This window comes from Coturnix japonica, chromosome 3, assembly GCF_054131305.1.
Source record: "Coturnix japonica strain WE chromosome 3, WE-NBRP24, whole genome shotgun sequence".
Classification (NCBI taxonomy): domain Eukaryota; kingdom Metazoa; phylum Chordata; class Aves; order Galliformes; family Phasianidae; genus Coturnix; species Coturnix japonica.
Window position 1 is genome coordinate 40064570 of NC_140665.1, and position 72089 is coordinate 40136658.

At 37.6% G+C, this 72089-nt stretch overlaps 1 protein-coding gene and 1 long non-coding RNA gene across 3 annotated transcripts; both read left to right on the top strand.

The window, feature by feature from the left end:
• The first annotated feature begins 12636 nt into the window (after positions 1–12636).
• Positions 12637–18749, top strand: LOC107311457 (uncharacterized). The gene is made up of 2 exons (XR_001554076.2): positions 12637–12845; positions 15039–18749. It is a non-coding gene; the product is annotated as an uncharacterized LOC107311457 (long non-coding RNA).
• Positions 18750–25444: 6695 nt separating this feature from the next.
• THBS2 (thrombospondin 2) lies at positions 25445–56045 on the top strand. Of its 2 annotated transcripts, none has more exons than XM_085541363.1 (22): positions 25445–25574; positions 26835–26909; positions 27742–28298; positions 29799–29883; positions 33892–34088; positions 34860–35000; positions 35243–35339; positions 36383–36553; positions 37009–37185; positions 38074–38247; positions 38748–38875; positions 38982–39134; positions 40133–40351; positions 42344–42451; positions 43624–43783; positions 45083–45201; positions 46126–46360; positions 49522–49749; positions 50186–50457; positions 51443–51540; positions 53084–53223; positions 53712–56045. In XM_085541363.1, the coding sequence occupies exons 2-22, from the start codon at positions 26840–26842 to the stop codon at positions 53717–53719; spliced, it is 3537 nt and encodes a 1178-aa protein (XP_085397489.1). In that variant the 5' UTR covers positions 25445–25574; positions 26835–26839; the 3' UTR covers positions 53720–56045. The 2 variants fall into 2 exon arrangements, with proteins under 2 accessions (XP_085397489.1, XP_015713502.2); XM_015858016.3 differs by having other exon boundaries at positions 25573–25834.
• The last annotated feature ends 16044 nt before the right edge of the window (positions 56046–72089 follow it).

Below are 72089 nucleotides of genomic sequence, written 5' to 3' on the forward strand. Positions count from 1 at the left end.
TTTCCTGTGTCATAATTTTCCTTCCCTCATACTAGATATATCACATAATTGCTTTAAATATATATATTTAACAGCATCCTTTCAAAGTGCATGTACATTCTCAGCAATGAGTTTGCACTGAACGTGGTAGAAATAAAATTTCTGAAGAAGGGAGTGCTGTGGAATTTTCCTTTGAAGTTGTGATATTGCCTTCTAGATGTTCCTAACTCAGGACTTTTGTTGGAATTTCTTTCATCTGATTCTTTTCTTTTTGGAAATTTTTGAGACCAAGCTCCTCTAGAAACCAGTGTGGGTAAACAGAGGGCAGTTCAGCACATAATGAGAGACCTCTTGACTACATGGAATAAGTCACATCATGAGGTGCTCTTCTTTTTCTTGACTAGATGGTATGCTTGAAAACTGCTTTTCATAAGTCACCACATTTTTTTGATAAACAGGCAGTGTTTCCATCCAGCAGATTAGGACTGCTCAGGATCACATCCAACATGGCCTTGAATGCCTCCAGGGATGGGGCATCCACAGCTTCTCTGGATAACCTGTTCCAGCTCCTCCTCACTATCCTCTGAGTAAACAAATTCCTCCTAATATCTAATCTAAGTTTCCTCTCTTTGTGGCCCTTCTCTGAACCCTCTTCAAAAGGCTGACATATGTCCTATACTGGGGGCCCCAGACCTGGATACAGTACTGCAGATAGGGCCTAAGGAGGACAGAGACAGGACAATCACCTTTCTCAGCCTGATGCCACCCCTCTTCTGGTGCAGCCTCTTCTTCTGTCAAGCTCTTCTACTGCTATGTTATCTTAAATATCAATGGTAAAGATTTTGGCTTAGGATCTATCTTCTTTTTCTGACCTTGCTTAACTGGCCACGATTGAGATTCCTAATAATTTCAAAATTATATATATTATAGGCAGAAACAAGCAAGGAATTATAAAGCAAAAGGAATTAAATAATGAAACATACGTTCTTTTTTCCATGAGGAATCTATCAGTAATTTCCTAAGAAGTTTGGTTTTGAACAGATCCTGAGAAAATTGCATGCTGAGAACTTACAAAACAGTTTTGAAGATTTGAAATAGAAGTTTTGTACTGCTATGATTTATCTGATTCACACATGCAAATGCAATTCTAGACAGATCTCACAGAATGGAAGCAGGAGAAAGACAAAAAACTAACAATCAAAGAGAATAATAGTAATACAGATAAGAGTAAGGTCTCATTTAAATCACAGAATTCTCTTTTCCCATATTTTTTATCAAGAAAGGAGCTACTTATGTTACAATTAATTTTATTTGCTCCTAGCACTTTAGTCATGGCTAATAACCATCACCCAAAGAGTAGCTGCATTGATAGGAAGATCAAATATAAGCCAATGCATCTGACTTCTGTAACATTTAACTTCATAAGAATAATATGGTTCACATTCCATTATTATGTGATTGATGGCATCATTAGAGAGCCAAATAAAACAGATGATACATCAGCTGATACCATTAGGCCAAAATATATTCAGGAAAATCTTCAAGGCCAGATTTGTAATTCATTCATTATTTGTAAAATGTCAACCAAGTATTTGTTTTGCGTCACTGCACACGTTAAAAGTAGAACCTCATTCTGTCAGCTTATTTCCAGTTTTAACTGGCAATCTTGTTTTATTACCTAGATAGTATTAATTTTACTTGTATTCGTTTTTCCTCCTTGAAAAGGTTGTCTGGATTAAGCACACTGAGAAAAATATCTTAGAGATATTTTCATTACAGCAATCAAGCAAAGGTAAAATTTTGTCTGAGCTCACTTATCTTCCTTCCAAAACTTATCAATGCATATTTCCATTGTGATTTCCCCTGGCCATGCTAGACTTAGAATAGTCTAGCACTACTGTCTATTTTCCTAGTCTAATAGCCTAGACACTTTTGTCTACTTTCCTCGCAATTCATTCTCAGAGCTTTCAGTAGCAATTCTGGGGAGCATTCCTCCAAATATCAAAACGACTGTGAGCTCAGCTGGTCACAGCAGTCTTCTTCAAAACAGGTGTTATATGAATATGAATCCCTGGTGGGTGAACTGAAGATGGGTCTCTCCATATGTGGGGGCAATCTTAGATAATGGAATACTTATTGTCTCCTCTTCCAACCATTTTTTGCATTCAAATTGTCCGTGGCTACCCTGCTATCTCACATGTAGTCCTCTGGATTTGCCTCTCATTGTGCACTGATGAGATAGCTCTGGGGAAGTAGGTGTTAGGCCACTTGGCTGCTTTGTTTAGCTCCTAAAGTAAGAGAGCTGGCACAGTGCTCTACTCAAGCCAAAAAAGGAATCTCTTCTGCACAGGGAAAGATGCACAACTTGAGATGTTCAAGGTAGCTTTATGAGAAATATGTAGGTATCCATGGCCCTTAGTCACCTCAGGAAACTAGAAAGGGATTTTGGTCCTTATCTTGAACTCAGGAATTTCAGTGATAATTTCTGTGCTTACAGGATCTTTTTTTGGATCTTATCCTTGAACACATTTGTAATGCCTGAGAATCATATAGTCTTTTGTTTGTTTGTTTGTTTCGTTTCATAATATTTCCAAGCAATTTTTTGTTCCTCTGCTCCATGAATCCCTTCCCAAAAATATTTAATTTGGCTGACAGTGAAATTAAGCAGAGTAGCTGACATCTGTCAGGGATTAGTAGACAGAAAATTACAAGAAACAAATCTGGTTATCTGTGAGTAGTACCATCTGAAATGCCTTTTCACTTCCCTTGTGATGCTAGCCACCTTGTACAACTGGCTTTCCATGTATGTATCTACTACCAAAATCCGTCATATTTCTCTGTTGTTTACTGAAGTAATAATCACAAGTCACATATGCAAATCAAATCTATTAGCTAGTTACTGCAGAGGGAAAATTATTCCCTTCTAATTGAAAAATGCTGGTGAATGATCATCCACTTATCAGATGGCAATCCTTGAAAAGATCACAGCATCTTGTATCAGGCGTTAGTAAAAATACAGAATGAAAGCATGTACTCTACAGTGTTTTCTAGTTGTGATTTAACCCGGCAGTCAGCTGAACAAATCTCACTCTTCCCACAGTGGAATGGGGAAAGACTTAGGAAAAAGAAAGAAAAAACACATGGGTTAAAATAAAAACAATTTAATAGGAAGGAAAAGAAGGGGGGGATGGGGGAGGAGGGGTGGAAACAGAAGTGAAGAGTGCTGAACAAGTGCTGAACAAATGCAAATGCTTACTACCAGCTAAATAACGCTCAGTCAGTGCTTAAGCATGGAAGCTCCTATGGCCAAATCCCCAGTTTTGTTGTTCAGCATAATTCCATACAGTATGGGACATCCCTTTGTCCAATTTGGGTCAGATGTTCTGGCTCTATGTCCTCCCAGATAGTCCCAGCTGTACCTGCAGCTCCTTGCTGGTGGGGCATCATGTAATGGTGAAGTATCCTTGACTTAGTATAAGCACAGGAATAATGTTGATGAGCCCTTGGTCGCTCCTTTTCTGTCCCTTTGCTGGTCCTGAGAGAAAAACTGCATTTGAAATTGGTATTGTACGGCCTTCTTTTTCCCAATTTCTCTTCAATTCTGCTTCCCAGTTTCTGAGGAAAAAAAACCCAAAACTTAAAAGAACGTCCTTTCATACCATCATTTATAGTAATTCCATTGGTTTTTCCTGGAAAATTGGTTCATTATTCTTATAGACCTATAAAACCTTTAAGTAATCTTTCCCTCAGTGATAAAACATGTATTGGTCAGAAAATTAAGAAAATATAATCTGGAGCACATGTAAGGGTCAGGACTGTTGAGTAAGAAAATACTGCACTGGATTTAATTACAATTAAAGATCCTTGAAGAAGGGAAAAACAGAAGATGGGGGACAATATTCAACTATAATTCAAGAGCAGGGCAGAAAAGATGATGGAGAGTATAGAACACGTACAGATACATTGCAGAAATGACTGTACTCAGAGAGATTAACAATAGAATATCTTGGAACATTGTATGGATGGCAGTTTTTACCTACACACCAATACAAACTGAACCTGGTGTCCCATATAATTGACAGATATTCAGTTGGGATTACTTTACCATTTAAAACATCAAATATCTGGCCCCAACTAATTGTCTTCCAGGATCCCCATACTGGTAGTACAACAGACAAATATCTTGAGATTATTCAACCTATCCTAATATAAGTGAAAACAGTTGTCCTTTGCAAGTGCCACTGTTTCTTTCATGCATATAGTCAGTCTAGGCTTTCACTTTAAGACAGTTAAGTTAGGAGATAAGTCCCACTCCCTTGGCCTACATGAACAGATCTTACAACACTCGCCTTTTCTTAAGAGAAATACTTGTATGGTGTTTCTGTTAAAGATTTGGTGCAATCGCAGAGAAAATAAAAATGCTTTAAATTTTTCTTTTGTGGATAGTTTAGTAGCAACAATAAAAAAGTAATATTGGGAAACTTATCATCAAACCACAAACTTCGTTAGAAAGAGCTTGCATAATAACATCGAATTAGTTGAACAAGAAGACTAAGAATTCAGTTTACCAAGTTTTTATTCACATATGTTTCCTGCAAAAGTCTTGCTCATTACCTTTTTTCTTGGTAAACTCCAGAACATGACTATCTGTTAGGTGTGACATAATGCATTATACCGCTCACATTGCCATGCTCTGTGAGAAAGGGGTCCCTTGCTTGTTTCTCTTTTCTTTCTCTTTTCCTTCCTTCCTGCCTGTCTTCCTTCCTTTCTTCCTTCCTTCCTCCCTCCATCCCTCCCTCCTTCGTTTCCTTCCTTTCCTTTCTCTCTTTCCCTCTCTCTTTTTTTTCTTTCCCGCTTACTTACTTGCTCTTTCTTTTGTTTTCCTTTTCTCCTTTAGTTTTTTCTTTTTTAATTTTTTTTCCCCAACTCTAAAAGAACAGCGCCACAACATTTCTTATAAATTTGAACATTTAAACAGTGGTAAGAGCATCAACGTCAGACTTACTGTTCCATTTATCACTTGGTAATGACTCTGCTGGTTGTTCACTATGTGTAACTTTCTTAGTTTGAGCAATGAAAATAGTTTAATTAATCTCACTTCTGTTTCTCGTAGATCTGTCATCATTTCATTACTCAATAGTATCCTAAGGATACATTAGTGTTCTTCTCAGCCTGTTTATCTAATTTTCTACTGTGCCAACACCACTGTTGAGATTCTGGACATTTGTTGCATATACTTACGGAACTTTTGGTACTCCTTTACCTGTAACACTGAGACAGAACATTAACTGACCTTAAGGATGGACATTCATTCAAAAGTGACAAAATGTAAGAATTTCTTCCCACAGTGGAATCAGAAGTTTGGTTTTTTTTTTGCATGGGAAATCAGGTACTGAATGAAAGTGATGGGAGCTTGTACTGGGGGGCCCAGAACTGGACACAGTACTCCAGATGCATTCTCAGCAATACTCAGTAGAGTTGAAGGAACACCTCTCTTGACCTGCTGGCAATACTTTGCCTAATACAGTCAAGAATACTACTAGACTTGTTAGTGGCAAGGGCACATTGCTTGGTGTCTGGCAGGCATCCTAGGTCCTTACTGCAAAGCTGTTTTCCAGCTGAATGTCTCCCAGCATGTTCTGTGCTGATGCGTGGTGTTGCTTCTCCTCAGATGCCAAGCTCTTTACCTCTTGCTGAAATTCACCATTATTTTTTTGTCAGCACACATCTCCAGATTGGCAAGGTCTCGTCTCTCTGGATGGCTGCACACCCTGCTGACATGTCAGCCACTCCCCTCAGATTTGCATTTTCCACAGACTTACTGAGGGTGCTCCCTACTCCATCATACATGCTGTTAATAAAGATCTTAAACAAGATCAAACCCAGTATTTACCCCATGGTACTCCCTTCGTTATTGGTTTCCAGCTAGACTTTACACCACTGAACTATAATGTTTTGGATCTAGCCGTTCAGACAATTTACAGTCCATCTCATAGTCTGTTCATCCAGCCCATACTTCAACGGCTTCTTGTGGGTGAGAGTGTCAAAAGCCTTACTGATGTCTAGGAAGATGATATCCAGTGCTCCCCATTCATCTATTAGTCTGGGTATTTCATTATATATATCAGGTTGGTTAGGCATGACTTTCCTTTGGCAGATCACCTTCTACTCTGATTATTTTCTTGTCTTTCATGTGCCTGGAAATGATTTCCAGCATTAACATTTGGATTTCATGGTTCCTTATATCATTTTACTGCTTATCACTCAATCATCTTGCAAGCACACAGGATATCTTGCCTGAATACTCATCCTATGTTACTTCTTTCTTCCCTTTCTTCCAGTTAATTCTTTATCTATCTACCACACACCTCCTTGCAGCCCAGCCCTGATTCTGCATTCAGATGCTGTGGCCTTTCACATGCCCTGGTAACACTTCCCTCTCTGTGAATGCTAAGTCTGCACAGAAGTGGTAGGAAACTTCCACACATTTTGAATTGCCCAGAGATCTTTTCTTGGCTTCTGGGTAACTGATACTGGGAGGGCTGTTTGTGAGGCCTTCTCTCATGACAGTCAGGTACTGCAAAACAAGGAGGGAACCAGTTTCTCTGGAGCAATGTTTAAAGCTATCGAGGGGCAACAGGAGATTGTTGTACATCTGAACTGGGAAGAGCCATTCCAATTAATCTATAAACTTTTGTTCCTTCTTCCCTACCTTTAGAGGATTTCAAGACTGTTGGTCTGAATCTGAAGCTCCTTTTTTATCTAACAATAAATTATAAACACAAGTATTGTCTGGAATGCATTGGAATAATCATGCAAGGACCACAAGTTGCTCGAAAGTCTACAATTCAAGTAATCTGAGGATGCGGAAAAAAAGTTTCCAGAGATGTGTGGTTAATATTCATCATTATGTGCATTTTTTCCAACATGACTAAAGAGCTTTTAGGCCAGTCTTGCATTCCTGCTCACCTAATAATCCAAATGATGACACTGTGCAATCAGTCACAGTGAACGAAGTGTGCTTTGTAAGCAGTCAACACACCCCATTTTCTGAAACTACTCCTGCTCCACTCGTCACTTTTCTCCTGAGAAACACAGTATTCCCCTCCTTGCTTTCTGCTGGTTGTCTCTACTTTGTAAGTCACAATTTGAAAGTACTCTCTAGTAAGTACAGAATCATCTCTGTCACTGCCAAGTATTGTGCTTGTGGTAAGTTTTGGCTTCGTGTTTCTTTACTTAAAGATAACTCTATATGAAAATGAATGAATGATTTTGTTTCCTTTGGGAGAATGGGGTAAGTATGTGTTATTTAACACTGCTTGGCAGAATTATAACAGATACCAAGTGAAAAATGGTCTGAAGTTGCCAATAAGGGACTCCGCAACAGCCAGAGTCAAAGCAGAAACACAACTGAGTGAGAAAGGATTGTCAGGGCCCTGATGGCACCAGGGATCCCTGTGGGCTCTGGATAGGCTCACCCATGGCAGAGCCTGGAAAGCAGCCCCATTCCACTGCCTCACTGGCAGCAAGCAGCTAGGGGCATGGGAACAGTCCCAGTTCCAGGCCTCAGGCACCTCCCTCGGGACAGGATCAGGCTGAGGTCAAATCAGGACATGGACCCATGGGTGGGGGCTAGAATAAGCAGCAAATAGCAACATTCTCATCAACAGAAACATATATCATACTACTGCTTTTATGATGCCATAGATATGTGAGGCATTTTGTAGGCGAAGAGTGAAATAAATTTAAGTATAATGTGCAGCGTAGGCTATTTCATATAGCTGAGCACTGTGGACTGGACTACTCTGTGGCCAAGCTCCACCAGCATCACAACCCACTGGCTGCCAAATGAGTACGGAAAGGAGAAAGCCACTGGCTGCTTAAGGTCAGCGCTTGGTAAGTTCCTGTGCTATTGCCTCATCTGAATCTTATAGTGACTTACTGACTCTGTCTTCCTTCTTAATATGATATCTTTAGAGTAGGTGGGCAAGCAGAGAAACCTGTGAGCATCGCATTCAGACAGACAGAGGAGGATGGATGTAACCACATACATGCCTTTCAGTTTTCAGCCTGAGTCTTGCCCAGAGCTCTGGTCTAACTGTACTGAAGGACCTCACTACTTCTTGGGCCTTAACTTCCTATTTCAGCCATTACATCAAGATCTCTGAATTCAGGATTTGTTGTTCAGAAACCCTGCCATGGAAGAATGGTGATGTTGATCTGATGACTAGTGCTATTTTATTTCTGAGGGAAGCTGAGGTATCTATACAGGAAGCAGTGCTTGCAAAGGTAGATAGAAATAATTATAAGTAGTAACAAAGATAAGTCTGTAGTACAGAGCACAGTATGATCTATCATTTCTCAAAAGAACTACATTTCAGCGCACTTCTCATGCAATCTGTTGTGTTGGTCACTCTGAATGTGATGCCTCCTATCTATTCCCATGAAAAAAAAACAGCTACAAAGAGTACAATAACACTATTTAATAGAGATAAGTCTCAGCTACAGAATATTAGTTTTTCAACAGTCACCACCACTAGCTGTATATTTTCAGCAGTGAATCAAGTGAACAAGACCGTGCATGACATTGTAAGCCAACATAATAGAACAGAAGGCATTACTTTTTGAGCAGCCTTCAAACAAATCTGTATGAGCACTGTTGTCGATGCCTATAGATTGGTGGCTTGCAACCCTGGATAAAAAGAACAACCAGATGGCTTGAAGAGATACACTGGAGAAATGATTTAGCTGTGCAGAAAAGCTCAAATTGTTTTTAATCACACAAAGAAAGGAACTGTTAACGGGAACAAATATATGATTAATAGCTATAAACTAAGTGTCCCTGGGACCAGATGCTCTCTGCAAATACGTAATGTTCACATTGTTAAATGGATGTTGGAAAACTGGACACATTAACACAGTGCACTGCCCAAGTGATTCAAAGATTAGAGAAAAAGTCTAGAGGAAGTTTAAGAATTATTTCATGGTACTTGTGCAGGAAAAAAAAAATACGGTGCTCCATGGGATTCTCACAAAAACAATAGCAAAAACAAACAAACAAACAAAAACCCCAAAAACAAACAAAAAAACACAGGCAAATTTGGATCATAAAGTGAGCATTTATTTATTTATTTTTTTCAACAGTGAAGATGAATGATGGAAATAAATGGACCAAAAAGAAACATTAGAAGATTCTCTGTCCATGAAGCCTGTATATCTCTTGGGAAACTATGACTAAAACAGAATCATGTTACTGGGATCAAAGCAGGAATCTTTTAACAGACTTTAATAGGCCATGATATATGGAAAATCATGTCAGAGGATCTGATGATATGTGTCAAGGAAACTGTCTCTCAGTCCCTAAGTTGATCTTTTTTGGGATTATCAGAGTAATATATGTTTTTGAATGACATGGTATTTTTGTCATCATATCCATAATCAGCAAAGAGTATTTGATGGTTCTTTCCAAGTTTTTAAATTTTCTGAGTGAAAACAAACCTTCTCTCCCTTCCACAAATCAACAAAAAACACTTATGGGAAACAAAGGGTACGTAAACAATTTCAGCATTCTTGAATTAATTTCATATTCTTAAATTAATTATAGGAGATTAACTGTATGTTTGTAGATTTAATATTGTGGTACATATGGAATTATTTACTTCATAAAACAAGCTAAAGTAATTAATGCTTTTTAGTCATAGGAAATTCTGTGTTTTAGTAACTGAACACATATTTATAAAAATAAATGTCTTCTTAGAGACTATTTTGGAGCTCTGATTTGGGAAGTATACTGCATCTTTTTGAGAAGTGGCTTCTGTCATAGCGTCCCTTTCCCTTTCTTCCCATTTTCCTTTATATTTAAGATATTTACTTATTACCACATAGTTTATTAACTTGTTTCATAAGTTCTGCTGAACTTAACCCAAAGTATTTGAGAAACTAAGTCAACTGTTTCCCTAGAATAAACATACATATCTATAAATAACAAAAGTTTCAAAAACAAAACAAAAAGATAACTTTCTAGTCTGTAATTATCAGCCTCTCCAGTTTTAATTACAAATGCTGAGGTCTTAGGATGCAAATTAATAACCTGGTGTGATATTATTTCTCTGATTCAGATAGATTCAAAACTTTCACTCCGTTAACTTTGTCTAAGTTCAATATTGGTTCAAACATTACCGGTCCAAATCACTCATGTTTTCTGCCAAAGCAAATATCATTGGTCTCTGACAGCTGGCATGCTGGCATACTGTTGGCTCAAAAGTACAAAGCTGACACATAGTCTGTAGATCCATATCCTGTGTCCTGAATAGATGGGCTGAAATACAATTGATTGTGTGCCCAGGTCTGAATTTTTTCACTTAATTCTGTCTTGATGATCCGGCAATAGACAGATTTGATATGACTGACTTGAAAGTTAAATACTTTACAGATACTTCCAATCTCTCTTTTTTCTTTCTTTTTTTCTTTTTTTTCCTATTTTTAGGAAAACCATTACTTCTGCTCCAAAAAAAAAAAAAAAAAAAAAAAAAGATAAGCTGCAACTTAATTTATGAAGTTGGATGAACTATATAGGAAACTTCACATTGACTTCACGGGTTCACTTTCTCCTACACAAACAAACCTGGTGATTAGTGATAGCACTGTGATTCTGCCTGAACTCTTAGAAACATCTGGTCTTTTATAGTTTCCTGATAGAAGTCAGGCATTTTTGCTTTGGTATGTGGTAACATAATGTGTTATTGTAATGACTTAATTACCCACAAAGCAAGGTGATGGTTTTACACAATGGCCATAAAACATTTGGAGTCTGGGTAGAAAAAAAATATTATGCCTGCGGAAACGATCAAACAAGGACTTGTTTTCCCTTTCTTTCTCTTCTTGAAAATGGTTATGGTAAATAATACTCAGAAAATCTTACCATACAAGAAATCTTAATCTGCAATTTCAGTTAAGATGCTAAGCTTATGAAGGGGATACAGGATGACATGGAATTGCCACCAAAGAAAACAGTGGGATATAGCACTATTATTTTTATATATATATATAGTGATTTGTACAAAAAATCACAAGGGGAATGTGTAATGACAACATTACTGTTGGCTTGCATAGTATGAGAACCAAAGTTCAGGTAACATAAGTGTATCACACTACAACATAAAAGAATGCACTTGACTTTGAGGCTTGATAAAGTATAGGCATTAATGAAAGTAAGGTAAAAAAAAGTAAAGTCAAAAAAGATGCCTTTAACTTTCATTTTAGTTACTCACAATTTTTAAGACTATTGGTTAAAGACAGCAAAAGAATCCATGATGCATCTTCTGCCTTTTAAATTCTAACAATAGAATTGCTCTGTCATGTTTGGATATGATCTTCCTTTCATAGTAATATAAACATTGCTTGCATTCTTAGCTGTACTGAAATCTATGACAGTTATTTTATTAACTTTATCTGGGCCAGTTTTTATCTTTTCTATTTATTTTATATATATATAAGGAAATGTAAATACCAACACACTGACTGCCACTATACTTTTTAGGTGCCTTTACCAGTCCACATCTTTTTGTCTTTCTTTTCTCACAATATCAGCTTGCATTGTGATGCTGCACCTATCTCAGCATGTGCACATCTGATGGAATGTATATGGACACTGTGAAGGAGTAGCATAGGCAAAGGGTGATGTATATTAAGTTGCTGCCTATTTTGTAAAGCAGTAATTTGGGAGGTTGGAGGTAAGGAAATACCTTTGTAAAAGAATTTCCTCTAGTCGAGCTTATTTCTTTGCTGGTGATCAGAGACTGAAATGTATTCAGAAATTGCACAGATATTTGTCCCTTGCCCCAGATAATGCTAGTCCTTGAGTGAAAGAACCAGTTTTAAGTGAAGTACAGGGCTTTGCTGGTAGTAATGATCTTGTAGTTTAAGTTGCTATAGTTAAGTGCTTCTGTGTCTATTTCAGGCATATGCAGTCCCATTGAAAACAATGAACAAAGTCATGTTGCCACTTATTGGCATAAGTGCTTTTCAGAAGTAGAATGGATATTGGGAAAAACAAACAAAACTAATCTGCTATGTTTATACTTAGCCAACCTTTCTATGACAAATTCTTCCTGATATCCAATCAAAAACTCTGCTAGTGCTACTTGAGGCCATTTCCTCACTTCCTTTCATTTGTCATCTGTGAAAAGAGACCAGCCTTTTTCTTCATTATGACCTCATTTCAAGCAGTTATCAGCCTCCTCCAGACAAAACAGCCACTTCAGCAGCTTCTCATTTACTTCTTTTCGAGTCCCTTCCCCAGCTTTGTTGATCTCCCCTGTACATACTCAAGCAACACAATATCCTTGTAGTTAGGTGTTCCGAACAGTACACAGCCTCACCAGGGCTGAGTACAGGGGGATGATTACATCCCTGATTCTGCTGACTACACTACTTCTGATATAGCCAGGTCATACTGACCTTCTTGGCCATCTGGGCACTAGGCTGGATCATGTTTAGCCAGCTGCCAACCAGCAGAGTGCCCAGTTTTTTATCTGCTGCACAACATTTCAGTCACTCTTTCCCAAGCATACATATACATCTGCACACTCCTATTTTAGAGTTTATTTAAAGCAGTGCTGGGAGAGGACTGCTCAGGTTGCTTCTGAAATTTCACTTTGAGAATGTTTTCAGTTGTTGCTGTGAGGTGCCTCTCTGTTTCAAACCTTTATTTTCTTGATTTTCACTGTGTTTGGCTAGGATAAGAAGAAAAGCAGCTATGCAGCGGCATGAATTGTTATCACAGCAAAGCTTACTCTATTGGCTTTTTCATTTCCATTTGTTCCATTTCCAGTGGCTCATCCCTTCTGCAAACTCACAGTGAGTAGGTGAGGAGCTTATTTAATTCAACTTAGAGAAAGTCAAAAACAAGTTAACAAACAAGATGCTGACTTCAGGGCAGTCTGCAGAGAAGACACATTCCTTCTCTAGGAAAACTCGGTAGCTTTAAAATGCAGCCAGAGCTGGACAAAGCAAAAGCAGGTGCTCTGCACTGGAGGAATGGGGTGGGGGGAGACAGTGATTTATGTTTAGAAACTTTAAATGTTTCTTTCCAGACATAGGAATGTGGGGATTTTTTTCTTTTTTTTCTTTCTTTTTTTTTTTTTTTTTTTTTTTTTTTAAATATATACGTATTTAGTAAAAGGTTTCAGACAGGAAAATAAAAATCCTGTGGTTTCAAGAGGATTTTTTCCCCAACACATATTACAGTTGTGCAAGAGATCTTTATTTATCTCTTCAAAGTTTAGTTCTCATACTGACAATACTGTCTTCTTATTTCTTCATACTGTCTGCTCACTTTATAGCATCCTTCATGTTCTCCCATTTTCTTTGTAGACACGTGAGGGAAGAACAGGCATCTTATTGCTGGCTCAACAAGTCTAGCAATGTGTAGTTGCTGTGATCTACAAGTATTTGATCTGTGTGGATATTACTGTGAAAAGCTGCATCAAATTAGTGAGTGCTTTTTTTCCCCCTCAAGCATAAGGATGTTATTATTACTATATATATATATATATTTAAATAACACATTCCACAAGTAGGCCTCAATTCATTTGTATATATTTTACCTTTTATTATGTATACATACACATGGACAGACAGACAAAAAACTTCTCTTCCTCCCCCTCTGTCTCATTTTCATGCTAGGCCGATATTTTAAAGAAAGTTTTGTGAAAGATTAACCCCTTTATGAAGATCTGCACTTAACTGCTGTAGAACTGCTATGGAGTATAACCTGCTGTGGCTTTGGGGGAAGAGTCTTGCATCTCTTTTTCAATGTTTCTTTATTCTGTTGAGTTGGTTCATTTATTGATTCATACAAAACATGGAGATGTTCTCAGAAACAGCTACTGCCTCCCCTGCTTTCCACTGTTGTGGATGCTTATTTTCCATTCCCTCATAAAGAGAAAGAGTGGGAGAAGTAGAAATTAGAGTCTCTTTTCTCTTCCCCAAACCCTCAGGAATTGGCTGTCTTAACATCAAAGAGATGAGAGTTGCATACAACTGTAGGGCAAGATAAGATGGTATACGATTAATGTTTCAAGATGGGATATAATTAACATTTCTTCTGCTTGAAGAACTCTCTTGCTCCTATAAACTTTTCCTACTATGACCACTAAGGCTGTCTTAACACTAGAACTTGAGGATGTCTGTAAGTCACTTTCTTTATTTAAGTGGAAAGCTGGATCCACATTGTCCTCTGCCCTCCCCACTAAAATTTATAGAAGTGCTGCTACCTACTCCTGTGTAATTATTAAATGCCATTCACCTGGCAGAAAGTATAGTCTGTAGCATAGTAATGTTGCATAGCACAATGCTAAGAAAGAGTTTTTGTTTTTGCTGATAATTCCCCAGATAGGACATTATTACGTAGTTCTCTGATTTCCATTGAATCCTCTTTTTTTTTTTTGTGGCTTATTTTATATGTTCATTCAGTAAGACAAAGGGGCCATGAGAGCATGGCTTTCTGTTGAGTGAAGTCTATAAAATAGCATGATTTCACCTGAATACCTATCTGAGCCAGTAAGGGACAGGGTGCCTTATTCCATTCAACAAATATCTTGGTGGAAAAAATGGTTTTTATGATTTTCGTTCCAAGTCTACACAAATGAAGTCTTCACTTCCTCATATGGTGTTTCTCAAGCTATGAGGTTATAGAACATACCAAGTTTAGTCAGGTAGAACATGACAGCCATCCAAAAATGACTTTACTTTTCCAGTAGGCTATATTCTATTAATGTGTCGTTTAACCACTTCCATTGACTTATTTTTATCTCCTCTACATTTGTCTTTCTCCATCTCCTCATAATATCATTTTCTCCCCATGTTTTTGAATTTCTTATCTAGATCAATACCTTAGGGAAAGTTTTCATGGTTTTCCAGCTGAATTCAATCTGCACAGAGCCATTTGTGGCTTTTTTTGTTTTGTTTTGTTTTGGTTTGGTTTAGTTTTTTTGGTGCTGTAAATCTTACAGTTAGTCATATAAAGAGAAGTTTCTGTAATTCACCTTCTCTTTCAGTCATCATCATCACTGCTGAGGATCCCGATTCCAGCTGTTCCCGGTGTCTAGGCAAGAAACTCCCAGGTAACAACCAGATGAATCTCAAAACTGCAGCAAACAGAAAAAGTTTTGTCAGGAAACCAGGAGGGAAATGTTTCTTGGGAGTAGAGAATTGTTTCTTCCTGAATGTGTCTTCTTGGGGTTTTTTGTTGTTGTTGGTTTTTTTGGTCAGCTTCTTCAAAATATGTACATATTTTTAAGAGGGTAACCAGGGTTTAGATATAACCAGTCACTACTGAATTGTTCTCAAACGTTGTATCTCAACCTAAAATGAATTGAATGACTGTACTTTATTTCACCTATTACAAATTTCTTTGTAGTCCCATATTATGTTATCCTAACGGCTATTAGATACAGTACCACTGTGATAGTGCCCTCCTGATATAGCAGTGTACAGTGAAGTCAAACCTACTGTGTGGGTCATAATAAAAAAGATCTGTTTTTCTTTGGAGACAGTGACATCTGGAAACCTTGCCTCTCGTGTTACTGTAAGAAGGATCTCATCAGGGGAGAGCTGAAAAGCTGTTAGTGCATACCAGCTTTTTCCCAGCAGGAGAGTCCTCTCAAAGACAAACAATTTACATGTTTAATTAGAAGTGGAACAAATGCTACATCGCAGATGTGCACATCTAAAAAACATGATTTTATTCCATGGCAGACACACTCCTCTCATTCCACACACTTAATTTTTTATTTTTTATTTTTTTTTAACAATTAACATTTAATTTTAATAAGATCTACCACCATGATATAGAGAACTGAGAGGAAACGGAATCGGGAGCAATAGTATAAATATAACTGCTAAGGAAAGAGGGCAAAGAAATAACACACAACCTGTCAGAACTTTGTGTTCTGCCTGTAAACCTCTGAAGCAATCTCAGACTATTTCCTTTGCTAGATTTGAGTGGTAGAAGAAAAGATTTTTTTTGACAAATCAGGTGCAAAGCAATTTGGCATCTGCAAGTAGCAATTCAAAGAGTGAACGTAAGAACAAAGACAGAGAATGTCATTACATTCATCACTCATGCAGAGAGTGAGGAAAAAGTGAAGGGAATTTTATTGCCATCATGTACAGTATCATTAACCACATGTCAGCTAAGACTGTTCTTTAAGCCAAATCCAAAAAGCTAGTCAGTGAAAAAAATGTGCTTGCACTGTGTGCTTTCTACTTCATCAGCCAAAGATGGCTGCACCTCCGGTAGTAGAACTCCTGTATGTTACCAAGAATGCTTCACATCTTTAATTCCTCCATCAGTCTATGTTTTCATATATGGATTTCTTTTTTTCCTGCAAAGTTGTCAAGATTGTCCAAGATATCTCACACAAGCCAACCAGCATTTGACTAGCTAAGCCTACTTCCCATTCAATATATTCTCCACCACTTTCTTGGACTAAGGAAATATTTCTAATGGAATATATAAAAAAGCAGTTTCATATTTCTCATCTAAAATATTCCAGAAGGCTTTTTACAAACCATGACAGAGAAAGGAAATAGCTGATGGAGATATTTTTCTCAGTTGGCTAACCACAATATGTAAACACAGGGTTATGATAAATATCAATATCATTTTAGTTTTCTTTGTACCCAGTTAGAATATGCATGACATAACACCCTATGAACTGCCATATTCTCACTATTTACAGCTTTTTAACTTTCTATTTTTTGTCAACTTTTAAAATCAGATGGACTTGAAAGAAACAGAGTAGTTAGAATGTGAATTTTCTTCAGTGACTGTGTGACTGGCTAAAACTCAGAAAGAGGCAATATACTTTTGTGAAATATCTTTCAAATATCCTTCAACAGGCTATCTGGAATACAAGGAGCAGATATGGTCTTACATTTCCATGCAAATCCTCAGAACATACAGAGCCTAGGAGAACATCAAAACTTACACTTTATGTCATACATACTTCATTTTCTCAAAACAAGGAAATGCAAATAAGCTACCCACACTCTTTTGCCTCTGCAGCACCCTCTTGTGCTGTATGTCTTCTCCTGTCCTTGCTCCTATTCCCAGTCCTTTACTCTGACCCACAAAATCTTCTGAGAAGCAATTTAGGGTGTTATGAAGAGAATTATCCTAAATGTCTAGGCTCATTCCTGGAAAGGCTGAGCCAAGCCAAGCCTATGCAGTCCATGTCAACCTTATGCAAAATGAAGGGTCATGAAAGTCTGCATGAGGCTTCACAGATATAGAAATGGGGGCACTTTGGAACTGTCTGCTTACATGATCTTGAAGCTGCAGTAATAACACTGCATTGCAGACTCAAGAGGCTGACAATTTTCTGAACAAAGTTAATGTGAATTTTGGAGTATTTGGATTAGTCATCTTTTAAACAGTAAACAATGTCAGTCCCAGTGGTAATTCAGACTTTATGCTGGCAGTATTCCCATTGCATTTAGTGACATTTTCATTGAGTATGGACATGAGGACTTGCTCCATATTCTATAATGTTGAGACAATGCATGCTGACTTGTCACCCCCAGAAATGCATGTTTTTCTGGTGAGACTTCCCAGTCTGATGTATAGTTTTAGTGACCTCTTCGCACGCCCTTCCAAACACAGCTGAATTGAGGAGTTACTTATGGCAGTCACTTCAGGCTGAGCAGTTCTTTTCATGTCTGTCTCTCGGATACAACCTTACAGTTCTCATTAAGAGATTTCTTAAGTTTCATGGGCGAGAGAACTAACAAAAAATTCTTTATCTTTGTGATGTAAGAAGCATCAGACATTTTCCCAGTAAATTTTACTCTTAGAAAAACATTATTACATGAAATGGATACACAGAACTGAAATGGAAATATGTTAAAAAGTCATGTAAAATTTTCCAGAAAAACACAAAAGATCATCTACACTTCATTTTGTGAGATTTATTTTTTTAAGTATACCACTTTACTGGAGTATTGAAGTTTTCCTGCAGGGCTCCTTTTTTACTTCCAGAGCTTTATAAAATGAGCATCGCAATTTATCTTCACATTGCCTGTTCAAAGCATGAAGCATGTTTTCTAAGGTTTCTGCTTCATGCTTTCATGCTTTCAGCTTCAGAACGCAGTACTGATTCCAGTTCAACTTGCCTGTGTCCATAAAGTAAGTCAAAATTAATTTCTGAATCAGTGCAGATTAAAGGATTATTTTCTTTGCTCAACAATACTTCAGCCCGTTGGATCAGTCAGAGATGTAGATATAAAATTCCTATTAGAATAATCATTCAAGAGACTATGGCTTGACTAGGGAAAATCCTTGATCCTTCCTAAGAACATTCCTACACTCTGAAAGTCAAATTCTATTTCCTACCAACATAAATCTCTTATATTTTCTTAATACTTGAAGGTATACTTAATGTAATACTTGTGGATTATACCAAGGTATCCAGAAACAACTGCTCTATACACAATAGGAATGTTAGAAGCAATGCAGATGACATCTATAGATTAAGGCTACATGAGGTTAGGTAGAAGACCTGCAATGACTTGATCTTTTTACATAATTTGTCTGATTGTGTGGATGGTTTATCTTTGCTGTTACAGAGTTCAGAATTTCAATGAGAAATCAGCTCTTCCCAATCTGGCTTTTATGACTGTGGCATTGACTTAAACATCACAATTTATACCTGGATTTATTATGTTCTATCTTCTCTTTTTTCTGTGTAATAAATAGGCTCAAGGTTCTTCTTTAGTTATTCACTGTTGAATTTTAAGTACTCTTAGTAGTTTTTGCATTCATTCTTTTGATACACATTGAATTGGGAAGCCAAGTAGCAACTTGCTATCAAAGAAAAACAGTATGTACTGGTAGAAACTTTTAAGTAGGAAACACTGAAGGAACCCTGGAAAGATTACATAGAGAGTAGCACGGAAAAAAAAAAATATAAAAATCTGTTCAGACCTAGTAGAATGGAATGTGAACTCCAATGTATCTTACATTTACTGTCACTACAACCAACAACATTTGTACACATTTTGTTCATTTTTGTCTTTGGTCTTCACCTCTAGATCTTCTAAACTTTAGACTTGCTTTTAGGAGAGGAATGGTCACATTCTGGAAATGCCTGTGTCTCTGTAGAAGACAGACCAAGGCTAGGTAAGACTTTTAAGACTAGCTTAGCAGCTAAGTGAGAAAAGACCTAGAGTAAGTTGGTAGCTTACAGTAAGTTGGTGACCCAACACAATGAGAATTCTCCAAAATCTCACTTTCCTATTTGACATCTTCTTTACCTTAGCAACACTAGTTTTAAAGTTCGTATGGTTCTTATCCTATTCTTCATGTTAATAGAGAAAAAGAAAAAGAAGAAACAAACAAACAAACAAAGCCTTTTCTTTTAACATCAAAATGTATGCTTCTTGACATCTTTGTAAATTGATGTGTAGCTGTAGAATGGACCTAATAGATCAATGTCCATAATACAATACTGCTCGGTTGACAAAATCCTGTGCCATGACCTGGTTACCTCTTTTAAAATGGACAAACATACACCAAATCTGCTTTCTATCATAAAGGCAGATGACTAAAGGCAGTTGTGAAATAGGTTGTCTAATGATCAAAGAAGAATTTGTGCTGGCCTCACTTTATGAAAGCTCTTAAACACATTTCCTTTTGGCTGTGTGTTCGACCTTACATAGACTTCTGTGATGCAGAAGTCTGATGACTTTTTAATTACATCTGGGACTGAATTTCTAAGAAAATCGTCATTCCTAATCAGTCCAAATCTCAGAAAAGAGCAATAATTATCTTTTTATTTTTCTTTTTTCTTTTCTTTTTCTTTTTCTGTTTTTCTCTTTTTTTTCTTTTTTTCTTTTTTTTCTTTCTTTCTTTTTTTTTTTTTTTTTTTTTCTTTTTTCCCAACAAATAATCTGAGATCATTTTGTTTTGTGGCAACACAGCCTTTCTTCCATGGATCTGACTGTTGGAAGCCATATGTTTAAGACAGCTGGAAGCTACTGATTCTCCTGGCAGAACTAATCGATGAGGATTTATATTATAACATCAGATTATGTCCTAACAGGAGCAGAAATTACTATTGTATGTTTAAAAGAAAGATAAGAAACATTGTCTGAACTGAGATGGTATGAATGATCAATGAACAACTTGTGTACCTATGGCTACAACACTGGCGTCATTAGCCAGATGTCTTTCAGGTTTGTGGACTGTGTTTGAACTACAGCCACTGTACAACAAATTATTGCTGTTTTTCTGTGACACATTAAAGCTGTCAATCTTCTGATAATCTCAGAGTAGTCCTTTAAAGAAGACACAACAACAGAGAGACATATGATCCAAATTCACATCCTGTTCACAGTAGGCTGAAGCATGTCTTGTACTTAGGCATATAATAAAATATTTATAAATAACCTTGTTCTCTGATTATGCGACACTCATCAGCTCAACTCAGAAGGTTATTTGAGAGACTGGAAGCAGTAGTTGGCTGAACATATCCTACTCCATAGTCCATTCATTCCTTACTGATGCTGCAAAGAAGGAATACCAGTGTGGGCAAAGAAACTGAATCATTTCCATTTCCAGAGTGAAATCCATTCTTGTAGAGGCAGTGTCTAACATCACTTTAAAATCCAAGAGCCTGACAAAGAAAATCTAAACAAAGGCCAACAGTTAGATTTTTATTAATTACCAAAAATATGTTTTCCTACAAACAAAGAACCTCAATCTAATTTTGGCACACAACATACAGTTGACTGTGCTCCAAATATTCCACTCATTTACATATACTGGAAATGAATCTGAGAAAATCATAGCAACAAGACAGCACTGAGTAATTTAATAACAGAAACAAATCAGGAGTTACTTATCTATCCGTGACAGTGCAAAGATTGAATAGCTTTTAAATATCTAATAAATTTTTGCTTGGTTCGTTATGTTGACAAAGGCTTTTCATTAAATGTAAAACTGTGGCCTCATAGGGACTTACATGTAACTACAATATAGTGCTACAGTTGTTAGTCAAAGATGAGGCTGGCAATTTGCCTTGCTGCTTACTTGACCAAAAATGTCTCTTCAAGATCAAACCTGAACAGGACTATAGACTATTGACTAAAATCTTCTTATCACAAAAAAGTCATACAAGTCATATGGAACACTGAAATGTTAAACTATGTCTTTAAAAGGAGCAAATTGAAACAGCTGTTATTTTTATAAAATTCAGCAGTAGAAATATTTTTTTTAACCCTTAGTCTATAAAGAATTTGGGAAAAAAAGTGCACAAAAAATACTATTTCTAATGAATAATAGAATTAAAAATTGAATTCTACAAGAGCCAGACTTTCTAATGAAGAGCTGTCCAGATGAGCTGGTAAATAATTAGCAAGCCACCTTGGGAATGGAATTTGTCTGTGGGTCCTTATAGACCTATGTATTTTCTATATACTTTCTATATATTTTTAGTGATTGTTAAATATTACCTTAATTTAGGATTTTGATTCATACGAATGAGGAAGAATAGTAATCACAGTTCAAACGAAAAGGCATATGCAAGGCCTGTTGTAGTTTTTGATTACAAGGTTGATGTGAACTATATGATTAAATCAAAGTAAATAGGAGTAAAGCTACACCTTTTTTTCCCAAGATTGGTTTAAACTTCAGCATTTTTAAACTAGCGTAACTCAGTCACACTGTTTTTTCACTCAGAGTGAAAAAATAATAATAAAATATGGGAATTATTTGCTCAGCTTTAATCATCATAGTCATTATCGAGCCACAGCAGAATGAAGCTCTGTCTCCCAGTTAGAGTCCAACAGCCAGCTGTAGTACTTTCATGAACTGCTTTCTTTCATCTCTTCACTTCATCCTGTGGGACCCATGACTACATTTGTGGGAGTTTTGCACATATGGAGAGATATCAAACCCCTACACTGTTTTCTGTGGCTTTTCAATTTTTATTTTTATTCTCCCCCCTCCCCCCCGCCAATCAATTTCAGTTCTTTGAATATGTTTCTCGTGCTCTGTTTTGTCTCTGTAGAATCTGTGAGAACCTTGTTTCAGGGATGCACTGTACCTGATGAGATCATACCTTGATTCTGGTCACCCTCAAGCTCTTATAAAAGAATGGAAGGCAAGGAAAAGGGTGCAGACACCTGAGGCCTAGATAGCAGGGAGTCATCCAGCTAACACCACTTAATATGCTTTTATGTATGAGCCCTTAGTTGAGTATGAACTAAGTTTGTAAATGGATGATCCTATGATTTCCATCCTTGACAAGATTATTGCAAAAGTACACCAGGTAACACATGTAAAGCCCACAGGTGTTTTGTCTGACAGATGTTAGCACACGTAATTGGATGTATTTTATACCTGCAACTTATTTAAGGGAGGTTGGAAATGGAACACTTTATCAATTTATGTTGATGTCTTTTGTATCAGAACATAGGCTAACCCATACAGAAAGCTTTGTCAGAAATAATGTTCTCCCTCATCCTAGATGAATTCATTGTCCCCAGTGTAATTTATCCTATTGTTCAAACTGCATTTAGCTGGAGTACTTTCAGCATGTAATTTTTGGAACCACCCAGGTCTTTCTCCCTATCTGTAATAGCTCATTCAGAAATCTAAACGTCTGAGTCATATACTAATCTTAAATCATCTGTTTTAGTTTTGTAACCCAGTTATAGTTAGTTATGAAAATTAAACCTCATCGTGAAATACACTGATGTACCTCATCTATTCATTTGGAAATTGGATGAAAAAGAAAATCTCCATTTTAACACTGAATTTCAAGGAACTTAACAGAAAAACAGAACTTAAGACCACAGCTGTTCCAGCAGCACTTGCAAAGGAAGCCCAGAGATTTCTAGATTTCAAGGTTTGCAAGGACTGTTAAAACATTCAATCTAACCTACATATTAGAGGCATGGATTCCTACCCCATTGCTCTTGTACTTGTCTAAGTGGTAGCAAGCTGCTTAGATGTGGCCTGTTGTTCCAGGGGTAATATTTCTATAAGCTTGTGAAAATTATTACATTTATGAGATCTGTTTTGGATTTCAGCTTTTCTTGAAATTACATAGGAAATCAACAAATTATGCTGCAGTTAATATTATTATTTTTGAATCCAGAGATTAGAAAGTTGATATTTACCATAAAAGGTAGTTCATGACCTGTACAACCAACCCTGGAGAAGGAGTTTGGACAAAATCCTTACTGCTCATATCTTCTAGTTCTGGTATGTATACATAACACAGTGGTGGAGAAATATTCTATACAGACTAATTCAATGGTCAGTTCTTTCCGAGACAGTGTGGAATCAGACTCACTGGGGTCCTGCCATTCCCCAGTGGTTTCTAGTAATGTATGCTACTTGACATGAAGCTCACACCATCAAAAATGGAAGTCCCTAAGGCTGATGAGGAAGGAAAAAAACAAACACCATTTAGCAGACAGAAAGCAGCAAAGGGAAGTGTTGTAAAGATATGACATGTACCTGTGCTTGTGTCAGATGAATCAGTCTGAAACAAAATGCAATAAAAGGTAAAACACCAAAGAAAACCATCTGTATGAGAACTATTGTTACCCCATTAGTGCTCCTAAATGTTAGCAAATCTGACTTGATCTTTGTAATTACTGTTGCTCTTTTTCACACTCTACTAAACAAACAGGTAGATTGATAAGACATGTGAATCTGATTCTAGTATATGTGTGTGTGCACCGGTTAGCAGGGGAAAGCAGCACGTGTATTCAGTATTGTAAGCTTTTCTGTCAAGAGTCCTATGATGAAGATGATGTTTACTTTAAAGGTGGCCAGGGGAAAGTATGCATTGAGCATTTTCACAGTCATAGAGAGAAGTAAATTCATCTCCTCAAAGGTCATAATCTTCCATATAAACCACTCAGCTTGAAACAATATGCTATTGATCTTTCATTCCTGCAAGACACGCAGAGATGGAAAGAAGGGTTTTATTATGGGGTAGCTGGTTAAATGCAATCAGGAAAAATTAATCTCTGCTTTGCACTGTCTTTTTACTGACGTGAAAATCTGCATTGTAAAAAGTGTTTTTACATGCATGTAGTAAGAATTAACTGTACTATCTCTACTTTCTAGGCCTCTGAAAGTCTTTGCTGCCCTCTCTTCTCCAAGTGTAAACCCAGAGCAGATTCCTGAATACAATTATGCCAGCCCTTTCAAAGTCCTGTGGAAAATGCATTGCACAGCCACATATATAAAGACTAACTTAATGTAGTGGGGGGAATGAGTAAACGCAGTAGAATTTGAGGTTTTGTGAACTTCATTAGCTATTTTTTTCAAATTCTTGAGGTTTCGCAAAACTGAAAACCAAATGTCTTAGGAAGACAAAAAAGCCCTCTCCCTCCTAGCTTGGCTCAGGCCCCTGGACCTGATAGAAAGGGGAAAGTTCCTTGGCTCCCACTACCCTGCAAGGCCAAGGCCAGCCAAATTGGAAGGAGCTTCCATGGCAAACGGCAAAGCAGTGATGCTTGTGTTGGCGTTTTCTGCTCTAGTGACAGACTGAACCTTTTGAAGTCTTCTGTGTTTTGAAAGAGCAACATGTTTTCCTACTGGAATTTCAAATGGTGATGACAAAGTTGGTGATTTTCTGTACTTCACTCTCCGTATATATATACATTTCAAAACAAAACTAAATATTGATGGTGTTTATCCACCTATACATTTGATGGGGCTCTATCCTCTAGATTCATCACACTTCTCAGAGCCCAAACCCATGCCTCTTCTCATCAGCTGCAGAATCCTTGCACAGATGTTGCACAAACCTGCTTCCAGCCTCAGCAAAGCAGGGATCCTGGTCTTCTCTTTGAATGCTGAAACTTTTCTGTGCTGCAGGGCAGGACCAACTACAAGGATTCATTCTCCTGTTCCACATGGAGCATGTTTGCTGCTCCACTGCAGAACAAATGAAGTGTCCTAGGGTTGCTTTGGGAGGACATTTTCCAGACCTCTCCAGAACTGGGAATAAGACGTGAGAGAGATGTTTTATGTTTAAACTGAGGCATGGCTCCCTCCATGAGAAGCACGCCTAGGGCAGCCCAGTGCCAGGTCAAAGTGGATCAATACTCCTACCAGAAGAGAGGGATGAAGTGAACCCTTGAGGAACTGACTGGCCCATTTACCAACTGGGTGACTACCTAGGGCAGTCGTTGAGTTGCAAAGTGAAAAGAAAGGGCTGAGAAGGAAAGGGTTCTGTGCTGGGGAAGGCTGCGCTTCGCCGCAGCACGAGCCCTCAGTTGCCGACATACAAAGCCGGAGAGGTCGCGGCTCTTGAAGCCAAGCGGTGGGTCCCGGCCGAGCACGGTGCTTGGCGCCGCCTCCCGGGGACTCTGCCGCACCGGCCCGGCCGCGCTCCACCGTCCCTGGAGCCGCGAGTAGTCGAGGGGCACAACATCCCGACTAAACCGCCAGCCCCGTCTTCTCTCCTACCCTCCCCTCCTCGCCTCCGACGGCCCCGGCCCGCCTCCCGCACCGCCCCCACGCGGGGCGGTACAGGGCAGGGGGCCGGGCCGCCGTCGCCCCGCAGGTAGGAGAGAGCGGGCGGCCCGGCGGGGAGGGGGCGGCGGGGGGCCGTGTCACTGCCGCCGAGGAGCGAGCCGGGGGCGCGCCCCGCAGCCGCTGATTGACAGCGGGGCCCGGCCCGCAGCCCATAAAGGCAGCGGCTCGGGGTGCGGGGCCGTGGAGGGACGTGAGACGGCGGTAGAGCGGTGTGATCCGCTCCGCAACGCCGGCTTAGCTCCGGGAGAAGGCAGAGCCCTCTCGCCCCGTCGGCTCTCCTCATGCCAGGTGAGGCGTAAAGGCGGCTGTCTCTCTCTGCAGGCTGATTTGGCTCCAGGCAGTTCTTCGGGGGCAGTGGGCTGCGCGCTCCGTACTGCCTTATGGTTCTAGGAGTGTCGAAGGAGGAACCTCCTGCCCCGGGGTGGGAGCTGCCCCGGGGGGACACACGGGGAGCGAGAGGTGGGATTGAGCCGCTGCTCTGCGTTCGTCGGTGTGTGGCTGTAGCTGTAGTACATCGGGGCGCTGAATGATAGGAGCTGCTGGAGATAAAAACGATCTGTATGAAAAAGGAGAAAAGAAAGGTGGTATCCCTGAGCGCATCCAAACGTGCGTGGAGTGCTGGGAGTACTGATGGGTGCATGCAGAAAAGGGAATGTCTGCGCGTTCAAGTGGCTGCCGCCTGCTCCATTCATTGTGGGAGCGCACGCATATGGAGCTGCAGTTTTGCGTCTTGTGGTTGTACAGCGCTGGAGGGCAGGAATAGCATCGTGTTGAAAGGCGCTTTCTCCAGCTATGATTGGGTACAGTTCGTTGTAGGAATGGATAATGATATGTGTATGAGAAAGAGGAGTCTGTGTGATGATACTGGGAAAGGTCCTGGAAGCTATTTCCAGTAGTTAAAACTGGCTTCTGTGCTGTGTCTTATGCAGTGCTATATGCTGCTATCTATGCCACGTGGTAACAATCACAGAGGAGAAAAAACATTTTTCTGTATGGCTTTCATTTTATTTATTTATTTTTAGTACTCCTAGGGCCATTTGCATGGAAATGAACCTTATTCATTATCATTTCCTATCATTATCCTGTGGCTTGATGCCATACTGCTTTACTTCTGGAATATAAATAATCCCAGAGTCTGTACGGCAGTTATCAGAGAAGGTAGAAATTCTGATTTGATATGTGTAGTATATAATGAAAGTTCTGCTTATGGTGTATGCTGAGGTTAATTAAAATATATTTGCAGTTGATAATGATTATTTCCCTAATCTACTTTTTGGTTTATTCTTAGGAGTTATGCTGCAGACGAGCAGGTTGTTGTGGCTTGTTGTCTTGATAACCCTGTGGGTTTCCTCAGATGCTCAGGGTAAGTTTTAATGCTTTTTAGAGTAACTCACAAACCTGAAGTCTGGCTTAAAAATAGGCTTGCCTGGCCTATAGTAGACACAGTAATTCTGTAAGACTTTTAAGAAGTCTTGAATTGTAGTTGCTGGGGCTTATTTTGATAGTTGCATCCAGCTGCTGCAAAATGGAGATTCTGAAATTAATAGTTAAAAACAGTTCTTGTAGTAATTATTGATCAACACACTTGTGTCATGTCAGACGTAGTTGATGTTATGCTTACTTCAGTGGTGTAAATGTATGGCAGCCTAAGGAGAATGGCTGAGTTGGCTGAATTTCTGAAGAAGATGGAGGTGGAGCAATAACTCTCTACTGACCAAATATGAACTGGCACAATGCCAGGCCCTCATTTTACATCTGACTTTCTATCCTGAGCTTTTAAAAAGCACTTCTCATGCTTCCTGTTTTGATCTTTGTTAGGTGACAGTGAAAATACTGAAATTGGCTCATTCCTTATCCATATATGATATATATACATACATATATATATGTATATTGAATTATTACATTGTTACATGCACCTGTGCATGTATCATGTGCGTGTTATATAGTGCTCTACAAGGTGTGATTGTATGTTGTATTGGTTATATAATGAAACATAATTATGCCTAGGCTTAGAAGAAGAGAGTTGTTGTAAATGCAAATTACAGGTGAAAAATACAGTTAACTTGCATGCTAGCAGAACAGTTATAAGAATGTATCGAGTTTACTAATCTTCGTGTGTGTTGCTGTTACTAAGTATCATGTACAGAGTTGTGTTTCTGAAGTCAGCTGTCATGCACTGTTTATTTTTCCAGATGATGCCAAAGAAGAGGAGAATACCTTTGATTTACTTCAAATCAGTAACATAAACCGAAAGACAATTGGAGCAAAATTGTTTCGGGGTCCAGATCCCACTATCCCAGCATATCGTTTCATTCGGTTTGACCATATACCTCCATTTAAACCAGAGAAGTTAAAAAAGATCGTTAAACTCATACGGCAAAATGAGGGTTTTATCCTTTCAGCCACTCTGAGACAGGACAGGCAATCTAGAGGCACTATCCTTGCTTTAGAGGGTCCTGGCATCAGTGAAAGGCAGTTTGAGATAATTTCCAATGGCCGAGCCAACACCCTGGACCTCATTTATTGGGTGGATGGCTTCCAGAATGTGATTTCCCTGGAAGATGTGGACCTTGCTGACTCGCAGTGGAAGAATGTCACCGTGCAAGTAACAGGAGAGAACTACAACCTCTATGTTGGCTGTGACCTTATCGACAGCTTCATCCTGGAGGAGCCTTTCTATGAGCAACTAAAAGCAGAGAACAGCAGAATGTATGTGGCGAAAGGGTCCATTCGGGAGAATCATTTCAGGGTAGGTAACCCGTAAGTCTTTGGTGAGGTAAGACTGTAGCTTCAAATAATCACTGAAGATTCAATAGGTGCAGTTTTGTTCTCACAAAGACTCTTGGATTTTATGAGGTCAGAGGTATTGCCAAGCAGAGTTTTCCAGGATATGTTTTTATTCATTACTGGATACCTATTGCATGTATTTGGGAGTTCCTGAAAATTCAAAGGATTGATAAAGAAAAGTCTTAAGACCAGGAAAAATGCACAGTGTGTTTATGGGTGGTGTTTCTGTGCAACCACCCTCTTTCTTTTCCAGATGTAAAAACTTCTGAATGTGTCACACTTTTAGGGGTGATTCTTTGGAAATATCTTGAAGACCTGTTTTTTCAGCATTATGTTTGTTTTATTCACAGAACCTGTTAATATGTGTTAAATTGTATTTGGAAAAAATCAGGTGAAGGAAAAGAAGAATTTTTAGTAGAGTTGAAGGCTGTGGCGTTGCCCTGTCTGCTAATGGAATTTCTTGGTTTGCCATTTTGAATAACCTTTCATTTCAATTTCAGAAATAAAAAGAGGGAAGTTTGAAAAGCAAACAAAGCCAGAACAAAATGTTTTGATCAGTTTGGTAGAATGTATTTTTCTTTTGTGGAAAAACATCTTGCTTATCTTTTGCTTTAAGCACTTTCAAACCCTCCAGTTCTCCTATCAGATGAAAATTAGTTTCTCTCCACAAAATGATGTGATCTGGTCCTGGTGCTCTAAGGATGGCTTCTTTGCGCTTAAAGTTGAAATCAAATTAATCTGTGGCTTCAAAAATTTGAAAAGCCCTTGATTTTCCCATCTTGTTGTGCCATCTAGTTGTCAGTCAGGGTGTGACATGCTTTAAGGTGGTTTTATGGGTTGATTAGTTTTGGCACAAAAGCCAGAAGTTTGTCCTCATACCCTCTCCCTCAGCCTCCATGACTACTTTTGCCAGTCACTTGTGCGCATGGAAGTAGTTGTGGAGATGTAAAGTTTGATAGACCGCTGAAATCTACTATTAGAATAATTCCTTTCTTAGCTGAGATACTTTTTTATAAGTGAAATGCAGTAGTCTCTTTTTATGGTATTGTATCAGGGTAGTGTTCTCACCGTTGAGGAGAGAACCAGGTATGATGCATGGGGAAACTGGCAAAAAATGGAACTACAATGGGGTAGGAACTTCAGAAGTTGGCTTTGATTTCATGGTCAATGTGTTATGGAACTACAGTCTAAAATGCACTCTATGGAAATAGAGATTTTAGCTCATAGCTGATGAATTACTGATTTATGACCTATTTCAGAAAATACTTGTTGCTTAAAGTACTGAAGTTGTATATAATAAAACTGTCAATATATATTTTTTTTCCATGCTTTGGAAATTGTTTTTATCTTTGTATTTAATCATGGCTAAATGGAGTCAGTAGTATGGGGTTGAGACAGGTCAGTTATTGTAGTATCCCAAATCTATCAAGCTGGTTTTGATTTATATTTTTTATTATTACAGGGTCTCTTGCAAAATATTCATTTAATCTTTGATACTTCAATAGAGGATGTTCTACGTAAAAAAGGATGCCAGAGGAGCCAGTCAAGTAAGGCTTTCTTTTTTTATTGTTAACCTCATAAATGTTTTTCAGTAGACTTCAAAAATGAGAATGCCAATTGGCATGTTATATTAAAGCCATGAAACAGATCTGTTTGCAATTGTAGAGGATTCTTACTTGATAATGAAAAAGAAAGCAAGCTGGTTTTTGGTGGTGAAAGGGACGTGCTTGTTTGCTACCTTGAGATACCACCTCTAGAGTTCAACTGACTTCTGTAGTTAATGCTGCTTAGGTTTGTAACTCTGATTATCTGTTATCTGAGTATCTGATTTTAAGTTGAGATAAAATCTATCAAGAAAAAAATAAATAATTAAAAGAAATTAGAATGCATATGTAAATGAGGAAAAATCTCTGTTTTGAGCACAGAACTGAGAATATTGCTTCTGAATAATGCTCCTGAGTCTCAGTGTGTTCACAAACAAGTCTGCAAGTCTTAAAGACAATTAATTATTTGTCAGTGAGTTTTTTGAATGAAAGAGGCTTTGAGTTTGAATCCCAGAAGGGTTTTCATCAAACCAGCCAAAGCAAAAAAAAAAAAAAATAAAAAAAAATAGTAGTTACGGAAGGCATGTGTATGATGGGCTACAGTATATTTTTATTAGTCCTGTTCATGCTGACCTCTCCAGGAGGAGATCACTCTGTGTGTGGGAGTTTTTTGGATTCATCATGACAGTAATGAAACTTTGTCAAGTGTGTGCTAATGTTTTGCAGTAGAGCTAAAAATGGGAGGTGCTATTCTGCTTTCCAGAGTTTGTAACTGGCAGCAGTTCAGTAAAGGCTCAAAGATGACTGTTTCCATTAGAGGAGCATGGTGGCTGTACAAGGCAGTCAGGACATTAGGGTTTTATATGAAACTGCTCTCATCTGAAATGCAATTATTTCATGGCAAAGTGACAGAAATAAGACATCGAGTAAGCTCTTTAAGTGGTCTGTACTCAGCCTTTTAAGCAGTAGCAGTGTAAAGCTCTTCAGAGAGAGACAGATTTGAGTTTTTGTAATTAAAAGTTTCTGAAATGTATATAATACATATAAATGTGTATTTATGTAGTGTGTATGTATATGTTCAAAAAACTAAACTGGGTTTGCTAGTTGGTTTTTAAATCTTGATAGAGTAATGATTGGCTATTCCAGGGATGCATCTTGCTGCAGGCACTCAGACACAAATGTGATGATGTGCCAGAAATGTATTGTGTTAGCTACAATGGATGGCACAAGCAAGAAAACAAGACCTTGCTTGTTAAATGTCATCTATTTGCAGACATGCTACTTGATAACATACTCAGAACTTACTCAGAATGGATTATTGGTGTTTAACCTTGTTAGTGGAAGAAAGTACTTAAGAACTACTATGGGGAAAAAAATTAAATATGTTTATGTCTAATGGAAATCTGAATAAAGGAGGTGGCTTCAGGAATTAAATACGGTGCCTTCAAATCTTTTGTATTTTTATTTGTTGGCTAATACAAAGGAAGATGGTTTGCCCAAATATTTTGAAATATTACCAAGCAAAAATGGAATATTTGATTACAGTATTTCCACTATAAATGGGAAGCCAATGGGTGCCTAAGGGGATAACTGAGTTGTACATGCTAATATGTACCTTATCTGCCTTAATGCGTATTTTATCATGTCTGTCAAATACCAAATTTTCAGGTCCAGTAAACTATGCAGATTTTGTTTTTATCCTTCCTGGGAAGTACTTATGAAATAGTTTTATACACAATATTTTTACTTTAAATTTACAACACCAAGATAACACTATAATATGGAAATTGCTTATCCAATGGCAGAAGTGGGCTAATGGCATGCTGTGATTTGAGGCCATCTGAAGGACCTGAGAAGCTTATCACATACTTGAATGTGGTTTTATAGCATTATCTATTCACCTCATCATAGTTATAAAACCATGAGGGGTGTGCTACTGACCACAGAATAAATATTTTCCCATTCGTATTGCCCATCCACTTAACTGAGGTACAGGTGCTAAAGTGTGAAACATACCTAAGTTATGTGGCACATATTACCAGTGAAATACTACTGCTTTTTCAGAAACAAGATTGTTTCACTAATACATCTTCTTCTACTATGAGAAGGTGAGGAAACAATGAAATGGTAGCTTGGGACTGCTGTTGAACTGTGTGTAGAAAAGTATCTCTGTAGCGTGGCAGTTGCAAGTATTCTAGCAGGCTTTCCGCACAGTGGTGAGCAGGAGAGATGATAAAAGTGTGCCGAAGTGGATACATCGGTAAAATTCCTTCTCTGTCTAGAATCTCTTCTCCAGCTAGATTAACAGCATGATAATTGCATATGTGAGAGGATGTACATTTTGCTCTTCTGTTTTCTTATTTTAAGGATAATCACGTGGTTGTTAGGAAATTAGAAGGAAGCCAGCAGCAGAGAACTGATTTCACAGTGATTCCCCAGGCATCTTCTTTAAGTTGCTGCCAAGTAACAGTAGGAAGTGTGGATTTAGCTCTTCTAACATAGTTTTGGTTTATGTTTCCTGCTGAGATTGCATCTTTATTAATGTTCTTCGAACGTTCCAGTCAAGGCATACTCCATGTTGGCTTGAGAAATATGAAATGAATGACCTGAGAAGTGCTATGGGGGAATCTGAGAGCCCTGGTATTTCAGTGTGGTAGGAAAACTGCATTCTTTCCAGGGAATCAAAAAGCAGTTAAATGGTTACGACACGGAGACTTCTGAATCCTTATGTGGTATATCAGTTTTCTTCCATTGTTTAAGTGAAAACAGACGATTACAAGTAAATGCTGTAATACTGCAAATAGTTTGTAGCCCCTGGCTAGCAGTAAAGAGTTGTGCAGTAATTTTTTGAATGTCATCTTATTGATTAGTTCTTTTTTCTTTTTGTGGCATTGCCATGTTTAATGACTCATCAACAGTGAATAGTGTTGGATATTTAGTATATGTTTTAAGGCTCACATTCCTCAACTGATTTCTTTTTAAGTTGCTAAAAGCTTTGCTTTTCTTTGCAATAAGTCGAGCTTACCAAGCAAGAGTTTCTGCATCAGATAAACCAATATTTTCTGAGACATGGGACACTATGGATTTCTGCATAGCTGATACAAACTTGAACATCCCATTGAGTCCTTCCATAAAGCTTCCATGAAAGGTGTAGGATATTTAACTGGTGAGGATTTAAGTACTTAACAGAAGACAAATCTTATTTTATTAGGTTTTATTTAGTTATGAGTACTTTCTTTCCTTTTTTAAAATTACTGCTGATGCTTCCTTTTGCATTCTTTTTCAAGTAGACAGGGAGATCTTCTAAATTCTGGCATTTGAACGTGTTCAGTTCTCTCTGTATAGTGTACCTGAAGTTCATTTTAATGAAGGCCTGCCTGAAGGAGTGGCTAGAGTGACAGATCAAGTATTCAGACTTATCTCAGCTTAATTTCCACTTAAGTTCAGAATTAATTTATCAATAAAACGCCTACTCTGAGTCCAACATCAAGCAGTGCTACAAAGAACTGTCCAGAGTCTTATATAAATCACTTCTTAGTTAAAATTTGGACCAACTAGACATGGGATATATGGGCAGAACCAGCAACTTTCTGCAAGACCCTCTCCTGCTTTTTTTTTTCTCTGCATAGAGAAAACGTGATAAGTTAGTTGTGGGGGACAAAAAGAAATAGAAACTTCCATTGATTTCAATGGATGAAATAGCTTTTATTTTTTTTTTATTATTATTATTTTAAATAGTATGTCCTTTTGTTACACTTTCTTCATAAATGAATGTGATGTGGTACTTGATAGTGTTTTAGAGTGTGGACTGTATAATGCAAAGCTTGGCTCTTGGTTTTGGAAAGGGAAAGACTATAACTGGAACCATCTGACATCTAATCCCTGTTTTATTCAGGGTGTAATATGGCATGAAGCTATTCCATGGGTGCCAGTCTGCAATTGTAGCAGGAATTGTAAACTGTGGGTGAACTTTGTATATTCAACTCTTCTTTTTCCTTCTCTTGCAATTAGCTGAAGTGAACACCATCAATGAGAGCACTGAAATCCTTCACTTGAGCCCTGCTGTCACGACTGAGTATGTAGGTGAAAAGACAGAGAAGAAGGCTGAGTTCTGTGACCGCTCCTGTGAAGAGCTGGGAACAATGTTTACTGAACTAACTGGCCTGCGCATTGTGGTGAACAATTTAGCTGATAACCTCCAAAAAGTGGCAAGTACCTTCAAGTTTGGCAAACTTTACCTTTGCTGTGACACTTTGCTTCATACTGGTAGACTTAGGGTGGTTAACAGAGGTTTCTATGTATATGAGTATGGATAGCTACGCCTTGATGAGATACATTTTCCATGTGACCAGTAAAGCAGTTCTTGAGTATGATTTGTTCATGAACTGGGTTTAAAAGAACACAATCGCATGCACTCTTACACAGAGTAAGAAATCTAGTCTCTTAAACATACTACAAGGATGGAAATTGAAAGCTAGCTTACCTTGAAAAGCTGTACCGTGCCTGTAAGCTGTTTAAGTGGTGGTTACCGTTCTTATACCATTTATGAGTATATCAACAAGTGGCCATATGGAGTACTAAAACTGTAAGTACGTGTGTGGAATTTTGGTAGTTGAAGTAAGATGGTGACATTGTATTGAAATTTACTGCTCTTCTTATTTTGGATAATAGTAATCTTCCTTCAGGAGATAATAAATACACCATTATGTCTCAAGAGTAAAATCTTCCCATCTAAAGGATGAAAACCTCCTGAGAATGGATTTCCCTTGGTACTATGTGAAATTAGCTGTACTGCTAGCTGAAGAATTACTTAGCAACACTGCTGTACCTGAGGTCATTGTATTTATGTACATGAATGAGTAAAGGTTTAGAGTTCTTAACAGGAAAATTAAATCTAGTGTTTCTCAGTTGTGCTTTGTTTAAAACTATTTGCTTACAAAATACAGTAACTTCTTTTTTTAATCTGCTTCATCTTCTAGTCTGAAGAGAACCAAATTATGTGGGAATTGATTGGTCCTAACAAAACACTCAAGAACCAATCAGTTTGCTGGCAGGATGGCCGAGTCTTTGCAGATAGTGAAAGCTGGATTGTAGATAGCTGCACAAAGTGCACCTGCCAGGTAAGATCTGGGAAATATTCTTTTCTGTACCAACAAACAATAGCTTTAATCCAGTTTGACTGTCCAGGTCTGGTCACATTTACTGAGGGCTTGGACCAAACTTATTCCCTCTCAAAAAAATAATTTTATGTCCATGCCATTTAGAACAAATACAAATTCTACACATGAAATCTTCCCCATAGGCTCACCTTGATTTGCTTGTCTATGTGAGCATGTCAGTATGTTCTTTCCTTTGCCTGTAGGACTCTAAAATTGTATGCCATCAAATTACCTGTCCACCAGTTTCTTGTGCTGATCCATCCTTTATTGAAGGTGAATGCTGTCCAGTCTGCTCTCACTGTAAGTGTTTATCTAAAGAAAAAAGTACTCCCTGTTGATTTATAAAATGACTACTAGTAAGTCACAAAGGTCAAAACGAGGTAGAGGCTGGTAAAAGAAAATCAAATTTATTTCTGTGCAAGGATTATATGAAATAACTTTGCTGCTCAAAGTTACCTTCTGGGGTCATTTTTCCTTACTTCAGTCATTATATCGGTTGATAGCAAGCAACCTAGTTTAGCTGGATGCTGAAGGTTAGATGCATACTCCTCCTGAGTTATGCTTTTCAAAGCTGAACACTGTTGTTTGTTTAAATTGGCTTACAGTATTATTGTGCATTATTTGTTTTCCATATTGCCTAACTGAACAGGCTAACATAGATTAAGATGGTTTTTTTTGCTTACTTTTGTGGAACAAATTGACAAGGTTCATTTAAAACAGAATGGTAGGCTGAGTATGGAGTAATGCTAGTTTCAGTGATTTCACTGAGTGACTTCAGTGTGAGCTCAATACCTTTTTTCTCCTTAGTTGGACAGATTGTTACAGAAGAATGCAGCTTTACTTTTTTGGTTGATTAGATGTTTTAAATAACAGTACAATAGCAATATACTCAGGTTTTTTGTTTGGTTTTTTTTTTTACTCGATCAGAGGAGAGAGCTTGTTCTTACAATGTGTTCATCATCACTTTCATGCTAATGTTTTGTTTAGACCTGATGGCACAGCTCATACTGACCTTGATGCTAAAGTTAAAGGCAGGTGTGAAATGAGTGTTTGTTTCAGTGCATTCTAGGATAAAATGTCCTTCCTCCAGAGGTCAGTGCTTCCTGTAACCACATTGCTTGAATGGGAATTTCAGAAACACTCAAAACGTAATTTGGGTGAACCTCTTGTTACCTCCAAGCATATTTCCCTAACTTCAGTGGCAACCCATAAAAAGCAAAATTAGAAAGAGATCTAAAGGACAAAGCATATATTGTACAGAAAAAGAGAAGGAAAAATTTTCCAAGTAGGGTAGTAGAAGCAATTTTCAATGCTAAACACTCTTTGTATCTTTTACTTTGAAGCTGATGATAGTGAAGAAGGTTGGTCACCCTGGTCAGACTGGACAAAGTGCTCAGTTACCTGTGGCTCTGGGACTCAGATGAGAGGAAGGTCTTGTGATGTCACCAGGAGTGCTTGTACAGGCCCACACATTCAGACAAGGATGTGTAGCTTCAAGAAATGTGACCATCGCAGTAAGTAATAAATTTCTTCCTTTCCTAAAAGTTTATTTTCATTTCTCAAAGCAAAAATAAATTTATCATGAGTTTTTTGTGAACACTTCCTAGTCAGTAAGTACGTACGTAACTGAAGTAGCTCTCATTACATTCTTTATTGTCTCCCCTTTCAGTATTCTTCTATTTATTGTCAGTTATGTATCTATATGAATTGAGGTGTCTATTTGTTCAATTAGAACAGGTTTCCTTTTATGTAAAATGTCTAACATTCTAGTGCTTTAATGGTCATTGAGATTCTTAAGAAAGCTGTACTTGAATGACTAAATGAAATGCTGGGGTTTATAAGAGATAGTAGTAGGAAAGTAGATGTGCATCACATGTGACGAAAGACTGGAAGATTTAAGCTTACAGTTGGATTTGTATTACTACAGCAGGTGGGTTATTTCCTTGAATTTTGCTCTTTTCTCTGGCAGTACGTCAAGATGGTGGTTGGAGTCACTGGTCTCCCTGGTCTTCATGTTCAGTTACCTGTGGAGTAGGAAATATCACCCGCATCCGCCTCTGCAATTCTCCTATTCCCCAGATGGGTGGGAAAAACTGTGTGGGAAATGGACGTGAAACAGAGAAATGTGAGAAGGCCCCATGCCCAGGTAAGTCTGTTGTCTTAAATCCAACGTGACAAAATAGTTTTCCAATTTAACTTCTTCATTTTATACAATTCTAAATTACACCGAATTTCAATGACACAAAATATAAAGTAGAGCTTAGGAGTTGAAATAACTTTTATTTGGAATAAGTTTTGAGATTTAGCATCAGGTACAGCAGTTAGTGGTCATAGAAGTTATGGAGGAATCAGGAGTCAAGAACAAGAGAACCTGTTGCAGACTAGTTGCTGTGTAATCTCCTAATATTTGCAGCAGTTTTTTTTACAGCACTAAGAACAGAGATGGTTTGGTTTGAAGATGTTTGTACTCTTAAGTTTTCCTGAAGTGATGATTACAGAGTCAGTGGGATTGTACCAGCATAAGCTGTGCAGAATAATTATACAATTAAATTACTTACAGTGAGTTAAGCAGTACCACTGAAGATAAGCTGATGAATGAATTATCAAGTAAGAATAAAAATATAAGTGCTTCATTGAACATAGTCCTGGAGCTCAGGTATGGCTCAGCAGAAGTTTGTGTGTTATAGATACATGCTGCTGTCTGTTCAAAATGAAAGCTTAAAAGGGAACTTTGAAGCCACTGTACTTGTTCTGATCAGCTTAAGTGGAAATGCACCATGTCAGTGGGTTCTACATGCAGCTTTATTTTATTGGCCAAAAAATGCCTATAAAGCAGTTGGGTATTTATTTGCTTGTTTGTTTCTAGAATATTGTTATCTCAGTATTAAGCTTTGTCAGCACCTTTCTTCCTCTGTGTGTAGTGAGAAACTGTCTTCAGTCGGGGATCTGAAGGAAAGAATGTTGTCGTTGGCACCAAGTGTTGTCCCCTGTACACTGCCTGTGATGCTCTTTTCTTTTATTCTGCATATTCTAGTGAATGGCCAGTGGGGTCCTTGGTCTCCATGGTCTGCTTGCACTGTTACCTGTGGAGGAGGAATTCGTGAGAGGTCTCGCCTCTGTAACAGTCCAGAGCCACAGTATGGAGGAAAGCCATGTGTGGGAGATACTAAGCAACACGATATGTGCAATAAGAAGGATTGTCCAATTGGTTGGTATTTAATCGTTTCTTGTTTAGCTTGTGTACTTATTGCTTTTGTTTCTCCAGTGGAAAAATCTTGAATTAACACTATAGAAAATTGCTAATTAAATCTTTGTTACAGGAGAAGTTCTTTAAGTTCCTTTGTGTGCTGGTTAATACAGTGGCATCTTATATATTCTTGATGCTGGCTTCTCTTGAGCAAGGATGTATTTTTCAGTCAGAGCCTGAAAGGTTGTTGCATGTTCAACTGGATTTAGCAATCTGCAGTAATTTCAGAGATAATCAATAATATATCAAATGCATATAATTACCTTAATTGATAGGGTGTTTTGTTTTTTTGGTTTGTTGTTTTTTTGTTTTTTTGTTTTGTTTTGTGTTTTTTTTTTGTGGATTGGCTGTATCAGATGTGATCCAAGCTAATGAACAGAGAATAGCTGTTTCTTAAGTGGTCTTACGTGCTTCTTTGTGCTCCTAACTCAATTTATGCTTTTTTTTGGTGTCACTTCCAGATGGTTGTTTGTCAAATCCTTGCTTCCCTGGAGCAGAATGCAACAGTTACCCAGATGGATCTTGGTCATGTGGGCCATGCCCAGCAGGTTTCCTTGGCAATGGTACAGTCTGTGAGGATCTTGATGAGGTACTGACTTTATTTCTGTTAACATAGGGAAACTGCTGTTAAGATTTCATTTTCTGGGAGTTACATGGGCATCTAATTGGTTTCTTCTTTCATTCCTTTCCTACAGTGCATAGCTGTGTCAGATGTTTGCTTTAAGGTGAATCAGGTCCATCGCTGTGTGAACACAAATCCAGGTTTCCACTGCTTGCCATGTCCTCCACGTTATAAAGGAAGTCAGCCTTATGGAGTAGGACTGGAAGTTGCCAAGACAGAGAAGCAAGTAAGTGATGTTGAAGAGAATCTTATGGCCCAGAAGCTGAATAATTCTCATCAGAAGAATCTGAATGAAAATGTGGTAAACTTGTGTGCGAAACAAAGATAATATGAAATAGACAACTCCTGTTCCTAGTTATTTTTATTTGCTTGTGTGGCAAAATACTGATTATTTTATTTTATGATTTTTTTTAATGTATTTATATTTCTCTAGGCAGTTGTCTAGAGCCAAATGAGTATAAAATGTTGAAAGTGAGCATTCCTCTGTTTTGCACTACTTTGTCTCAGGGTTATGTACCTACTCAGGATATCAGAAACTAAAGAATCATGTTATTTTCATGGAGAGAACTATTTCTGTTAACATGTTTGTCATCAGACATAGATCCGAATTCCAAATTCCATTCAGCCAACTCCTATCAGTAGGGAAGGATGGAAGAAATTAGAAGTGATATTGAAGATTATGGTTTGATAGATAGGACAAAAATATTAAAACAGATTTCATGGGATTGCCCCTCTCTGCAGTTGAGTAAATTTGTGGCCACATCATCATGTGAAGTCTAAACATAAAACATCTGCATACGATTCTCAGATACTTCCAGAGAAATTAAGCAAGGTAACAAATCTTACTTCAGGAGGATGTTAAAAAACATTAAGTTGTCTTCTGATTTAAGAAAAAATGTCCTGGCAGCTGGAACGCTAAAGTAAACAGGAGAGTACAGTTTCCTATGTGGGCATTAATGATCCATGAAAGAAAGCAGATAGAGTTCTAAAAATGCCAGCCACTCCAGTTTCTTTTGAATAATAGCCATATTTTCTATGTTTTCTTTTACTTATTTTCACTGTACACATTGTCTGAAGATGTGGACTGACAGCAATATGACTTATTAACCACAATTAAAACAAATTTGCTGTCTTGAGGTATCTAAATGACTGATCTGCTTTTGACAAAATTGAGACAAACAGCTGGCTGCAATTATGTCAGTGAGTACGCTTTATTTTCTACAGGTCTGTGAACCTGAGAATCCATGCAAAGACAAGACACACAGCTGCCATAAATCTGCAGAGTGCATCTATCTGGGCCATTTCAGTGATCCTATGTACAAATGTGAATGTAGGACAGGTTATGCTGGTGATGGACGCATCTGTGGTGAAGATTCAGATTTGGATGGATGGCCGAATAATAACTTGGTCTGTGCTGCTAATGCTACATATCATTGTGTGAAGGTAAGTGATGAAGTTAAACTGTAACTGAAGTTTCTTTATTTTCAAAACAGTTGTGAATCAGGTAACTGGGACAAAATGAGCTATACCTGAAAGTGAATGCTTAGATTTGGATACCTACCAATTAAACTCTTGCATCAGTGGATTACCTACATGTTTTCACTTGGGCATTTTCTCAAGTATTTTTGCTGAATCATTTCTGGCTTCAAGGACAATACTTTCTCAATTTAGCATTTCAGATTTGTTGTTGTTGCTGTTGTTTTTTTGTTTTTGTTTTTTTCTCACTTAGAATGGAAGGATTTTGGTTTCTCCCTCTAAGTTAAAGCAGTATACCTCTAATCTGTTGTGAAGTACTAGTGCAGTAATGTTCAATTAAAAACAAAACAAAAAAAGTGGAAAAAGAAATGCAAAAAATGAGTGGTGTGTTGTTTTTTTTGTTTTGTTTTTCAGTTCTTAACAAAAGGAATGCAAATCAAGAGAGTTTGAAATCAGGTGGTTTAAGAGAGTCAGAAGTTACTTAGGTATAATACAGCTGAAGTTGTGAATTGTGCTTTTTTCAGCACAAGAGAGTTTGAGATTTTGTAGGAAATATGAAACTCAAATGCTGAATGTCCTCATCCTCACTGATGTCTGCTCATTGTGTTTCCAGCCAGTTCAGCAATTGCAGTTCACATATTCATTCTTAGTTCCTGTCATCGAAATTTGCAACATGTTGACTCCAGATGTAACACAAATGATTAGTTTTTACTAAGAGCCCAACATACCAAACCCATTCAGAAAAAGCTGTTCCAAAGATTAATTCATGTCTTCTACAATTTGTGTGTTGATCTAATAGACATGCCATTTAAGGGGAAAGAGAAACACCTTGAAAACACTAGATATTTTCAGATGGTTATGTTCATTACAAAATATTCTACTTCGGTTTTTTTAAAAGCAACGCAAAACTTTTCTTTGAGCTGTTGTTGTATGAAGACTTATGTACTGTCTAAGTAAATCTACATGCATAAAGCATGTGCCATAAGAAATTTGGAGTTATGTTATGGTTTTCATACTTATGATAAATTTTCCAGTTCTTCCTTGAATGGTCTCCACTGTTTGAACTGCTGAGATTTAAAAAGAGCATCTGGCAATATTACTGGAATATTCATGTATTACAAAAAATATTTCTGCAGTCTGTTGGCAAATTCTGTTTTGGTTTGAGATAGATACTGAATGTGAGAATAGCACTTTAATAGGTATATTTGTTATTAGCAAATGATACAGTTGCAATCTTCCCTTTCAGTGAAAGTACTAAAATGACATAGAAATACATGCTAAAGTTTTACATCTTAGTTTAGACTTAAAAAATAAAAAATAAAAAAAAAATACAGCTTTATTCATTTAAAATACTAATTCTTTTCAAAGCTCCATTACAAAATAAATACACTTACTTTTTGTTTTCAAAGCTCTGGCTGCAGAAGAGAACAAAAGATGTTCTTTTTCGGGATGGTAGAAAGGCCCATTTTCCAAACCCCTTTCTTACAGTGTTCTCCTTAGTGCTCTGTACTTCATTCCAGCAACTTTCCATATGAACAGCTGTTTCTGAAGATCATCTCCTGGCTTGTGTATTTTTTTGGCAACTAAACCTGTTCATTTTGTATGTAATCTTCAAACATACATCACCAGCTGTCTATGAAAAGTTGATGTAAGCAATTGTGTGTGCGTGTGGTGTGTTTGTTCTTTGCTAGAGAGTTTCATCTAAGATTTAGTGGGAACATCCCTTTTACAGAAGGAGAGCTCAGAAATGGAACGATTTGCAGATGCATTTCACTTACTCTACAATATGAAAGCAGCAAATTAACCACTATCTTTGGCAAAAAATTCAGGTCCTTTCAAAAGTATTTGTGGATGGATGACTATTTGCTTTCTAGCCTGTGTTGGTGGTACCATGTCTGCACTTCTGTCCAGACAAGTCATTTTGACATACTGTAAAGATAAATTATTTCTTTTGACCAGGATAACTGCCCCCTCCTGCCTAACTCTGGCCAAGAAGACTTTGATAAAGATGGCAAAGGAGATGCCTGTGATGAGGATGATGACAATGATGGTGTTGAAGATGACAAAGTAAGATACATTTCTGTGTTGTCTGTACATTTGACATAAACATCTGTTTTTAGGGAAAATCATTACAAGTGATGATGTGTTTATCGTTCAGAGCTTCAATTGAGTCAATCAGCTGTACTTTCCTTGGATAATGGCTGCTGCAGAGTAAAGCTGAGTTGCATCAAATGAGATGTAACACTCGGAAGAGTGAAAAAACAGCCCAGGGAGCCCAAGGCTGCATTAAGTTCTCTGGCTCTGAGTTCAGTTGTGTGTATGAAAACAACTTAAACTCTTTATTTTGTGATGAGGAATCATAGCTCCACTGTATTGTAAAAGTTGATAGAAATTATATCTGATACATGGTGGAAGCAAGGTATAATAAGTAACATGACTATAAATATAGGTAGCATCAAAGAGAAGTAACAAGAGGAAAGTAATCAGATTCCACAGTTCTGCTCTTCTCCTCAATCCTGCTGATTTGATTTGGTTTGGTGATCCTTCTATACAGAGTGCTTCCTCATGGCTGTGCAGAAGTCCATGTGTAGTTTGAAGATGTGTGAAAGTCTAACAGACTTTCAGAGTAGGGGTTGAACTGAGATGAAATTTTTAAAGTTCCACTAAAAAGAATGGTTCTAGGGAAAAATATTTTTTATCAAAAAGAGTATATCATTTACATTTTGCTTTTTAGCATCTCCTATACTTTATGTATGCAATACATGCACAAAAAATCAAAACATTTGGTGTAAAACTAGAATATTGATACTATATTGCTCCAAAAAAGTTAGAGTATTAATTCTTGTTTGGCCCAAAATAATATGCTGCTGCAATTGGACTGATTGCACAGTACATCCTGGTTTTGAAAATTCTGCATGTACCAGTGAGATATTTTCCTTGAAATTACAGAGTACAGATCCAACTTAAAATGTGTTTCTCTTCTAGTGAGATACAAGGCATGTTAAATGTGTACTGTACAAAAACACAAAACACACAGCAAGCCTGGCTGTCCAGAAACCATCCTATTAGCACTATGATTTTCAGCTTATGTACAGTTTGTCCACTGGAAAAATAACATATTTGTGTCTTGATTCATCTGCCCAAGATGAATAGGAAGATTTACTGCCTAATAGTGTGCTCATGTGACCTCAATTCAAATTGTGATTTATGTTCTTAAAAGTTTTATTTCTTCTCACTAGGACAATTGCCCTCTTCTGTTCAATCCTCGTCAGTTTGATTATGACAAAGATGAAGTTGGTGACCGCTGTGATAATTGCCCTTATGTGCACAACCCTGCACAGATCGACACAGATAATAATGGGGAGGGTGACTCGTGTGCTGTGGATATTGATGGAGATGGTATGTTTTCAGTTTTGAGAACTAAGTTTTGTCCTACAAGTACACTTTGATTTGTGGTCATTGAGGCACGCTGCCTGCTTTACTATGCGAAATAAAATCAAGCCTAACTGCTCAAAAATGCCAGAGAAAATTAAAGTTCCTTTGTCATGTATTAGTATAATGATGTCCCTAAATGAATACAGTGGATACTATTGAAGAATAAATTACAGCAAGTCTTTTGGCAGTATCATCTTAACAAGAAAATCTTTTTTTCATCTATAACCCAAAGTAATCTGGGTCTAATATAACAGTTTTGTTGACTTTTCTCCTTTGGAAACTTTAGGGAGGGGGGAAAAACTTGAGTATCCACCCAGATAAGACAATATTTGTAGAAAATTAATGTGCTTTTCTTTGTGAAAGCATTGCAAGACCCATACGATTCCAAATATGCGTTTCTTTTTGAGTTATTATTTTATTAAAGGTGTTTAATCCATATACCAGTACTTGTTCGTGTGAACCAGATTCAATCAGAATAAGGACAGGAAAATAATTTTAAACATTCTTTTGAAATCAGTATCCTTATGGATTCTCAAAAATAAAAAATACAAGTATTGTAAGTTAGAGAAATCTGGTTTTGAATTTTCTTCAGCAAACATAGAAACTTTGGGCTTCTTGGCTGAACGGATCTTCTGAATGTTTTAACTCCTTTCATCCTTCACATCATCAGCTTCTCAGTAGTACTGCTAATGGGAATTCTGCATGTATGTTTGGTAAAAAGAATGCAATTGTTTGTTACTGGCTTAAAGACCACATAAATATCCAGGGAATATTAGTGTAGGAGAGTGTCATTGTGTCCTTTCTGAACAGATAGACCTACATGCCTTGATTTTGTCCATTTTATAATTAGGTTTCCTGAGGGAGCATTTTCTATTGAAAATTTGGCATGCAGTACAGCGAATGATGCATGTGTTCTGGTAAAATGAAATAATCTAGTGCTGAGGCAACTGGGGAAAAAAGAAGTACTCCACCTCTTCAGCTATTTTTTTCAACAAATGTAGAATCTATGAAAAAGGGCTGGAGTCATCAGTTTTAGCCCTTTCTTTAGTGAAATATTTTGGAAAAATGCATATAGAAGTGTTTACCGTAAAAAGAAAAGTTACACCAATTATATCTTTATTTTCTAATATTAGTCTCTTTACCATTTCATGATGTAGGAATTATATTGTAGCAATGGGTTAAGGGTGGCTGTAGAGTCCATGGTTTGTCTGTGCTGTATGTCATCATTTTGATTTCTTTATTCTCTTTTTTTTTTTTCCTCAGACATTTTTAATGAACGAGATAATTGTCCTTACGTTTATAATACAGACCAGAGTGATACAGATGGTGATGGAGTTGGTGATCAGTGTGATAACTGTCCGCTAATGCATAATCCAGACCAGGTAAATGTTAGGTATCATTTAATTAATGATTCTCTGCCCAAAACAAAAGGGCTGAGAAAGGAAATTGGCAGAAATCCCAGCTGTTTTTCCAAGGATACGGAACAGTTCAGGAGGGTAAAAGGTAAGAACAAGGGAAGTAAAACATTTTTTCAGTAGTTTGCTCTACTCTAATTTATTCCTGTGGTTTTTTTTTTAATCAGTTAATGTTCTGGAATTCAGAGCAATGCAGAGATAACGAGATTTGATTGTAGGATTCAGCATGTAACTGAGGTTAACTGCAGTCTTTCAGACTATAAAAAATAGCATGTAACAATCTGGATTGCATCTGAGATGCACAGGTTACACAGAACTGAATGATCTTGGAATAGCAAATTGACACTAGCTTTTTTACCTGCATACTATCATACACATTCATATTTTGTATTTATACTATTAGTTATATTCAAGTGAAGAACTTTACAACACAACAGCGTGTTTCATCAAAACTGTAGTCTTGAGTGTATTGACAGAATTCTCCTATGTCCATTCTAAATCCTAGTTGTTTTATAGGAATTTCAGTCAGTCCCTATTTGCACTGTGGCTGAAGTTGTAGATCTGTATTGCTTTCTCATATCGCAGGTTGTCAGCTTTCTTTAAAAGGGATGTATAGTGACCGATTTAAGGTCACTTTAAGCCACCCACAAGCCTTTGAACTTTCTTCTTCCCCCTGTGACAAGTCAAGACGGCTTCAGGGCTGTATTTGGTATGCTCAAGTAGTTATATTCTTTGAAAATAACATTTCTGCTTTAAGCATGGTCATCATTACAATATCAGTTGTCTGCAGAGAAGACTTGAAGAGAAATGTTGTTAAGTATCAAACTACTGGTATTGGTATTTTGTGTTTAATAAAAGTCACAGACTTGCATACTTTTTTCTTTTTGGCAGACTGATTCAGATAACGACCTTGTTGGTGATCAGTGTGACAACAATGAGGACATAGATGAAGATGGCCACCAGAACAACCAAGATAACTGCCCTTACATCCCCAATGCTAACCAGGCTGACCATGATAAAGATGGTAAAGGGGATGCCTGTGATCCTGATGATGACAATGATGGTATTCCAGATGATAGGGACAATTGTCGCCTCAGATACAACCCTGAGCAGGAGGACTCAGATGGTAAGAACAATGTTGCATGAATTTAATCTTGTCCTTAGAATCCAGTTCTGACTTTGGGGTAGTAATTTTTTATGAAAATAAAGTCTCTTTAGAACAAACCAACTTACTTTTGGCAGCTCAGTCCATTGAGACTTGAATGGAACTGCTCTTGTTAATTTGGACCAGAGCTAGAGGTAGAAAACACCTTTGAGAGGGTCTTAAACGCGCTTGTGTATTCATAGATAAACACATTAGAATTTTGTTTGTGTTTTCATATTTTTATGTTTTTATTTTAGTCTTGAGATCTAAATGGAAACCTGGAAATTTCAGTTTTTATTTCGAGTGACTTAGATTAAAAAAAAATGATATCCGTTGTTTTCAGAACAAGTCGTTTTCTGGAAATAAGAAAAAATACGGCTTAGTGCTGTTTTGTTGTTTGTTTTGTTGTTTGTTTTTTTTTTTTTGTTGTTGTTGTTTGGGGTTTTTTTTGTCTGAAACCTGACTATTATTGCAGCTTAAGTAAAAATAATAATACTGATTTTAAATTATTTTTCTAAAAATTATTTCTTAAGTGGTTTTCTCAAAATCAGTTTATAGGTAAGTAGCTTTAACTATGTTTTGGTAATATATGTGTCACTGTTTAAGAAATAGATACATAATTATTTTCTTCTCCTGTTCTTGCCCTAAAATATATCTGGGCACTTTCCAACAATCTTACTTTGTGTTTGATGGTATTTCAATAATGAAATGGTGACATTTTACAGTCACAAATGTCATTTATGAAACATCAGATCCTTTGAAAACCTTGAATACAATAGATCTCCAGTAATCTGCCTTTAAATAAATACTTGAGTAATTTCTGTTCTGCAGGTATAAAATTTAGTGAAGTCACTTATGTTGGTGGAAAAAAGAAAGCAAAATTTGGTACAGACATAGTATGGTTTTATGTACATTTAGAAAGACAAAATCCTGTGCCTTGAGTGATTCTCTGGTAAGACAACTGCTGTTGTCTGAAATAACCAGTAGTTGTGCCTGTAGTCAAATCAGGTAATAGAAATATGTCTCTGTACTTGCTAATTTCTGGAATAGCTTCTTAATTATAGAAACATTCCAAAATAAGGGTGCCTCCAAATTGGGATAATTTGTTTTAGCTGTCACACGGGTCTGATGAATAAGTGTATCATTATGTTTGCCATAAGTGTTTACAAAAAGAGTAAATTTAAACAATTTAGCCAGCTCATCACTGTCATCAGTGGCAATCCCAAGAGAAATATTGGAAAAATGATAAATAAAGCCAAAATACACTCCCACGCTCTTGATGATATGAACTATAGCATTTAAAGATGAGGCCTCTGAGAGAACTGTTGGATATGGCTGGGTAGACAAGTACTTTCTAACTTCTCTTGACATAGTCAGTGTTGTCATCAGCAGCTCAGTACCAAATGGCTGTCAGCAGGACATTCAGTGAATAATTAAATTATCCAATGACTAAAGAATTACCTCTTTGATACTGGCAAGGGGAATACAATTGGAAATTCACTTTTTTTTTTCTCTTTAAGTGCTAAGATAAACAGGTGCAGGAACACACAGCTGGTCAGGATTCTGTGTTCTCCAGGGCCAATTGCCAGAGTGAAAAATGGGACTATTTTACAATGTAGCTGAACTACTGAAAGTCTTTGAATTATTAAACTCTTTAGCTTTTAGTAACTACTCTTTTTGGCTGTAGCCTAAATCTTGTTCCAATTTTTTTTTCTTTTTTTTTTTTTTTCCTGAAAGCTTTGTACTTGAAAAATGCTGTGTTGGTTAGGCATAATAATGCAGCTTCTCATTTGACTGTGTAGCATCTATTAGTATCTCCACAATGAATTGGATGGATCATTGCTATTTTCCATTGTATTAATTCCTATTTTCTTAAAGAAGTTACAAATACATTTGAAAAAGCAGATGCACAGATTTGTGAAGATAGAAACAAATTAGCTGGCAGTTCCAGTTTAGAATAGTATCCAGTGTAATATCCAGTTGTTTCTGCTGTAGGAGTCGGTATTTTTGTTTTTATACTTTCCTAGGTAAGTCATTCTTTAAGTGATTGTTTTAAGTACTATTGTTTGCCACATGTTGACAGTGGCTTCATCGTGAGAATTTTTTTATACCTTCCTTCATCACTTGCTATTCCTTGCAAAATGTGTCTTTTTCTACCAATGTGTAAAATTAAGAAGGTATTTATTTTAGCATTGAGCATAGTAAGTGTTGTGCAGCAGCTCGACTGTAGCTGACTTAATTGGATGCATTTTAAGATTGTCTAAAAAGCTTCTTGTATTTCATATGACAACTCAAATATTTCTATTTCTCCAAGGCTAGTTCTGCTGTACATAGTAATTCCTTGTTTTCTTGCATTTTCCTAAAGTGCTATATTTTTATCTAAAACAGATTATTGTAATCAGAAGTGAAAGAGTAACTAAGCATGTTTACATATCTTTCTGTAAATATACTGGGTGGATTGTTGCTGAGCAAGTCTTGAGATGGATTTAAAAAGTCTTAAAAAGCCTTCAATACTATGTGGGGATTTAGGAATTTGCAGTAGGACAAATGTTTTAGCATGTGCAGCATAAATGAATTCAAACAGTATTAAAATGTGATCTTACATTCAGATCATGAAATCAGAATGGCTTGGGTTGGAAGGAATCTTAAAGCCTATCCAGTTCCAACTCTCTGCTGTGGGCAAGGACGCTATCCACCAGAACAGGCTGCCCTGGCCCCCATCCTACCTATCCTTGAATGCCTCCAGGGATGGGGCATGATCTGGGACAAATCAGACTGAAAATGTAATACAAGTATTAGTGAATTATATCAGCATAAGAAACTTCCAAGTTCCCCAGTGCTGATTCTGAAGCAGTGTATATAGATTAGCATCCAGACTAATCACTGTCACAAACCACTGATTGAGTGTGTTTATTAGGAGGAATCTTGGCCTGGATTCAGTTTGACTTATTCCAGTCATTACCAGCAACATATCAAATGTTCATTTCAAATGAACTTCTAGAGAATTAAGCTCTATGTGGAGCATTCTTTGAGGAACAAGAAAATGATGCATTCACGCATCATAAATTTCTTCCTTTAGTACCAGAGAAGTTAGATAGTGTGGTTAAATTGCTAATAATTATGTTTCCTTATTGCTTTTACAGGTGATGGCAGAGGTGATATTTGCAAAGATGACTTTGACGATGACAATGTTCCAGATATTTTTGATGTATGTCCTGAAAACAATGCCATCAGTGAAACTGATTTCAGAAAGTTCCAGATGGTCCCTCTGGACCCCAAGGGGACAGCTCAGATTGATCCTAACTGGGTTATTCGCCACCAAGGCAAAGAACTGGTGCAGACTGCCAACTCTGATCCTGGAATAGCTGTAGGTGAGTATCACATTGTAAGCCAGCATCTTTGGTGAGGAAACCAGTGTTCTTCTGATCAAGGAAAAAAAAATAAAATAAAATAATGATCATATATTTTAGTGCTCCAAGGTTAGGAGTAAAACTTCAGGTTTATACATCCTAATTAAAAATAGGTTTGCTCTTGTTCACCATTCAGCTTACCACTGACTGTAACACTGGTAAAATATCTAGTTGAAGAACTTGACGTAAGTGTAGTGCCTGCTGCCTTCAACAGTCCTTGTAAATTACTTGTTTCTCTCTAGAAGCCTTTATAGAGTAGATAAGCAAGTGTAATTACCTCCTTTCTTAGAGACTGGAAACAGAAGAAGCAAAAGTCAGAATCAAAGCTAGGACTCCTGAGTGTTGGTGACCAGACCCAGTGCTGTAACTCAGTGGTTCTTGTCTTGTCTTCTCCCAGGTTATGATGAGTTCAGCTCTGTTGATTTCAGCGGCACATTCTATGTTAACACAGACCGTGATGATGACTACGCTGGCTTTGTTTTTGGCTACCAGTCCAGCAGTCGGTTTTATGTTCTAATGTGGAAGCAGGTCACTCAGACCTACTGGGAGGACAAACCCACCAGAGCTTATGGCTATTCTGGTGTGTCACTCAAGGTAGTGAATTCAACAACTGGTACTGGTGAACACTTGAGAAATGCTCTATGGCATACAGGAAACACCCCCGGACAGGTGAGAGATTTAAAACTTCAGTGCTGTGGTGCATGATAAATAATTTAACATCTCAATTATTGCAAAAAAACAAACAACAGTCCCCCCCACCCCCTGTCCCCGTCCCCGCAAAAAAACAAAAAACAAAAAAAAAAAACAGCTGTGGTTTTTTTTTCATTTCACATGTAATAGTAGTTGCCTTCTTTCAAAGAGAACATTGCACATATAAAAATTATGAACGGAAAAAATTACATGTATAAAGGGGAGGGCGTGGTGTGATCCTAAAATGAGTAAAACGAGTAAAAGATCTCAGTTCTCTACAAATCCTTGTGACCTTGGTATTGGCACTTGATCCTTCAACATTCCGGCTTGTTTAAATTACGCTGGGTTTATACTTCAGTGACCAGCAGTGAGAACAAAAAAAAACAAAAAACAAAACAAACAAAAAAATCCCAAGCAAACAAAAAACAAACAAACAAACAAAAAAAACACCCAAACATAAATGAGTTACATGAAAGCAGGGAGAGAAAAGTTACTGTTATTCCAAGGAGGGCCCAGCCACAGAAGAATCTCATGCCTTTTGGAAATGAGCTAGTGTAGCTTTGCACGTGAATAGAAGTTTCACAGCTTGGAGTTCTTGCAGGAATGAGGCTTTGACTGAGTGTGAGAGTTTTTAAGGAATAATCCAAACGCAGTAACTGTGAAGCTGTGGCCTGTTTTAATCAGAGGAGTCACTCATTCAAATAGGAAAAGCATCATTAAATCCTGCAGGGTGGATGTCTGTATGCAAACAGGGACAAGACTACATAGTTAAAGAGGTGAATTTTCATTACATTTGATAAAGAGGAATAAATTGAAGTATGCTGATCATACCATCAGTTATTAAACACTGGTTATTTGTTGCAGAGCATGAAACCAAAATCTATGGCTGTGTATAGTCACTGTAGTGGGTGCATATTTGCTGAAGCACAGTGTTTTTAATACAGCATTTGTGTTCCTGCTGTAGGTGCGCACTTTATGGCATGATCCTAAGAACATTGGTTGGAAGGATTATACTGCATACAGGTGGCATTTGATTCACAGGCCTAAAACTGGGCTAATAAAGTAAGAAATATTTCTGTACCTCTTTTTAATAGCATTACTTCAGTCTCTGATATAACAGCTACTTCAGGTTTTGTGCTAGTTCTGATAATGATGATGCTTACATGACAGCTCTTTTCGTTATTTAGGGGACCATTTTGTTATCATTAGAATAATTTACTTTCCCTTTCAGATGTGTTCAATTAGTGGGTACTTACATCAGCCAAATATTCTTAAATTTAAAAAAATAAAATAAAATAAAAATCTCTCTCAATGGCTCTCTTGTAAAGGAGTGGAAAATTCCTATGGAAAACTCAAAGTGAGATTAGAACATGAGATTCCTTTCTAGCTTCTGGAATTTGAAAGAATGAAATTAATTAGAAACATCAGAATTGCCACAGGGAAGTAGGCCAACTGTCTTTTTCAGCGTCCTGTCTCCAGTAGTGCAGAAGAGGCCATAAGCACATCTGCAATGCACATAACAAGGAGCTGTGGCTTATTAGTTTACTAATATTTGATACTATGAACATTCAAGGAAAGAACGTTGGCTGTCTATGTCAATTTTATCTTGAACTAAGTACTGTAACCATAAAATAAGTTATTCAATGAGGTAGTCAGATCTCTTGGTCTTGTTACTTTGTGTTTAATATGGGTAAGGATATTGAAATGTAGACAGATTTGGTTAGTCTGTTTTATCCAGTTTTCAGGAAAAAATGTTTCTTCATCTAAGTCTTTATGCGGCAGAGTATTTACTGATACAGGCAAAAAAAATAAACTTAATTTTTTTCATTCATGTTGCTGTTGCCTCTGTCTGTACTCCGCTGTGAAGTGAGCCTGTAGTCTACTGATTACATTTGGCTATTTTAAGATATTGAAAACCTAAGAACCTTGACTATCTCGAGGTGAGAAGCAGAGAATCTAAGCTAGAAGAGCTACAACCTATCTGGTAGAAAAGGAAAATTAAGAGTTCTTTTAGCTCCTGAGTAGGTGCCTGAGACGCTCAAGAAAAAGGAAATAAGTCCTCCTTTTCCAGTTTATGAATTCAACAGTTTCTGTCCAAATCTTTCTAGGTTTCATTAAGAGCGTAATGTGTCTGAAATCAAAATTAATCATGGCTCCAGTTAATGTTTCTTTGACTCTAAAGGGATGGTTCTTCCAACTTGTGAATTTGGCCCTTGCACTTAGAGATAAATAAATCAGTCATTCGCATAGCTGTAAAGACAACTTTGTTTTAACCTCTGAGTTCACAGGGATAGAGGCTTATCAATGAATACATGACATAATCGTATCTCCTGATATGAACTGTTCTAAATGAACTGGGAAATTTCTTGCAGACGGTATGCATAAAATTACTTGCAGAACAGCTCCACTACTTTCATTAATGTATTCTGGCTGCCAGCCATGTGGTCATGAGATAGAGATGAGAAGTGATCCTTACAGTGAAGCTGTTATCTGGTGACTAGCTAAAATGAATTCTGATTTAATTCTTGGAAGCTATTACTGACCCTTAGCAATGAACATTCCATCATTTTCTTAGTTTAATTTATTAATTTATTTATTTTTACAGAGTTCTAGTGTATGAAGGGAAGCAAGTCATGGTGGATTCTGGACCAATTTATGATACAACCTTTGCTGGTGGACGATTAGGTCTTTTTGTTTTCTCTCAAGAAATGGTCTATTTCTCTGACCTCAAATATGAATGCAGAGGTTAGTTACAGAAAATGTCTGGAAAATGCTGATGTCTTTGATATCCTATGGAGCAAGCATGAAATATGGAAATGAAGAATATCCTCCTTTAACTGAAAACAGTCTGTAATCATAAAGCATGTAGTGAACCTCAGTTTGTTGAAATACCATGGATGCCCTTTGCCTCTGTAGTAATCTCAATTTGAATAATAAAACCCAGATGTTTAATATTGCCCACGTGGGAAAAAACAGATAAATCTCTGAGTGAGATATGTACTTCAAATTTTCTTTGCATATCCACTTCTTTGTAGGCTGTTTTAGTGTGTCCTGCGGGCAGAGTGCTGCTTCTGGATCACCCCTCTTTCCAAGTTCGTAGGATAATGCAAAATGGGAAACGTTGTGCTGCATCCTTATACTGTACCGTGACGGATCTTTCCTCCTTTCTGGTTGAATTCTAAACCAATAATACAACAATAATTAATACCTTTCTTTTTTCCTGTTTCTTTCAGATGCTTGAGCAATGGTTGCTGCATTACCAGCACAGTACTGTAAATGCTATGCAACCTGAACACCTCAGTACATCCTGGTACTTCCTTTTTTTATTTTTGTGTACCTCCTTCCCTGTCCTCTGTCCACATGTTCCAGTGACCAGGAATGCTCCCTGCTGCCAGGAATGCCTCAGCCATCCCTCCACCCAAGTGCCTTCTCACAGCCAGGACTATTGAAACCTAAATGTGAGCATCTGACCCACCACAGAAGCAAAAGCAGATTGATACTTCAGAACACTTTTATAGAATGACAACTTAGCAGAACATGTTTGTCTGTATTATCTAAAAGAATAAGATATGAAAATGTGTATTTATATATATATATATATATTGGGGAAGAAAAAGGGGGAGATGATGATTATCAGTCATCGTCTTTAAATGAGGAAAAGCAGTGTTTGAATAACTTTATGGTTGTATGCTTGATGGCTTTCTTTGATTGGGGCTGAACTTCACTAATAGAACCTCTGGGTAGTAAAGTAATAGATGACCACACCAATGGTGTCTATATTAAAATGAAGAAGCTTTTGGAGTATAAAGTGAAGGTGAATTATGAAGACTTCTTGATTTGAGATGTCCTTTAGGTGACGAGAATGCTCTTAATAACACTCATTAAAATTACAGTTGTTAGAAATGTCAGATTTGCAACCTAAAGCATTGTCTAGTATCAGAATTTACTTAGGGTGAAGAGAATTGAACTGTAAACTCCATGTGAAGGAAAGGAGTGATTCATTTAAGATTCCAAAGCTGTCACCATTGCCTGACTTTCACGAAATGATTTCCAGCTTTTTCATTTACATTATGTCTTGCGTTCTTTCATAATAAAAATATAATAATAATAAAAATAATAGTAATAATAATAATGGCATGGCCATGTGGAGTGAAATGAGCCCAAACTACTTTCCCACCACTTTAGCAAAAAGCACTTTGATGTCTAGTGTCCAGATCTGGGATTTTGAAAAGGTGGCAACACAATTGTTACTTAATTTGGTAGTATGAGAGATTAAGGTTCCACTTATACATACTTTGTTAATATTTATTATGATTAACACAGTGAGCTACATTCTCTGATAATTTATTTTAAAGCATGTCACATGATGTATCAGTAATACATTTATGAGTAATGATGATCTAAAGCTGTTTTTAAAAGTGTATCACAATATGTAGATATGGTCAAAGCATGATATACGCCAAAGCACCCTTTTGAGGGTTATATTCAAGTATTCTTTAAAGTTAAATGAATAATAATGAAGAATTTATAAATGGAACCTTAATATATATCCTGTTACCCTAAGTTTATTATCTTGCATTGTTACCTATCTGCTGTATATAGAACATCTTAAAATAATGCTGAAGGGCTACCAGTGTTTATTCTAAATGGATGCAACAGTTATTCAGATATACAATAGTATAACCATGTTAAACATTTTGTTTTACGTTGTATGAGCTTTGTTCACGAAAAGAACATTTGCTGGTGTAATTTTATTCATTGATGAATTTACTAGTGGAATAAGATGTTATCTCTGCCTTCTTATTGGGTGCAATAAGCAAAATATTGAATCAACATTTTCTCCCTTGAAATAGGTTCTATTGCTATATTCATTAGAAAGAAATTCACAGTTGCTGGCTTTGTTGCAGATTTTATAGTGGTCATATTATCAAATCTACTTTGTCTGGTTTTGTTTTTGTTTTGTCCAAATCCTCTTCATGAGGTTTTGAAGTGTGTTTCGGTTTCTTATTTTTGGTGTTTCAAATTGTATCCCCGAGTCCCAAGCAGAAGGGAGGGTGCCTTCATTAAATGTAATGATTGTAATGGCTGTGTAAGGTTTTTTGTTTTGTTGAAGAGAGACATCAGTATAGGGATGAAGATGTTAATATTTGGACTGTATCATAAGTTTCCTATTCTATGTAAATTATTTATGATGTTTTTCTTTTATTTCTTTTTCATTTTTTTTCCTTGCAAGTGTGTGTGTGAGAGAGAGAGATTAATGAAATTTCATTTTGTTTTACCAAAGACTGTAAATAATTATTTATTTGTTTACATGGACGGAAATTTATCATTTAACGTCCTGATTCATTTAGTCAGATCCTCATTTATATATATATATTTTAAGAAATCAATGATAGGAAATAAACTGTAAAAAGGTTTTATAAAAAAAATAATCTCTTTACCTTTTTTGTAGTTTAAATGTTTCTTTAAAGGAATATTCCATTCCCCTTGGCCCTCTGTTAGATAACCTCTTACCTTGCTATAAACCAGCAATATAAACTGACCAATAAATCTGTTGCTTGGCTACAGCTTGACAGTTGTCTTCTTGGATTGTAAACAACAGGTTTCCTACTCTCATTGACAAGAGACATAGTTCCACATAGTACCTTATCTGACAAACTATCCTAAGTTTTACTTATTGTGAGTGAGAAATTTTGGTCCTACTTTTCTTTTTTTCCTTTTTCTTCTGAATTTGTATACACATTTTCTGTACTGGATCTTGATTGATGGACTTGAACACAAACATGATCCTTGTCTACAAATGCTTCTGCTGCGTGTCCCATTTAAGTCACTGGGATATGTTTGTGTGAGTGAGGATTGCCTTCCTGCTGGAGACTTTCAGGAATGGGTGCTTAGTGGTAACATAGAGTAAGATATGAGAAATTATTAGTGTGAGAGATCTTCACCATCATGATGAACCTCTCTTGTGGGGGGGGACTTTGAATTGGATTAGGAAAAGTCAGAATCTCCAGCATGCCGAAATGCCAGCTTTGAGGTGCAAACTGTAGTCATCTCCACTTACAAATAATAGCCTCTTATTAATTTCTCAGCCCAACCAATACTGTGTAACTGTTTGCTTTCCCTAGCTTGCGGTTCCAGTGTGCCAGAGCTGGAGTACTCAGACCGTTACACAAGAAAGCCATATACTTTCCAGTACCATCTTTTGATGAATCCTTCAAACTAATACAAATATCCAGGCCTCTTGAGGGTGGCTCTTTTCTACTTAAATTGCAAAGATGAAAATGATTGGCATTATTAAGGTAATACAGTGATCAAGATCTTTGTTACCTGTGTTTTCCAGAGTCTCTTACAGGTATCTGTGAGAGCACAGTTGTCATTAATTTTGGGAAACCATAGCAACACTGCACTACTAACAGTGTCTCTGAGAAAAAGAAGCAAGCAGAGGACCAAAAAAAGCAGTAACACCTCTGAATTCTCTACATAGATCTACATACAAATTTTCAAATAGGAGCCCAGGCCCCAATTCTGCTACTGACTTGTATGACACTATGCAGGTCCTTTCCCTTTCCCTGAGCATCAGGCTCCCATCTAATAAAAGTCAGTGATGAAATTTGCTCCTCTTCTAAGATCCTTCTGATAAGTTTTTATGTATCTTAGTGTTTCTGGGTCAGCCAAAAGAACAGGAAACACTGAAACCCTGAAACCACTGAGAGAAACTCTTGTCCAATTTTTAAACAAGAGTTTTTCAGATAAACTTTGGATAAAACTCTGAGTTCTGAAAAATAAATTCACTTAGAATTTGTCAGTCATAATAAAAACATGTTTACCTTGACTTCTTCCAGAAAGGAAAGAAAAAAGTACACCTAACCTCTGTACCTGTTATTTCTCATATTAGGCAGCTGAAATATTAGCATCATGAATGCTTACACCTGTGTCTACTACTTGCTAGCTGTGCTGTAGAGTCAGAAGCTGAGTACACTATCAGAATCAACGGGCCAAATCCTCAGCCTGGGATATGGATGTTTTCCTACAGAAGTGAATGTTGTCTGGATGAGATTCAGGGTTCTGCTTGTGCTGCAAACCCCCATAGAGGAAGAGCTCTAATACTCATATGGGAACATCTGTTCTCTAAAGTGATTTAAAAATAATATGTAATAACTTGGCACAGTCTTGTTCCCAATGTGGAGAAGACCACCCTTGCAGATCAGGAAGGGGACTTTGAAGCAAAAGTAACCTGGGACTGATTAAGCCAAAGGTTCATCAAATCCATTATCCTGCTTCTTGAAAGCTGCCAGTTCCAAATGTGCCAGAGGAGGGTGTAAAATTCTTATCATTAAAAATTATACATCCATATGCCTAGAGGGAAAACAGTGTTCCTACCCCCAGGCAGTTAACATGAGGTGTCTTCTGCCTTCTTGCCTCTATGGCTTATTTTATAGTATTGTAACTGCAGATGTTCTTACTATTCATATAAATGTCTCGTTTGTTTTTTTTTAATCCCACTTCTTGACTTCAGTAAAACCTATTGTGAGCTCCTGAGGTTGCTTACATGTGATATACAATATAAATTTCCTTCTACTAATTTTGGATCTGTTACTGTTTACAATAATTACAATATTTTGCTTTGTTCTTTTTCTCTGTGTGCATACCTTAGTAATGGAATTGTGGAATATGTCAAAGGTAGAAGAATGTCTGCTGCTTGTTACCATGAGCTGCAGTGTTGTACTTCTGTTCAGGTCACCTTTTTCACGTCTCTCTGCTCTGCTCTTGTAGAGTCAATCGTGTTACATGTATGTACACCCACATATATAATTATATATTTTGCAAAAAGTAATTTTCATTCTTTTTTTTGTCTTATTTTTAGTGCTTTTCCTACCCTGATGGCCATTCTTGGAATCTGACAAGTGAGTTGGACAAAACTTTGATCTGACATTTTACAATCTTTTTATCCTGTCAATGACCATTGATTGTTTTCCAGTCATACTGATATTTGTAGAGCTAGACATGAACATGTTTAGTGCTCTTCTTTGAAAAAGAAGTGAATTCCTTTTCAGACATCTGCTGAGCATATCTGGACTCCTTTCAGTGCTGCAGAATGCACCAGCCTCTAGATTCTGGAGGCATGCATTGAAAATCACACTTAAAATCTCAACAACACCTGTAGTAAGGTAACTTGAAACATGTAAATGGGTTTTTAGACATCAAGATTACGTAGTCATTCAATAACTTTTAGGAGATAGTCTTGACTCCCTTTGTCAACTGATTTTTAAATGATGTTGACACAAAGGGAGAGGGTAGAAAGCACTAAGCACTGTCAGCTGCTTCCTAGGTTATTTTTTGTCCAACATCCCTTCTTGTATATAAAAAAAATAGTGAAAGCCAGAATGAATGCCTTGTAATCATTCATTCCAGTTCTCTTTCTGGAATTTCTGCTGTTGCCTACCTGAAAGTAGCAACAACAACCAACCAAAAAACATTAGGACAGGATCAACCTTTGATAATGATTGAAGTTACAGGAAACCAATCACAATATTCAGGAAAATGATATTCAGGAGTAGTGGAAACCGATTCTGAAGACATTCCTTGCTCGTAAGTCACATACTGGGAGGTGAAGCATGGACCCCAGATAAATTAATTATTCTTGATTACCGAAGATTCAGCTGCACTGTCTGGTCTGGGAGTTTGCAGTCAGAAGTAAAGGACCAGCCAGATGACTGTGGAGCTAATCCAGAGGGTTTAACTATACTCAGCACCTCGACTTTGATACTGAAGAAGTGAAGACAAAGTCTAGAGTTGTCCCCAGTGTTGTGCAGCAGATCACATTTTCTCAATTGCAATTCATAGAATCATAGAATCATAGAATGACCAAAGTTGGAAAAGACCCACAGGAACACCCAGTCCAACCATCTATCCATCACCAATAGTTCTTACTAAACCATGTCCCTCAACAGAATGTCCAAATGTCCCCTGAATGCCTCCAGGGTTGATGACTCCACCACCTCCCTGGGCAGCCTATTCCACTGCCTGACCACTCTTTCAGAGAAGTAGTATTTCTGTACTGACACTTCCAGACGGCAATAGAAAGGATTTAATCAGTGTACCTTTTTGTGCCCTTTCTTGCAAGATTCTGTACAAGTTTTAACAGTGAAACGCAGCTTGGAAACCTTTGGGCTGTGATGTCAAAAAACATATGATGCAGAACTGGTGTTTTTCAAGAAGAAAGATATTATTTTTTTGGTAAGAAACTATAAACTTTTCACTGCAAATTGATTAATAAGTAAAATAATAAATGGCAAGTATCTGGGATACCTCTTCCTCTTCTATTGCTCAATCATTACTCTGTATAGACGTGTCCGTGTGGAATGAACCAATGTAGTCAGCTTGCCTTATTAGGACTACCAGTTTTTCATACACATGTTCATAATTTTGAAGGATATACATTCCTTTAGCAAAAAGCCTGATACTTGCAAGTGTTTTGCATTAGAAATGTAAAATAAAACCAGAGCTATGGACAGAGTAATTTATTCAATAGGAAACAATGTCAAAGCATTTTAATTTCCTCCTATATCCATAATTTTGTTCCTCATCAGCTGGGGCTTTGATTTGTTTATGCTCTGCACTCTGATGTCCATATTATGTGAAAAGTTGTTCAATTTCTTCCAGGTATTACCTATAGAGAGGGTAGAAATTCTTCCCATTTTTACCTCCCACAGCTCTGAGCTGAGTGGGGTAAGGCAGAGACTTCTAGCATTACAGAACAGCACACGCAGGGAAGGAAACTGGAGAAGGAGGAAAACAAAACAGTGAACCAGAGGAATCTGTACAGTTATTTGCTGTGTTCCACAACCCCAAATAGCAGCTATTGAAGGGGGCTCTTAAGGGTGTCCAAATTTTCCTCAGACTAGATATCAGTATCCTGAAATGTATTAAGCCAAAGGGATTTTTTAAAAAAAACTCATCTAATAAGAAACAACACAAGTATTTGCCAGCTGATCTCTCTAAGGCTTGTTTGTTTACCTCCTCTTCTGCCTCATCAGGCAGCTCTGGAGCAGCTGGCAGCACTTAGCTGCTACCAATGGGCTGGTGGCCATGCGTGCCCTGGGCCAGCTGCTCCATGTACTGCATCCTTGCCAGCTTCCCTGGGGCAGGTGGGAGCCTCACAGGTGTGGAGGTATCAGGTGGGAGGAAGGGGAAATTACATGGTTCTGATGAGATGTTGTAATCACAGGGACATGCCTCAATTTGTGGCTCAACTGTGAGTCATGAAGCCCTGGAGAACTCTACCAATAAAGTCTATTAACATAGGCTTTCTTTGATTACTTAGTCAGGGATATTGTCTTTTCTCACCCTGGGTAAGTTTAAAAGTATTTGTGACCATATACCTATTTCAAATACACTTTTCTATACACAAGACCATATATAGATAGATACAAGGCAAGTGCTCATACTCACAGGTGTTTGCATGCAAATCAAAATGGAGGAAAAGAAACCACACACAAAGAAAAACACACACAATTCTTGTTAACAAAAGCACGTTGATTCAAAACAGTCATACACAAAAGTATCACTGTTAAGCTTACAGCTCAGTGGCAGACAGAGACATATTGTGGTGATCTGTGCTGCAAAGGGGCCTCTACTTCTTTAAACAGCTAATGCCAATATTACTTTGATGAAGCTATTGGAAAGCCAGCAGAAATCTCTCAGACAGAGACATGTAACATACCAGATGTGGCCTAGGGGAATGAATAGGGGGAGTACAACAGTAATAAAATTGTACAGAATTTTATAGGGACTGTCAAACCATACAAAAGAGGTGGGCAGCAGGAGACAATACTCTGCTTAGTTATAATCAACACTTGCAGAACCATAGGGTCTGGTCTGCAGAGATCATCAGTATCTGAACTTACCCTGGGGGGTTGCAGTGCAGCATGCATCAGAAGCCAGCTGCTCTATTTTCTATGTTGCAGGATATTTGTTCTTAAATAGATGATAAAAGCAGAGAGCCAAATTCCTGCTTCAGTTGACAAGGCAGTTTCAAGAATTAGATGTGTGAATAAAATGCAGAAGTTAGAATGATCCTCAAAATGAACTTCCAGAGGTGGCATTTTTCAGTTGTGTACTTCTTGTATGGAAGGATTTTTCTTTTTTCTTCATCCTGTCAGAACAAAACAAGGCAACTGATCTATGTTCTCACCTAAGAAATACCAAGGCCTGTTAAAGATCTTCCATCTTAAAGATGGAAACAGAAATGATTTGATATTGTTAATGTGGAGCTGAGGACAGTGGTTAAATCATATTTTCCAAAGGAATACTGCTCATAAAGCATCGACCATTTGGTCTGTACATCACAATGTTGCACTTGCAGCTGTGGTTGTAAGAAATGCTGTGTTTCCAGATGTATGGGACAGATGATATTCTGGTAAATATATGCAAGGACTGAAGGGGGGGGAGCAGAAATGGGATTTACGCATCTGAGATGTAGATTACACCTGGTCTAACTCTTCCTTTGTCCTTTCCAGTTATTCAATGCTGCAAATGCCATTTTGGACTAGGATGGACTTTAGTTAATGATGGAAACATGCACAGTTTTGACACCCTCTCTATTACAGAACTAAACAAAACCACTGGGCTCTCTAAACAATAATAGAAGTTATTCTAGTCTCCGTGTTCCCATTAATTAGGTAAGGACATGGCTACAGATGTCAACTGGGTCTCTCTTAATGAAGTCCACACTTCTGTTTGCAGAGTTCCTTTGCTACAAGAGTGAATAAACAAATTAGATATATATATATTCTTTTTAATTTCCTGAAGAGACAATTAATCTAGATTGCATGTGAAGTTACTGCTGTCATAAAAACACACCCTTCAAGAGCAACAGTTTTTTCAGGATAAAAAGGATGACCAGAGCTTACTGAAGGATGAGTACTGATGCTGAAGCTTGGAAATACAGAACTCAGACGAATTTTATTTCTGAACTGCAGTCTTTCAAATTATGTTTAAAATAGTACTGAATAGGGAAGAGTCTAGGAAAAAGAAATGGAAAACAGCATCTTTAGATAGTTGTGATAGTTTCTGAGGTCTTTCCTTCTAAATACTTTCTTCAAGGAAGTAATAACGCTGTCTGAAAAGATGGGCAGTATTTCAATCCAGTAATCCCACTGTGGGACAGTTTAGCACAAAGAATTCATAGTTTAAGTACAGAATAAAGCTGTTTAAAGATATACAAGGAAACAGTTACCAAATCCACATTGCTAGGCTAACACTACTGCATATACTGACTATATGACAAATGATGGCACTGACAAAATGTTGAGAGGAAACTGTGCTATTACGCCTGAATTGCCCTTTACAGTCCTAGCATCACAGCAGGTGAAAGCGAAAGGAAGCAGAAATGTCTCCCATGGATACCGCTGGCCAAAATGTTTTGATTTCAAACCCATACTGTGCACACATATGAACAGTAGAGTATGCATGAACAAATAAAGTGGAAATAAATATTTCAGCAGACACACATCATAGCAGCAGTGAGAATCAGAACCTTGTGTTTGTAACTCTTCATCACTTCTGTGTAGGAATATTAGAAAGCCTTAATTGTCTACTGGCCTAACCATGAGGTGATGATCACTGCATACAAAGTGCTGAAAGCTCAGAAACCACTGCAGTCAGAGTGAAGAGATGCTGATACTCGGTACTTTACAGCAGCAGCAACATCCTTCCTCTTCAGACCCATACTGTTTTTTGGAGGTCCTCATTGCAACCAACAGTTGTCACTAAACAAACAATAGCAGTTCATCTGGAGTTCCAGCTGTGTTTGGGCTGACAGCTTCAATTTCAAGCTTGGCATCAATGAAATCTCTTTCTGACTCTGGAGAAGAAACATGGCATTTGATCTTGACTTGTGGAAGACCACTCCTTTCCCCATCCTCCCACGCCTTTCATGTCTCCTTGAATTGAATCTTCTACTGCCAGCACACAGGGGAAGCCATGTCTGGTGATGTCAACAGGGCTCCTCCAAGCAGACTACGTGTCATCAAAGAGCTGCTCCTTGGAGGAAACCTGGAGCAGTGCCTGGAGTTAGCAGAGGCTGCCAGCAATTTGAGAAGCATTTCTCTTGTTGAAGGGGGCCAAGGGGCACTGATGGTCTGTCCTTCTCATCAAATCACTCAGACACTGAGAAGCAATTCCAGCAAAACAGTCCAAAGTAAGCACCATGATTCTGAAGAGGGTTAAATAACACTAGAAGCTGAAGAAGTCCTTGAAGAAATAATGTGGTAATATTTCACTAGGCCACCTACTGCCACAGTTAAACAGCTGCACTATGTACAAAGGTAAGGGGAGACATTCTTAAGAAGCAGGGAATCCCAGAAATCTGAAAAACAAATTATGAGACAAACTTACCTATGCTAAAGAATGTCTGAAGATGATTGGAAGACACATTAATAGAAAGCAGAAAAAAATTACTGCATGGTTATCCCTATAATCAGCAGCAGACCTAGAGATTATCTAATTATCTGCAGTTGTCCACTGTCTTTTCTTTATTAAAATCAGGGTGTCAGGGAGAAAGACGTTGGTTTCTTTCTGGTGTTTTGGTGGTGGTGGTTTGTGTATGTGTATGTTGAACTGAAAAAACCTCTGCATTTAGACAGGAGAAGAAGCACTGTGTTTTTGCATAAGCAGATTTAGATGTTCAGCCTCCAGCTCTGTGGTCACTGGTATCTATTGTGTCTTCACTCCTGTTAATAAAATCTTCTAGGTAACACCTACTGGTCTTTAACCAGTATCCACCATGCTACAGAGCTTCAACATGGGTTCTGTGCTAACAGATGAGGGGCTCCCAGGTGCTGGGAGCAGCAGGGATTCACATCAGGGCTGGGCCTACAGACAGGAGAAGGGTACTGGGGGCACTGGGCAGCCCCAGCACCAAGCACATCCCTGAGGACTAGGCTGGGATGAGACTGGGCTGGAAATGGAACCTGCCAGTGGGGCCAAGGATAAGTCCTGGTCAGGGCTACTGGGGTCAGGCATGGCATCGATGAAGGCTCGTTAAAGCTCAAGGCAGGAGCTGTGGTTGCAGCAGCTCCAAGTACTGTTCAGCCTTCGCCAGGAGTTTCCTTCTCTTTCCTGGCAGTAATTCCTGCTTCAGGTGAGTTGGCCTGAGCTTCTCTGATCTAGATGTGTTGGCAGAACTCAGTCCCTCCTAAGATTTTAGATTCTCTGTAGTTCACACCAGGTCATGAAGTTTAGTGGTTTTCTAGTGTGACGCATAAACAGTACTGCATGCCAGTCCAGTTTGTTCAGAACTGCAAAGACCACGTGGAAGGCTTTTGTGAATGCTGTAAGCCATAGTGATCTATTAACAAATGCATCAGAATCAGATGTATAACCTCACACACAAATTAGAACCAGAAGCTGTATCTGCTCACTTGAGCTATCTTTTTTCTGGGCTGATCCAATACTACACTTTACCTGTTATCAGGAGAGCAGTTGTCCCACTGCATGAATTTCTGCTTCATCTTTTATGGGGAATTAAATGGGACAGGCTATGCTTAAATGAAGCTTCAGTTTTGATAGCATCCACCTATGAATGACCTTCAGCTTTTTCAGGCTGGTCTTGTAGAGACTTCATCCTTTCTTTTTCATTTATATTTTTTTATTTTTATGTTAACAATTTCTGTGCTTACTCATGTGTGCTTGGAAATAAAACCTCAGTCTTTCTGCTATGTTTGTATGGATAGAGGAACCACTATTCTTCCCTGCCTACTCTGCTAAAGGCTTGAGTATGAAAAAAAGACTACCCAGCAAATGGGCATCATTGTAGAACAATGGTCCCACTGTGGTCTGGAGTGTAGTTATAAAAGGCCATTCTGAGTGCAAAATATGGTTAATTTTGAAATGATGTTTATTTACATTGTTAACACATAAAAACAAATGACCTTCTAACATGTGGCAAAGGAGGGTTTTGTCATGCATAATTTCTGTTAGTTAGTCACCTCTTATCAATGAAAATTGCAGCTTAGCAGTTTTTCAACTACAACAATTATAGTTTACATCAGATATGGCAAGAAAAATGTTTAGCATGAGCACTAGCAGAAACATAGCACATCCTCAGATGATAAGCTTGTAACCAGAGTTTTGCAGGTTAGGGTAACGTTGAAGTTATAAAAAATGAAGAATTGGGGGATAAGCTTAGCAGGTAACAGCAGAAGCCTGATAGAAATAAAAGTGTATGGGAAATTGGTAATCACAGCCTGAACCTCTGATTAATCAGCTGAGGCAAGGGTCAGCTGTGGGAGCACAGGTGAGAGTAATTTAGCTGTGCTCCCGGAAGGGATGGAGCTTGACTCCACCTCCTCTAGACCTCATTTAAGGGCTGACCACCACAAAGGCAACATCTCTTGGAGATTGCTCCTTGGTGGAGATTGTCTCAGTGTTTTCCAGCAGACTGAAGGCTTCTGTATGAGTGAGTTTTTCCTGTTGATAATCTTTTGGATATTTATTACCACCTCTTTTGTACTATTACCATCTTTACATTATTGTCACTGTACGTAAGAGGAGTCATCAGTTAACTGCTATGTGTAATTTTCTGATATCATTTAGAAATCATACAATCATAGACTGGTTTGTGTAGAAGGGAGCTTTAAAGGTTATCTAAGTCCAATGCCTCTGCTGTAAGCAGGAATACTTTCCATTGAAGCACATTGCTGAAAGTCTCAATGAGTCTGATCTTAAGCACTTCTAGGGATGGGATATTCACAGCTTTTCTGAGCAGTCTGTTCCAGCACTACACTACTCTCATATTGAAGGATTTCTTCCTTCATCTAACCTAAATTTGCCCTCTTTTTAGTTTAAAGACATTACACCTTGCTCTATCACTACACTTCCTCCCCAGCTTCCTTTACTACTTATTTTTTTACTCTTCAGAGCCTTCTCCAGGCTGAACAACTCCATCAGCTTGTCTTCATAGGTGTGGTGCCTCAACTCTTTTGTCATCCTCATGGCCCTTCTCTGGGGATGGAAGTGAAAAAAAATAATCAGGAAATAATTTAAATCTTTTTCTAGATGCTCAGTTACAATTGTGGAAAAAAAGACATTTACTTTTCTTTTTTTCAAATAAATTTAGGCATAAATGGAGAAGGGAGTCAGCTACACATGCTTTTAAAATTTGTAGATGCACAGCTATGCATGCTTTTCATTTTCACTGCAACAGATGAATTTTCAGGTATTTCACACAGTCATGAACTTTACATGACATACATATAGATGCACTCATTATTCTATAGAATAAACAATTAATGCAATTTTGCATAATTTGAATGAAGAGAATGTGAATTAAATTCACACTATTGTAAAAGAAACTAAGGCATAAAAGAATTAATTAGAAACACTGTACAGATGTTATTGTACAGGCACATTAATCATGATCAACTGAATGGATAAGGATTCAACAAACATTACTTGTCAGTGTTTTCTTAAGTGTTTGATCTGTAATCTCCCCCTTCAAACAACTGGACCCAATGCTTTGCTACACAAAATACCAACTTTTTTTTCTTCATAAGTCTCTATACAAACCACATGTAATTGTTATTTTTTTCCCTCTTTTTTTCACTCTTAAATAAATAATCAGTCCAACATAGACGAAGGGTAACAAGGATATGATATACAACTAGTAGTTGTCAACCAGCTGAATCATAGAATCATCTAGGTTGAAAAAGACATTCAGAATGTCTCTTCCAAGTTCAACCATGGGTCTGACCTATCAAGTCCATGGCTAAACTATGTCCCTTTGTTCCACAAAACCCTGTCCTTAGTGCAATCATGATTGCTTCCTATATGCAAAATTTACTAAAGAAATCCTCATCTATCTTAAAGAAATAAATGGAATCAGCATTTTTTATTTCAGCACTGTCACTCAGCTTAAAAAGAAACAACCAACCTGATTATTTATTTAAGAGTTTGCCTGTAGCTTGTCCTGATGAATTTTATTTAGTGTTGATTTGTTTGTTTTGTTTTTGTTTTTCCCCAGTCTAGTCTGTATCTGGGATATGTAACTATTGGAATCGGTGTGCATAGTCTGCTCAGCATTCTCCACAAATTAATGAAGTTTCTGAAAAGGCATATAAAAACACATCAGCAACAGACAAAGTATTAACAGAATACACTTTTGAGTTTACAGATACAGTTTCAGCTGTATTCTCCACTAGGCAGACAGGAAAATGGCTGTTTTCCAGAGTTCCATGGTCTGATATAATGTATTGATTAGCCTAGGTCTCATTATCTTACCAAATAGATCACCTTATTCCACAGTGTTTATCCTGAGGTATTCTCTTCTATAATAGAGTGGAAGTTGGCTCTTAGCTTGACCATAAAACTAAGCTTGCTTTATAGAATGGTAAGATTTCAATGTCCATTTAGATCAAGAGTTTTTATAAAAAGATGCCCTTGTGTATCTGTTAGCAAGAGCAAGCAATGCTAAAGTACTTTCTGGAAATGGGGGAAAATGGCTTATCTCTGCAAATACTTCTTATAACTAAACCAGATTTCAGCACTGGGTAGAGAAGAATGTCATGTCTGGATTTCTGGGGGAGTCCTGAAACATTATCTTCTATTAAAATTCTCAGCTGTCATTATCTCAGCTTCAAAAAAGCTGACAGTTTTTTTTTTTAATTCATCTTGTCGCAAAGGGATTAAAATTATGTAAAGAATCACTTTTACCTCCCAAGATGCTTCAAAAGCATACAAACATATTATGCTGCAAGGGGATTGCACAATGCTATCCACGATTTCATGTCAAGGCCATAGTTCCAATTTTCATCATCTCTGGACATCTACCAAGGCCCTATAACCTCTGTAAGGCTTGAGAACTCCTTTCCCATGATTAGTGAGAATTAGATATACGATAGTGGAGTTCTGTTATGTGACTTTCATGTAGTTTTATTTGCAATTTTTTTTTAATTCAATCCCTTTGAACCTTTAAGAATGAAATAGTATTGCTTAAGTAAAAGAAAAAGAAATGCAAGCCAAGATTGAAGAAAGAAACAAGAATATTTATAGTTTAGATAAATCTGGAATTGTTTTGTCTGGGTCAAACTGGTCTACCAAAGTTTCCTTGGCAATGAAAATTCAAATGGGGGGAAAAAAAAAAAAGAAATTCATGTCTGATTAAGTTTGTGATAGGGATTAAAACAAAAAACTAGCTTCTTCTGCCTCTTAGACTTCTCCTTTCATTTCCATTCATTGTTTTGCTGGATGATGGAATTGAAATATTCTTTCAAATGCCATGATTGTTAGGGCCCAAGGTGATTTTACTAAGAGTGATTGGACCCCTACATTTTTATAGGACAAATCCAACTTTAAAACTAGATGGAAATGATGAGGGAAGAGCTTGGCTGAAGCTTGAAATGATGCAGTGTGCATTTGTTGGGAGTAGGATGAAACGATGAATTTCAAAAGGAGGAAAAATTGAGGTGGACTTTTGCCTTTATTGGGACACTGTTTATTATCACTTATAATTGCTTACTTCTGATGACTGTGATACAATAGTTTTCTTTGGTTTTAGAGTAGAATGTGAAATAAATATGAAAGCTGTGTTGAACTACAGGATAATTTCTTCTGAGCTTGTTCCACAACTCCTTATCCCTGCCAGTACCATCAGCCTTATCTAATGAATTGGATTTAATTGCTTTAAACAAAGTGTGCTGTAGGATTAATCTCTCTGCTGAATTATGGGAAAAAATCACTGAATTGGTTTCTCTTTGTAAGTAATCTGGGAAACTACCAGCTCAGCTGGTACAAGTGATTGTGCCACTCTGCAAGGGCATTAATCATTATCCAACAGGTAGGTAAGGCTGAAGGATAAAGTCTGATAGTGTGCTATTACTATCAAGAGGAATGAAGGGAGAACTGTTTTGAACTAAAAGGGGAAATTTAAAATAGATGTTAGGTGGAAATTTTTTAGAGGGTGGTGAGGCATTGGCACAGTCTGCCCAGAGAAGCTATGAATGCCCTGACCCTGGTGGCACTCAAGGCCAGGTTGGATGGGGCCCTGGGCAGCCTGAGCTGCTGGGTGGCAGCTCTGCCAATGGCAGGGGGTTGGGACTGGATGGGCTGTAAATTTCTTTCCAATCAAAACCATTCTGTGTTTCTATGATTCCATGATTCTGTGACTTGGCTTTGGACAATGCTTGTAAGTCATAATTCTCCTACTTGGTTTTGTGGGCTGTGTCATGTTTGTGAAAAAGGGGAGTGGTTTAAAAGGAATTTATTCACTGGGAAGGGGTTATGCTTTGTGTGCACATGGGCTGCACATGGACAGCAACTAAGATTTACTTATGTTTCCATCCATTAGAATGGACCTAGTAGCATATAGGTATATAACCCATTCAACCAGGGTGACCTTTCCCTTAGAAATTAAGTAAATGAACTGCTCAAGAAAAATACCGGGTCACCTGGCTTTCCTTTGTTCTAAAGAAAGGGTGAATTATCTGGAGCTGCATGGTTGGCTTTGCAGTGGACAACATACAGTTTTCTTTAGTTACTGTGAACCTGTCTTCAGAATATTATCTCCTCAGTAAGAAGTACTTCTGCACTTGATTATGAGTCAGAATTATCAATTCTGTCACAAGGAAGACATGTAAATTAGGCCTTCCAAATAACGAAGAGAAAACCACATTCCATTGAGTCTCCTAAAAATAGCTTGGGCTTGAAACTTAGGACTGAAAGACTGGAAGAGTGACAAGCCAGGGGAAGTCTTAATGACGACTTTGGTATTATTTGGTTAAATTGTATCAGCTCTATTAGATTGGAAAATGGAGGATCGGACTTAGGCAGACAAGACATAGACATTCTAAAGAAAAGAAACTTTATCTGTCTTGTATCTTTTGTCCTAGACTGCTGCTAACATCATGGAACTAATTACATGAATAGTATAAGCATTCTCAAACCTAAAGGAAAATGATAATTGCATTGCAGACTTTGACCTATTTGTATTCAACTGGTTAAGTTCTGACAAATGCTCTGCATTGGCATTAAAGATAAATGACCAGAAGAGTCCTTTTAGAAAGGCTAAGAATTTCACAGCAGCAAGACCAGAATATTCTGTTGGAGTGTCTCTTTGAATTGTGGATGTGTTTATTGTCTTTCATAAGTTCCAGATGAAATCTGCTCAGTTCACAAGTATAAGGTTTTCTCTTTGAACTCTAAGAACCTTATGAAACTCATCACAAAATCTAGAAGACTGGCTGTGATCTTTCTGGCTCCAGGCTTTGCCATAAAAACTCTAGAGTCACAATTTAGGTAAGAGATTGTATAGTGTGGACAGGAACAGAAAAGAGAAACAATTCTTTAAAGACTGAGGGTAGGATATCAGATGCTGATTAGAGAGAAAGAGCAGGTCTCTTGTGAATGAAAGGTCTCGGAAGTACTTCAGAGTAATAGATGAATTCAGTGACAGATCTAAGATATTTTTCCTGCCAAGTCTGCGAAAACAGAGAGTGTTATAGTGCCCAGCAGTACAGTCAACTGCGCGTTGTTACATTATCTAGGGCACAATCATTAGAGAATAACATCTCTATGGTTTGTGCAGATTGTGATGTTAGTTTCTGTGATGTAGGAGAAAATTATCTGACCTTGAGGAATAAAATAGGCTTAATCTTGTGAAATGTTACTGTCTCTGTCATTTCAGAATCTCATCAGCAGCCCTTGAAAACTATTTAAAAAACCTAACTGTCTCAAAAATGTTCTGTCCTTGTATGTGTGAAATGCTTACAACTGCTAAAAACTTTGATGCTTTCCCCCACGGAGACCTTTCAATATAAAAGAAGATCTGGATCTGCTACTTTTCTGATCCACTGAAAGGTTTCCTGCATTCAAATCTGTACCACATTTCTGCTATGCAGATACTTTTGCTGTTTCTAGTTCCTGTGCAAGAAACATTCAAGGACACAACAAATTTCTTTTGGAATGTTTGTTGTTACGAGTTAAACTAATTGCCTCTTGTCATAGAAGTTTGGTTTTCGCAACACCATGAAACTTTTGTCCCATTCGCTATATCTTTTCCTCTGAGCTTTCAAATTGTCTTGTATGACAATACATATGCAAGCTACTAGAAATGGCTCAAGTACAAGTGATAATTTTAAGCTGCTCATGTTGTATAGGCTTGTCTTGCAAGAAGCTGGAGAAGAATTCAGGTGAATATATATATTCTCAGAGTAAATAAATTTATTTTTAAAACCTTTAGAAAATGACATGTATACCAAGTCTTTGTGATCAAGTACTTTTTGTTTTTGGAGTCAGAGTCTTTCAACAAATTGGACCTGTGGGTTCTGTTTCACATGAAAGATACCATGGGGGACAATGAGCACAGCCCCTGGTACTTCAGATTTTGTTTCGTCACAGATCCCAGCCTCTCTGCCTGCCTACTTGTGTGTTCATCAACATCTCTCAAAGAACTGTTGTACCCCGGAGCAACTTAAACTGCTTTATTCATATACATATATATGTCACTTTGGGGGATTTAGTAGCAGTTAGTTCATCTGAGGCAACTGGAGCCTGAAATCTAAATAAAAGGAGAGTGCTGCACACCTCTGCCAGTAGAACTGCATGACTTGATGCTT

Excerpts from the sequence above, each read along its gene's own strand:
- THBS2 (XM_015858016.3), top strand. Across the intron at positions 38,248-38,747 it reads TAAGAAGGATTGTCCAATTG|ATGGTTGTTTGTCAAATCCT; the intron begins GTTGGTATTTAA and ends TGTCACTTCCAG. Across the intron at positions 43,784-45,082 it reads TGTGGATATTGATGGAGATG|ACATTTTTAATGAACGAGAT; the intron begins GTATGTTTTCAG and ends TTTTTTCCTCAG.